The 72,089-nt window shown below is 37.2% G+C and overlaps 5 protein-coding genes across 5 annotated transcripts; all 5 read right to left on the bottom strand.

Moving 5' to 3' along the window:
* Window positions 1-6,416: 6,416 nt before the first annotated feature.
* Window positions 6,417-7,364, bottom strand: LOC101544203 (olfactory receptor 51Q1-like). The gene has a single exon (XM_012934926.1). The coding sequence runs from the start codon at window positions 7,362-7,364 to the stop codon at window positions 6,417-6,419; it is 948 nt and encodes a 315-aa protein (XP_012790380.1).
* Window positions 7,365-16,441: 9,077 nt separating this feature from the next.
* On the bottom strand, window positions 16,442-17,395 carry LOC101543942 (olfactory receptor 51Q1-like). The gene has a single exon (XM_004618353.3). It carries the CDS (start codon window positions 17,387-17,389, stop codon window positions 16,442-16,444), a length of 948 nt encoding a protein of 315 aa, XP_004618410.3. The 5' UTR covers window positions 17,390-17,395.
* An 11,224-nt stretch (window positions 17,396-28,619) lies between these two features.
* On the bottom strand, window positions 28,620-29,579 carry LOC101543693 (olfactory receptor 51I2-like). The gene has a single exon (XM_004618352.2). The coding sequence runs from the start codon at window positions 29,577-29,579 to the stop codon at window positions 28,620-28,622; it is 960 nt and encodes a 319-aa protein (XP_004618409.2).
* Window positions 29,580-38,548: 8,969 nt separating this feature from the next.
* Window positions 38,549-39,484, bottom strand: LOC101558188 (olfactory receptor 51I1-like). Its single transcript, XM_004618249.2, has one exon. It carries the CDS (start codon window positions 39,482-39,484, stop codon window positions 38,549-38,551), a length of 936 nt encoding a protein of 311 aa, XP_004618306.2.
* A 9,305-nt stretch (window positions 39,485-48,789) lies between these two features.
* LOC101557912 (olfactory receptor 51L1-like) lies at window positions 48,790-49,743 on the bottom strand. The gene has a single exon (XM_004618248.2). It carries the CDS (start codon window positions 49,741-49,743, stop codon window positions 48,790-48,792), a length of 954 nt encoding a protein of 317 aa, XP_004618305.2.
* Window positions 49,744-72,089: the final 22,346 nt, after the last annotated feature.

The raw sequence follows: 72,089 nt of genomic DNA, 5'->3' as shown, positions 1-72,089 counted from the left end.
GAATGACAGTGACAGTAATAGTGACAGTTTTTAATAGCGTAACAATTGACTGGAGCAATAGTATAGTGGGCAGGGTGTTTCCCTTGTATGTGGCTGACCCAGTTTCAATTCCTGGCACCATATGTGGGTCCCCTAGCCCACCAGGAGTAATCCCTGAGTATAGAGCCAGGGATAGGCTCTGAGAACAGCTAAGTATGGCCCAAAAGCTAAATATATAAAAGTGCCTAACAATATTCATGTCTACATATGTGTATGTTCAACTATTCATCAACAGCATTCAAGTTGTTTCCTCTTTTGGGTTATTCTGAATGATTCTTCAATAAATAGAGTGGTGCATATATGTTCAAATAATATTTTTGTTTTCTAAGTTTATTTTTGAGCACATAAAATACTAATAATAAGATCATTGATCATAGGAATTTCCCCTTCCTTCCTTCCTTCTTTCCTTCCTTCCTTCCTTCCTTCCTTCCTTCCTTCCTTCCTTCCTTCCTTCCTTCCTTCCTTCCTTCCTTCCTTCCTTTCTTCCTTCCTTCCTTCCTTCCTTCCTTCCTTCCTTCCTTCCTTCCTTCCTTCCTTCCTTCCTTCCTTCCTTCCTTCCTTCCTTCCTTTTCTTTTTATTTTTGGGCCATATCTGGAAATTTCAAGGCTTTACTCCTGATTCTGCACTCAGTGATCACTCCAGGTAGAGCAGAGAGGACCAAATGGGCTTCTGGAAAGCAAACTCAGGTTGACCACGTGCCAGGCAAGTGCTTTACCATCAGTATTATCTCCCTAGCAGATGATTAGAATTCCTACTTCTAGTTCTTTTGGGATCTCCATACTGTTTTCCACAATAGTTCCACAATCACTGTATCACTGTATCACTGTCATCCCATTGTTCATCTACTTACTCAAGCGAGCACTAGTAACATCTCTATTACACTCAGCCCTGAGATTTTAGCAGCCTCTCCTTACTCATCTTTCTCAATGATTGGAGGCTCTTTCAGGGTCAGGGGAATGAGAACATATCGTTACTGTTTTTGGCATATCGAATATGCCACGGGTAGCTTACCAGGCTCTGCCATGAGGGCAGGATACTTTCAGTAGCTTGCTGGGCTCTCCGAGAGGTATGTATAAATCTTTTACTGTATTTGGGATATGAATACACCATGGGGAGCTTGACTGTTGGTGGGATTACAGGGCGCCGGGGGCAGTTTGTGGGTGTGGCTGCCAAGCTACTGGAAAACGGGGGTCTGGGTGGAGAAGGTGGAGAAGGCTCAGTCCCAATCCGAGCAGGCATGGAGTTCTCAGTACCGGGTCCCACACACCTGGATTCCTCTGCCGGTCCCTTCATGTGTGAGGCTTGTCCAAACAGATGATTAGAATTTAGAATTTCTACTTTTAGTTCTTTTGGGATCTCCATACTGTTTTCTACAATAGTTCCACAATAGTTCCATTAATTTATGTTTCTACCAAGAGTGTGTGAGGATTCTCTTTTCTCCACATTCATCAGACTGCAGCATTTTCTTGCCTTAAAAAATAATCTATCATTACAGTTGTGAAGTGATCTCATTGTGTTTTGATTTTCATTCTCTATTAATGACATTGATAAACATGTTCATGTTCGCAACCTAGATATATTTTTTGAAAATGCTCTGTACAACTCCTATAAATGTTTCTTTAAAAGTCATCTGTTGTTTTGGTTATTGTTCTTTAGTTGAATGATTTTTTAAATATATTTTATATTAATACCTTAGATTGATTCACAAACATTTGTCTCCTATTTTATTTGCTTCCTTTTTATTTTGATGATACTTCTTTCACTGTATCTGTACTTTTTAGCTTGATACACTGCCATTTATTGCCATCTTATCTTTGGAGTCAAATCTTCAAAGACTCCACCAAATTCATATGAATACTAATGAACCTAAGGGGTATTATTCCAAGTGAAATAATCTCAGACACGGAAAGAAAAACACCATTGATTTCACTCATATTTAGTGAATATGAGTGAAATCAAAAACATAGATTTAACTACAGAAACAAAACAATGATTACCAGAAAAGAAGAGGGAGAATACTGGATAAATTGGTTAATTGGTTTATAAATCATCAGAACTGCAATATTGGTGGCAAGAAATGTTTAAAAGAGATGCAAATTAAGAATGATATATTTCTATGACACAATGATATCACTATAACATATAAAATAACTATAGCTTAGTTTAAAATATGAGGAAGGAATAATTGATTTGTTGCATAAGAGTTTTTATTCTATAAGAAAATGGGGGAAGGGACATTGTGCCACGCCCAGTAGTACTCAGGGTTTATGCTTGACTCTGTTCCTGGGAATCACATCTGGTGATACCCAAGAAACCATCTGCAGTGCTAGGGATGGAACTATGGTTAGCCACATTCAAAGTGAGTGTCTTCAGCCTTTTACCTTTTATTTCTTTATCTCTCCATACTCCATATAAAAGTTTTTATTTATTTATTTATTTACTTTTTGCTTTTTGGTTACACCCGGCATTGTACAGGGGTTACTCCTGGCTCATGCACTCAGGAATTACTCCTGGTGGTGCTTGGGGGACCATATGGGATGCTGGGAATCGAACCCTGGTCAACTGAGTATAAGGCCCGCTGTGTTATCACTCCAGCCCCACCCTATATAAAAGTTTTTAAAGAATACTTTTATGGATCTTCACTTGAAAAAAAAGCCAAGATTATGAAAAGCATATAATTATATACAATTTTCTATATTTTATTGTATTTGTTTCAATTGAGGTAACATTGATTTTCTTTTTAAAAAAATTTTTTTAAATTTTATTGAAGCACCGTGAGATTGTTTCAAGCTTTCATGTTTGGGTTACAATCCCACAATGATCAAACACCCATCCCTCCACCAGTGCACATTCCCCACCTCCAATATCCCGGGTATACCCCCATCTTTCCCACCCTCCCCCTGCCTCTATGGCAGACAATATTCCCTATACTCTCTCTCTACTTTGGGGCATTTTATCTTGCAACACAGACACTGAGAAGTCATCAGTAACATTGATTTTCAAGAGTGTAGATGTTCATATGTTTTAAGGTTACAAAATTACAATACCCCATTATTATTAATATGGATTTTTAGCAGATTCTACCAAGCAACAGATTACTATTGCATTTTAGTGTATCTGTATTATTCCTTGAGCCAAATTATATAGGAAAACAAATTATTTAGTAAAAATACAATATTTATTCATTATATCCCTCTTAAAATAAACACATACCAGTATGTCATTGAACTGATCTGGGTTAGAGTGATAACATCTTAACAGGGGTTAAGATGCTTGCTTTGCATTTAGTGAACCTGGTTTGATCCCTGCATTGTGCATAATCCCCAGAACACTGCTATTAATAATTCTCAAGTTCAGAAACAGAAGTAAGTCCTCAGCCCCTCTGGACATGACAGACAAGAAAAAAGAAAGAGAGAGAGAAAGAAAGAGAGAGAGAAAGAAAGAAAGAAAGAAAGAAAGAAAGAAAGAAAGAAAGAAAGAAAGAAAGAAAGGAAGGAAGGAAGGAAGGAAGGAAGGAAGGAAGGAAGGAAGGAAGGAAGGAAGGAAGAAAGAAAGAAAGAAAGAAAGAAAGAAAGAAAGAAAGAAAGAAAGAAAGAAAGAAAGAAAGAATAGAGAAAAGAGACAAGGATGAAGAAGAAAGAAAGAACAAAGAAAAAGAAAAAGAGGAATAGAGAAAGAGGAAAAAGAGGAAGGACAGGAAGAGATAAAGAGGAAGAAATAGAGAGGTAGAGAAAGAAAAAGGAGAGAAAGGGAGAAAGGAAGGAAAGAAAAAAATTAAAAAGAAAGAAAGAAAAGAAAGAAAGAAAGAAGAAAAGAAAGAAGAAAGAGAGAAACCAAACAAGCAGGGAGGGAGGGAATGAAAGAAGGAAGGAAAAAAGGAAGGAAGGTAGGAAGGTGGAAGGAAGAAAGGAAGAAAAAGATTCAGAGAAAAAAGAAAGAAAGAAAGAAAGAAAGAAAGAAAGAAAGAAAGAAAGAAAGAAAGAAAGAAAGAACGAAAGAGAGAAAAAGAAAGGAAAGAAAGAGAGAAAAAGAAACAAAGAAAGAAAGAAAGAAGCAAAGAAAGAAAGAAAGAAAGAAGCAAAGAAAGAAAGAAGGAAAGAAACAAAGAAAGAAAGAGAAAACATTTATAACACAATATGGGCGATTAACCAGTAGCCCTTGACCACTGGTGTGGATCACATTTTAAATGAGTTAAACTGTCGCATCAGATATATTCCCTGGACCTTTGTTTGCATGTTGTAGTAGAATTGGGGGTCCAACACTGTTGCATGAAGTCATTAATATTGTATTTTATATTCATGTAATATGAGATGAACTGGTTAAGAACTTATAATACACTATAAAATTAAGGTTTTTCTGAAGATTATTAATCAACACACAATTCTAAGATTTAATTCTCTTATTTCTTAATTGTTTTTGCTATTGAAAATCAGACAGGCAAGAAATAGAACTACAACATGTTATCCTAGTTGGGCTAGTGGGCATTCCAGGCAAATTTACATATATACATACATGTAGACAATTGAAAATATCAAAAAACATTATTAATGAAGGTAATGAAATGGCCTTTATTAATCTGCAATACAAAGAGTGATGTTCTTTATTTACATTATAAACCTCATAACAGACTTAATTTTTTAACTCCCATTGATTTATTAACAGTTGTATTAAAATTATTCCCTCCTCCCAACTAATCTATCCTTTATAAAAAGAATTTCTACAACCCTATGGGAGATTATGTGTACTTTCTACTTAACATTTAATTATGCCAACATGGTTACTTAATTATAACATTTTGAAGATGAAGAAAATACCTCTAAAATGTTCAATAACTTTATCACATTAATGTTTAGGTTAAGATGGCAATCAGGTATATTTTAAAAAGCACAGCTTGGGGCTGGAGCAATAGCACAGCGGCTAGGGCATTTGCCTTGCACGCGGCTGACCAGAGAGGTCAGCATCCCATATGGGCCCCTGAGCACCGCCAGGGGTGATTCCTGAGTACAGAGCCAGGAGTAACCCCTGTGCATCACCGGGTGTGACCCAAAAAGCAAAAGAAAGAAAGAAAGAAAGAAAGAAAGAAAGAAAGAAAGAAAGAAAGAAAGAAAGAAAGAAAGAAAGAAAGAAAGAAAGAAAGAAAGAAAGAAAGAAAGAAAGAAAGAAAGAAGCACAGCTTGAGCTAGATTAGAAAATATATCATTTTAAATAGTTATTAGGTATTTTTATAAATTTATATTTTTAACATTCAATGATTTGATTTTTCATATCGTTTTTCAGAGATATCAGTGTTACAGCTGCTGTCTAAATTTACATTTTCTTTCAGCAGTTTTTTTGTTATTGTTATTCGTTTATGGACCACACCCTGCATTGCTCAGAAATTACTTCTGGCTGTGTTCAAGGATCACCCCTGGCATTGCTTGAGGATCACATGGGTTGTCACAGATCAAATCCAGGTCAGCCACCAGTAAGGCCAATATCTACCAGTAGTACTATTTCTCCAACCCTCAACAGTTGTTTTTACCTCCTGGGTACTTGTTTCTAGTGAGTTTGAGTGAAATCTGCATTGAAAGTTGGCTGACAGTCTCTCAACCTCAGAGTACTAACTGAGACTTTGGAATTTCTTATTCAATTTTTATTTTTAATTTTCCATGTATTAACTACATCTACAAATTTTTTTCTTCAGCTTGACTTATTTAAGAAAACTCACTGTTAAACCAGAGATTTCACAAGCACTTATGTTTAATTAGAAAGTGTTATTTTCTTCAGTGTTTAACTATAAAGGCAGGAACACATTGCAAGAATTTTTATAACATTAGCATTCGTTTGAATTTACAAAGCAGAACTCATTCTTTACTACATAATAGTAACAAGACTGAAAAAAATGATTTAGGGAATGTAATCAAATGTTAAGATATTTTTCTCAAGTCATATGGCTAGTAAAAATTTAAATAGGTCTTTAAACATATCAATTTCTAGTTAAGAAATAATTATTTTGCTTCCTTTAGATAAAATCAAACCTGGATTGGCTGCGTGCAAGGCAAACGCCCTACCCACTGTGCTTGGAGAGCCTGGATAACGACCGAGAGTATCTCGCCCACATGGCTGAGCCTGGCAAGCTACCCGTGGTGTATTCGATATGCCAAAAACAGTGACAACAAGTCTCATGATAGAGACGTTACTGGTGTCCACTCGAGCAAATTGATGAGCAACAAGATGACAGTGATACAGTGATTTGGACAGAAACTTGTTACACAGAATCTATTCCTTTTTCTATCTATACTATTTTTAGTACTTACATACAGTTTTGATGGTTGTGGTCCTGATCTCGACTCTATGTTGTTATATAGAATTCTCCATTAATATTAAACTCCAGGATTTAGTGTGCTTTCCTCCCAAAAATAAGATGGAAGATTCCTTGGCGGATCTGTTTAGTCTTTACACTATAAATGATGGGGTTCATCACGGGAGGTGACAAGATATAGACATTGGCCATAATAACATGGAGCAAGGGAGAGGCATGCTTGGCAAATCGATGAGTCATAGACACTCCAACCATAGGAATGTAAAGAACAAGAACAGCTAGAATGTGGGAAAGACAGTTATTGAGGGCTCGAAGTTGTTCAGCCCTGGTGGATGTGCCCAAGATACTTTTCAGAATCATTGCATAGGAGAGCACAATAAGTAGAGGGTCCATCACAATAATAAGTAAAACTAGAGCAAACCCATACCAGCTGTTAACCCTAATGTCAGCACAGACCAGGCGAATCATATCCTGGTGAAGGCAGTAGGAATGAGAGAGAAGGTGAGAACGGCAAAAGGGCAAACGCTTGAGTAAGAAAAAAGAGGGAAGAACAGCCAGAGCACAGCGGAGAACAATGGCTATTCCAATCCTGCCAATAACAGTGTTGGTGAGGATGGTGGCATAATGCAGGGGGCGGCAGATGGCCACATAGCGGTCAAAAGACATGGCCAGCAAGACAGAAGATTCCATGAAGGAGAATGTATGAATGAAAAATAACTGAGTAAAGCAAGCTTCAAAGCTGATGTGCCGGATGTTGAACCAGAGAAGCTGCATGACTGTGGGCAGGGTGGTGAGGGTGAGACCTAGGTCAGTTAGGGCCAGCATGAAGAGAAATAGGTACATGGGCTGATGGAGAGATGGTTCTCTGTGGATGACAGATAGAATGGTAGTGTTGCCCATGATGGAGATGGTGTAGAGACAGCAGAAGGGGATGGAGATCCAGATGTGGTAAGCTTCAAATCCTGGGATGCCAGTGAGGATGAATTGAAAGGGTCTTTGTGTGAAATTGGTTATCATGGACATGCTTGACCAGTGTCACTCCTGTTTCAAAATATTTATTCAAGAATAAAAATGAATATTAAAATTAATTATTCTATTACATCTGTATTTATGAACTCTATTTAAATACTTTTTTGAAAGTAAATAAAGAAGTTTCTAGAATACTATGCTCTTTATCCTTAAGATTATCTCTGCAATATTTAACCCATAGAAGTTTTACTCCTGATAACTCAATGCACACATTCTTTTTTTCTTCCTTTTTGCTTGCATTCAGTTTCTGGAATCTTGGAATTTCCTTATGTCTTCTATAAATATTGCACAAAATCTTAAAATGAATTCCTAAGTGTAAATTTAATGGCTAAAGTCTCAACATTCTTTGAATTCTTTACATGCAACATCAACTTTTGAATCTTTTTGTTTGACATTTACAATATTCTTATTTCCTTCTCTTGCTTTAAGTCTTCAGCATCTCATTCTCTATTCCCTTACTTTAACATCACACACTAGTCATTATTCTTCTAAGGTATTCCTTATTTTAATCTTCTTTTCTGTTCTTATTAATTTATGTAATCTGACACCTTTACTTCATTTATTCGATGTACTATAATTGGAAGCAAAATGTTGAGTGGATAGGCTAATATGAAATTGAAAACCAGGTGTTTCTTGTTCTCTAAAATAGTCCCTGCTGTGATCTCATTGCCTGTGTTGTTACTTTTACTTCTCTAACAACAGCTAACTATTCTTCTTTTCCTTCATACCCAAGGAACTCTTACCTGTGGTTTCTCCTATCTGTTGGTGCTATCATTATATGTCATCACTATCATCTGTTTAGATCAGAAGTATACATGCTATTTAAATCCTTGCAAATCTCTGGGCTAGAGGGTTGGACATTTGAATTATCCCTCAGGATTATATGACAAGACCTGAGACCTGGGGTCCCACAGGGAATCCAGGAAATTAGCTTTTTGAAAGCATTTGCAATCTCTTATATAGTTATTTCCTCAGGGAGGAAGGAAGTCACATGGAAGTCCCATTTCTCCAGATGGTTAAATGTGATTTGAAGTGCATACTCATACTTAATGTGCACACCTAAAAAGTGTTTAGAAAGTTCCTGCTATGAGCATTTGCAAAATTAGAGGACAGAAGATGCAGGTAAAAGAAATATCATCCACTCTCTAAGAAAAGTTCTTTGCAGTGATTGTCCAGATATATTACATTTTTTTAGTGTATTTATAAAATAAGGAAATGATAAAGCCATATTAAATTCAAATTCAAATGAGAAAACATTAAATTCAAATTTGAACAACAAATTAGCTTTTATTTGCTTACCCACTTCACAAATTCACCAATAACTGAATTCCAAATAAAAAATTAATTACATGAAAATTATTAACAGAACTAGAGAAAACCCATTAATTGTCTAAATATCTCATTACAGAGGGATCTCTAAATTTAACCACAATAAACAAAAAATTAGAAAGGAAAATAAGAGTGAATGTAAGCATAAATAAGTGAAACATTTATCTTAATTGTTGATGATTTGAGAAATTACATCAAAAATACTTTTGAGAGATTATATAAAGGTGCCAGCATTTTACATACAGAAAAAGCTAGCCATTTGGGTATTCGTCAATAAGAAAAAAAATTATCAGCAAAAAAATAACACCACAAATAAGCATGACAATATTTTAATAATACAACATGTCTTACAATAGCTATTTAAATATCTAATAATGCAAAATTAAGTCATAGATAACTGATGTTTTAACCTTTCAAAATAATAAAGAACTTTTTATTAGAATACTAAATTCAAATACAGAATAACAATTCAGAAACATTTGTACTTTTTTGATTGAAGTGTAATATATACAATAACTTCTGAGAAACAATTTTACCATAATTGCCTCTTAAAATATTTTAATGTTCTTTCAAGGAACCTACCCCAGGGAGGGTTGGCAACTTGTCTTTACACATGTGCCTAAAAGCTCAGGATAAAAATACTAACTAATTCTTATTGACACCTTTACTTTGAGTAAAGTAGAATAGAAGCATTCCCTACCCATTATGAGAAAACCAGAAAAGTGTCTAAGTTGTTACTTGAGGTAATAATTTCTAGAGTTGGCTTACACAGGTCACAACAAAGTGCCAATGGCACTTCCTTAACTTCTTAAGTCACCTCAAATTTAGCCTCTACTTTATTTTATTTATTCAATTTATTTTTGAGCCACACCCAGCTGTGCCGAGGATTTATTTATGGCTCTCAACTTAGAGATCACTCCTGGTGCATTTAGGGAATTCTTTGGGATGCTAAGGAATTGAACCTCTCTAAGCCACGTGCACCACAAGTGCCCTATCCACTGTACTATAGTGCTTACCTTAGCATCTGCTTAAAAATTGTTAGCTGCACACAGATTGGCACCCCTAATCATCCAGAAAAATAGAAAAAATTAACCACACTGCAAAAAGCATTCATTCAAAAGAACACATTCACAACACTATTCATTATAGATCTCTACCACAGCTAAGATTTGGAATCAACCTAGATGTCCAATGACAGATAAGTAGATCATGGAAATGTGGTATATATATGTATATATATACATATATATATATATACATACACAATGAAATAATACACAGCTGACCTGTAAAGAATGGTGAAACCACTCAAGTTGCAGCAGTGTGGATGAAACTGGAAGACATCATGTTGAATGAAGTAAGCCAGAAGAAGGATAAACACAGGATGATATTACTCATATGTTATTTAGAATTACTGGATGAGATAATACAATGTTTTAATGTGGGGATGCCCAAATCAACCTTGGTGCCAAAGTATAGAGAGGAGGAGAGAAGGAGTGAAGGGGAGGGGGGAAGAGACAAATGAACAGAAACAGGGACCTGGTCAGGGGATTCAGGTATGAAGTGGGTGTTAAAGAATGAAAGAAGCAAATATCCAAACTGCAGAATCAATGACACTGAATCAAGTGAAGCAAACATTAACAACTGATATTAGAATTGTGCCTGCAAGAGGGCAGACTGGAGATATCGCGGGGAGATATGGGAGGAAACCTGGGAATATTAGTGGAAGGAAGTTGACACTCATGGGATTGGTGCTGCAATACAATATTGTATGCCTAAAACTCAATTATGAATAACTTTGTAAGTCATCCTGATTTAATAAAAAACATGTTGATTGTGTTGAATTATAATTCAAAGCATTTTCAGTTTAATTTTGGATTGCCCTTGCTCCTCCTGCAGGGAGCTTAGGTTTATTGAATTATTCCCACCATAGTGCTCTGTAGGCACACCCAATTCCATGAGGCACTCCAAATCCTGTGTTTATCTTTAATTACTCCTTTACGCTCTTTCCCCCCTGTTAATCACAAATATCCCCAAATCAAACTTTGTAACTTATAAAGTCAAATTCTACCGAGAGCTCTGGATTTTGTACATGTAAGTGAAATATTGCTTTCATTTTTCCTTTATGTCCTTTGCATAGTTTATTTTAGAGCAGTGTCCTTTTGTATAGATACAGGAAGACTGTTAATCCTATGCTTTTGTAGCTTGATACTTAACTGACTCCAAATAATATTTACTCCTGGACATCTATCATATTTTCTTGACTTAAGCCTCAGTTGCCCTTAGTTCCTAACACCCAAAAAGAGGGGTTCTGGGAAAGGACTTGGTTGAACCCAAGCAAGCCTTAAGCTACCCTGGAATTGAAAAGGGGCAGGCTAAGCACCATAAGAAGTATAATAAGTTAAGAGCACAGTCATGGACAAAACTCTATCATGACCCAAAAGGAAGTAACTGAATAAGGACCCTGCTTGCACTAGTGAAGACTAACTTGGCATGAAGACTGTAGGCTGGAATATATAGCAAGATATTCCCAGGAAGAGTCATCCTTTAAGCTTAATATATCTCTTACTGTGTCAATACAAAATGACCGGAAATATTATTAAAAAATGAATTTTAGATGACTGTTTAAATGGGTTACTAGTTAAGGGTAAGAGAAAGCAATATGCCCTTAGATGGAATTCTGCCCTGGGGCAGATATCCCAGTAGGGATCTGGAGTCCTGAGCCCTTAGATGTGATTTGGTTCTTGAATAAATCTCCTAGAAGAACTTTCCCTAAAGGAAGGGTTTTAAATCAGTTCATTATTTATGATGTTTGACCACATCTAAGTGTAATTGCTACCCCCAATCCTTCACATTTTTTTTATAACTAGTGCTTCGAGACTTGAATAAATGACCACTGACTACTAACCAGCCTGGTGGTCCTCATTCCTTCATTCATCCATCATTGGGCAGCTGGTGGGACAGTGATTTGATCCCAAATGCAGCAAGGAGACTTTTTGGTCACGGGGGGACAGTGACCACCCCAGAACATCGATAATGGATATTTTTGTGCTAATTCATTTCAAAGTTTACATGAAATAAGAAAATGAGACAGACTTCTTTCCTCCCTTGGAACTGCCTTGTAGCTACTTCTTTATTCCTTTATTTTTTTTTGGATTTTATTTTATTTTTTTTTTTTTACAGTTACAGATTTCTACATTTTTGTGCTCATGTTTCTCCCTTACAAAGTTTGATAACCCATCCCTTCACCAGTGCCCATTCTCCACCACCAGTAAACCCAACATCCCTCCCCACCTCCCCAGTCCCGTCTCCCCCCACCCCACACTGCCACTATGGCAGGGTATTCCCTTTTGTTCTCTCTCTCTGATTAGGTGTTGTGGTTTGCAATAAAGGTGTTGAGTGGCCATTGTGTTCAGTCTCTAGTCCATATTCGGCCCGCATCACCCTTCCCCCGCATGACCTCCGACCACATTTTACTTGCTGTTCCCTTCTCTGAGTTGCCCAGAATGAGAGACCAGCCTCCAAGCCATGGGGACAACCTCCTGGTACTTATTTCTACTAATCCTGGGTGTTATAGTCTATTATTCTATGCTCCACAGATGAGTGCAATCTTTCTATGTCTGCCTCTCTCTTTCTGACTCATTTCACTTAGCATGATACTTTCCATGCTGATCCACTTATATGCAAACGTCATGACCTCATTTTTTCTAACAGCTGCATAGTATTCCATTGTATAGATGTACCAGAGTTTCTTCAACCAGTCATCTGTTCTAGGGCACTTGGGTTTTTTCCAGATTCTGGCTATTGTAAACAGTTCTGCGATGAACATATAAGTGCAGATGTCATTTCGACTATACTTTTTGGCTTTTCTGGGATATATTCCCAGCAGTGGTATTTCTGGGTCAAATGGGAGCTCAACCTCTAGTTTTTTGAGAATCGTCCATATTGTTTTCCAAAAGGGCTGAACTAGCCGGCATTCCTACCAGCAGTGTAGAAGGGTCCCTTTCTCCCCACATCCTCTCCAACAGCGGTTGCTTTTGTTCTTTTGGATGTGTGCTAGCCTCTGTGGTGTGAGGTGGTATCTCATGGTTGTTTTGATCTGCATCTCTCTGATGATTAGTGATGTAGAGCACTTTTTCATGTGCCTTTTGGCCATTCGTATCTCTTCCTTGGTAAAGTTTCTGTTCATTTCTTCGCCCCATTTTTTGATGGGGTTGGATGTTTTCTTCTTGTAGAGTTCAACCAGTGCTTTATATACCATTGATATAAAGTGCCTGTGTGACTGCAATGGCAAATGGATTATATCCTCAAAATAGGTTGTTCTACGTGATTTGAGTCAAACACAAAGAGCGCAAGAAGAGAGAAATCACCATAAAATATTCATGATGTTTTAGATTACCATGAGCAGAAAAAAAACTTGTTGTCTTTTTTTTTTTTTTAAAAATTATTCCTGCCTTTTGGACTGCAACCAATATAATGAAGTCTTCAGGATTATCTAATAATGCCTACAGTACCAGATGCCAAATGATATACTAGAGCCCGAGTTCGCATTCTCCTTTTGGCTCTATCACCAGCCAGCTGTGCGACCTTTAAGTAACCCTCCAGTCTCGTCTTCATTTTCCCGAGCTGTAAAATAATAGTAGCAACAACACCTGGCCTGGCTCCTTCACTTCCTAGAGTAGTTGATGGATGGAAAACTATTTACAAACATGAAAGATTACAATGATGCTAAGTACTGAGTACTAGGGCCATTTGGAAAGTTCTGTTGTCTTCCTCCTAGGAACCTTTATAGTTTTTAGTTCAAAACCTATTTTTAAAATAGGCACTTTTTCATTTTACTGTGCGGTTTTGGGGTTATGGACTTCAGAGTTTTATCCAGGGGCTGGAGAGATAGGAGCAGAGAGGATGCTTGCTTTGCACATGGTCGACCTGGATTCAAGTCCCCAGCACACGCTCTGGAATCCTGAGCTTCAGCAGTAGTGATCTCTGCGTGCAGAGCCAAGTTACTCCTGAGCACCACCAGGTGTGCAACCCCCCCCCCCCCCAAAAAAAAGAAGGCTATCAAAAAATGATTTTTGAGGAAGAAACATCATCCTTAAGTATGCTAAAGAATTAAAATAAAGGAAATGTTACCAAATAAATAAAATATGGATAAGCATTTTCTGAAGTAGAACAAATATCAAATGGCAAAGTAACTCAAGATTAAGTGTGTGGGAAGTGAACTTGGCACATGCGTCCTATCTGAAAGAACACAGACATGACTTGTTGATATATTCCTGGAATAACTTAGACTCACTACTTCTCTATGATGCCACAACATTTTACTAAACAGAATTTCCTTTGCAGTGGAAAAACCAAGAAAGAAAATGTGTTTGAAGCCCAATTATGGAAGGCTGAGTGAAAGCCAGTTTCAAAAGGTGACATTCAGTATGGTGCTACTTCTGTGACAGCTAAAAAAAAAAAAAAGACATTCTCAAAATAAAATAAAACTATGGTGGCCAACAATTTATTAGTGGTTGGTGGGGGGGTCAGTATGTGGACAAGACAGGCCTAGAGAAACTAGCATAAAAGTTTGGGATAATTGACAAAAAAAAAAGTTTACATGAAATAGCTAAATCCTATGTCTAAGAGAAGAGAACTAAGGAAACTTCACTGGGAAAGTTTGAATAAGTCTAGAAAAGTATAAAAGTTTGTTACATCCTAAGAAAGGGAATTTGGCTTTTCATTAGAAAATATCGTATTATAGATCCAGCTTAAGTGCTTGCGTTAATAATAATTTTACTGTAATCAGAGAGTCTAAAATTAACTAAATGTGTAATTAATTTAGGAGTGGTGTAGCAGGCAATTCAAGAATGTGAAAATAATGTTTAACCTTCCCAGAACAGAGAATTAACCTTAACCAAAAATTCAGTCTGGAATTTGAGTCTTCCTTAAAGCCTGGAAAACTGAATCTCCTCCCAATAAACATCTGCCTAAATGAAAGGGACTTTATTGAGTTATTTTAAGCACACTTAGTACTGTTAAACTTAATGAAATTTCTAACTAGCTTCATTTGTCCAAGATAAAATCAACTCCATAGACACAGTCCTATGATCAGATGGAGGAAGGAAAGAAGAAAGGAAGGAAAGAAGAAAGGAAGGAAGGAAGGAAGGAAGGAAGGAAGGAAGGAAGGAAGGAAGGAAGGAAGGAAGGAAGGAAGGAAGGAAGGAAGGAAGGAAGGAAGGAAGGAAGGAAAGCTTTATTGGAAGCAATGTCTTAAGTTGGAAGCTGGCAGACATAAGTCTTTGAAGTAACCATCAAAGAGATTTCTATGACGAGAGACAAGGAAATCACAATTTTAGAAAGGGTTAGTTGCAGATCAGTCTGTGCCAACAGGAAGGTTAAATTCTTTCAAGGGTAGTTTGTCCTGGGAGGCACACTCTTTTATCTGCAAATCTAAACAATGAATAGGTGGGATTTTATGGGAAAAGCAAAATGAGGCTGGCTATTCTTATCTTTAGATTTTGGGGAAAAGGACAGACATCATCTGACCTTTTCTTTAGACAACTATTCTTGTCAGAAAGTGCTTATTGTTTCTAATCTGAGTGGGTTTTAATTCCACCTCCCTAAAATCCCCCTTGAATATGGCACTAAATTTGGGACCCTAATGTTGCTGCTGAATGCTCATTAATATAAATGTTTTTTAGTCATGCCTTAATCTGAAATGAGTCTGTACTACTTTGTTATAGAGGCAGAGAGATGGGGCAACCAGCTAGGCAATGCTTTGCATGTAGGAGTCCTGGGTTTGCATGTAGGAGTCCTGGGTACCATATAGTTCCATGAGCAAAAACAGGAGCTACCTCTAACTATCAGAACTCAGTAAACAATCTCTGAGCATTGATGAGTATGGCACCATCAACAATAAAACTTTATTATAGATTCTGCAAAATATAAAATATTTCTACCACCAGGGTGCCTACTTCCCTCTACCATGTTCATTCCCAAAGGCCCCTCCTGCTCTATTCCTAATCTCAAACTAAGTGTGTGTAATCTTGTTTATAGTGTTTAAGAGGAGCAAAATCTGAAGTAGAGCCTAGAAGATATAGATATTATCATAGGTGGGTTAGTGGACATCATCAAGTAGTTTTATATAGATATACACAGCTTAATGGCATTAGAAAACATCACAAAATGATGACTTACAACAAGGTAGTAGTTTTTATTAAGAACAATCTGAGTAACAGGTTTTACAAATTTATTTACTTTGAAAGCCTTTTATTTAAGTCCTCATTACATATTGCTTTTAATTACTACTTACATAGCACATATATGCTCTTTACTCAATTCAATCTTCTACCTGCTTATTTTTAATAAAAGGTGGCATTTTATTCAGAATTGCTTATAAAGGTACTTCATATTTTCACATTATTAACAGTATTTTGAGCTTCTAAAACAAAATTGTATAACTTTACTGCAAGCTTAAGAACAGTGACACTGAAGAATCAGTGCAAGTCATGATGGTATTCTTTATTATATTATAAAATATATTTTTGTAAAGTCATATGGCTTGGAAAGAGTAAAGAAAATAAAAAAATAGTTATGATAACAAATAATAGTGACTTTTAAAATTTTAATGTATTGGAAGTTAGTATATACCATCTATGTCTTTTCTCCACCTATACAACTTTGATTTTTTTAATAGTAGACTCTTGCTTTGAACTATGTTATTGTTGAAAATTTTCTGTAAATATGAATCCAAATAGTTAATGTACTTTCCTCTGGAATAGGAGATGGATAATTCCTTGACGGATCTGTTTAGTCTTTACACTATAAATGATTGGGTTCATCACGGGAGGCGCCAACATATAGACATTGGCCATGAAAACATGGAGCAAAGGAGAGGCATGCTTGGCAAATCGATGAGTCATAGACACTCCAACCATGGGAATATAAAGAACCAGAACAGCCAGAATGTGAGACAGACAGTTATTAAAGGCTCTGAGTCTCTCATTCCAGGTGGCTGTGCTCAAGATGCTTTTTAGAATCATTGCATACGACAGCACAATAAGTAGAGGGTCCATTACAATAATAAGTAAAACTAGAGCAAACCCATACCAGCTGTTGACACGAATGTCAGCACAGGCCAGGCGAATCATATCCTGATGAAGGCAGTAGGAGTGAGAGAGAAGGTGGGAGCGGCAAAAAGGGAGACGTTTGAGTAGAAAAAGAGAGGGAAGAACAGCCAGAACACAGCGGAGAACAATGGCTATTCCAATCCTGCCAATAACAGTGTTGGTGAGGATAGTGGCATAATGCAGGGGGCGGCAGATGGCCACATAGCGGTCAAAAGACATGGCCAGCAAGACAGAAGATTCCATGAAGGAGAATCCATGTAGGAAAAAGAACTGGGCAAAGCAAGCTTCAAAGCTGATATGCCGGATGTTGAACCAGAGAAGCTGCATGACTGTGGGCAGGGTGCTGAGGGTGAGACCCAGGTCAGTCAGGGCCAGCATGGAGAGAAATAGGTACATGGGCTGGTGGAGAGATGGCTCTGTGCGTATTACAGATAGAATGGTGGTATTGCCCACGATGGAGATAGTGTAGAGACAGCAAAAGGGGATGGAGATCCAGATGTGGTAAGCCTCAAATCCCGGGATGCCAGTGAGAATGAAGTAGAAGGGAATGTGGGTGCTATTAGTTACCTCAGACATGTTTAATGGATGTTGTCTCACACTGCCAGAGAGAAACAGACACATTAGTAATATATTTTAAAGTAGTTTCCTTAATGTCTACCTAAATCAAAGTTCAAAGTTGTATGCAATTAAACAGACATCCAAGAATATTGCTTTTAAGCCCACATCCCACTGCTGCCATGTAAACCCATCTACTGACCTTGTTCCAGAGACTCATAAATAAATCTCAAGAGAGATCAACTAGCTCCCTAAATTTCTTGGACTCCTCTTCCAGACTGAGGTCTCCAGAAGTATCTCAGAGCCAGGTGAACCACTTCATACCCAAACAAAGCAAAACCATGGAAGCTGTTCCCACACCTGAAAGCTGCCTCCATGTCTCTGGTCGGACTTATGAATTTACTGGTGCAACATCTCCAAACTCTACAACACTGACTTCCCAGTAGTGGCACACCAGATTGGATGGTATGTAGTGCAGAAGCCAACACATTAACACAGAAGGCTTAACTTGCAACAACACTTCTGTAAACCCTCAGACAGGACTTAATGTCCCCATGGTGATGTACACTAATTTTAACAAATTATCTTCCACAGAATTTTTTTTATTATTCTATTAGCAATTTAGTAGTATCAAGCAATGGAAAATAAATTATGTGGGTCTGCTAAGGGCAAGATTGAGGGGTTAGCAGGGAAATGGAAACAATGGTGGAGGGAAGGAGACAGTGGTGGTGGGATTGGTGTTGGAATATTAAGTACCTGTAACATACCATCATGACCAACATTGTAAACCATAGTGTTTAAATAAAGTGGGTACAAACACATCTTTATTGATATTAGAACACAATTATTTATGGCAAATTCTGTTAATGTCTTTTCTGCTTATATTTTCTCATTCCCATCAGTACACTGGGTCCTAAACTATGTCTTTTTCTGATTTTTAACCCAAAAGATAATCTCACAGACTTAAACTTTATTTATTAAAAACATTGGCGAATATATATAATTCATATTCTTTTGAATTCTTAATGTGTAAAACCTAATAAAATCTTTTGATTTTTATAACTACTCTCACCTATTTTTCTTGATCCAAATTAATCACAATCTTTTAATCACCTTGATCTAAATTAATTACAATCTTATTAATTTAATATTACACTGTGACCATTACTTTTTATATTATATTTTATACGTCTTTCTTTATAGGCTGTCATTTGACACTATGGGATGCACTTCTGGAATATTAAAATAAGTGGAAACTAGTTGCAAGGTATAGATTAGAACAGTGAGTATAAAGCTTGGGAAAATACAATTATGCTTCTTATTCCTTTCTGGGATAGGAACTGCTTAGTGTTACCTGTGTAATTTTTTAAAATTCTTTTAACATTAGTTATTGATCTTGCTTAACCCTGAAAATTTAGATGGGTCTTACCTGTGTCTTGTCTGATGGTGCTCTCCTCTCTAACGGAGACCTATTTTCTCTATTTGGTTTCCAGGGTAGATATATTATCAACTCTTGCAAATCTTTAAGGCTGCAGAGTGGGGAGTATGACAGATCCCTCCGGGTTACCTAAAGAGATATTATGAGACCTGGGTCACACTGGGAATCCAGGAAGTCAGCTGTGTGAGAACCCTTGTTTAAATCCCTAACACCCTCCAGCAATACTAGTTAGAAAACTATATTAAACTCTCACTCTTACAGTTTGTTGATGTGATTTAAATTATATAATTATGGTGGGAATATACATCTCTCAGATAATTATTCTGAAGAATATTTAATCTAAGCAGTTTGAAACGAAACAGAGGGAATTGCTCATAAAAAGAAATAATCTCTCTACTCAAGGATCATTTACCTAGCAATGAAGTTATGAAATTATTGTCATAAGTTTTCCTTTCACATTTATAGCATATATACATGACGAAAGTTACATAAAAACTGAATTAGAAAAAAGATTTGAATGATAAGTTTTAACTCCAATTCAAACTAAATATAACTGGAAAATGTAATGAAATATTAATCACCAAAACTGAAAACAGTGCATTAAAATCTCTCATTGATGAATCTCTAAACTTAACAGCAGTAGAATTATTATTTCACAAATCAGAAAAGAAATTATAATTTTTTCCCATCTTAGAAATTATCTAAAATAGATGAATTAAAGGATTTATCAATAAATGAAAAATAACATAAATTAAAACAAGTTCCCAAATGTGTATTATAGAGCATGTTACACAATGAATGGCATGTAAAATATGACAGTCAATGTATAAAGTTTATCGATTTCAATATTAAAATAGATTAATGGGAAAAGTTAAGTAAAAGTTTATGATAGAAGTGCTACTATAAATAAGCACATCATAATATACCGTATGTTCATGTACGCCTCATTCAAGAAGCCAATGATGAAAATTTAAATTATATGAACAGTGCTTTAACCTTTCAAATAAGAGATTTTTTGACATTCTGAATAGTAATGTTTATTAATAATTATTAGTGACAAAGGCATAACAACACAGAAAACTTCATACTTATCTCATGAAAATGAGACAAATAAAAAATTATCATTTACCAAAAGTATGATATAGATTCAACACAATTCCTTTGATCTCTGAGTGCATAGCCAGGAATAGGCCCTGGGCATTGTGGAATGTGGCTCAAAAACAAGCAAACAAAAAAAGTTAAAAGTTTCAAAAGCAGTTGAGGATGCAGAAATAAAACAAGAACAGCTCTGACTTTTTTTTTTTTTTTGGGTCACACCCAGTGATGCTCAGGGATTACTCCTGGCTTTACACTCAGGAATTACTCCTGGTGGTGCTTGGGGGACCACATAGGATTCCAGGGATAGAACCCGGGTCGGCCACGTGCAAGGCAAACACCGTACCCTCTGTATTATCGCTTCGGCCCCACAGCTTGACTCTTTATGAAATAATGTGGTAATTAAGACTGCCAGAGTCAAGTGTTTACAGAATCAACACATACTTATTTGTCTCTTGCCTTATATGTATAAGATCTTGAGTTCAATTCCTGGGACACAAAGTCTTTTTTGCAGCCCCCCACTCCCACCCCACAACAAACAAAAGACAACTGACGTTAAACACATATTATATGAGTTATACTCTAAGACTAGCTCCTGCTCCCTGAAGCTTCCCTTTGGATATAGTACTAGACTTGGGTTTGCAATAGATTTTAAGAAAGCCAACTTCATATTTTATGAGGCATACATATGAGTTGGGTCACTAAGATTTTATCAGAGATTCTTTAAAAATAGTTCTTTTTTTCTAGGAAGATTCATAATCAACTTGCAATTCTGAGACATAATTCTCTGTATGCGTATGTTGAAGATGACCTATGCGAAGTGAAGGGAGGTGACAGTCTCAAGAGGGGCATCTACCACTCTGTCTACCTATCTTGCTAATCGAGAAGTACCCCAAAGACTAGGACTGATAAAATTCTGCTATGAGCACTGCCCAGCACAAATCTTAAATCTCACCAGCCCCATAAGGCAGTTGTCAAATTGCACTGGAGCCCCACTTGTTCTACATAGGATATGATCTCAACCACCTGACTTCTGTGGGAGCTATGGGACTCAGACTGGAATGAGAACTGCTCTTTGAAGGAAAGTAAAGTCAGGTCTAAATTCTAGCCAGGTTTTTCAAGAATGTGGCTTTCCCTCACAAAAAAAATAATGACGAGAAAACATGAATAGTGAAGTAAGACAGTTTTATTTTGATATTACAAGGGAGGAAAATGAGAATAACACATTTAAGATGGAACATGGGCTTCTCCAGAGGGGAAAGTTAAGAGTATCATCTCAGGTTAGGACACAGGTCAACCCCACCTCAGAATGGGGAACCTCTCCGCTTGCCATTGCATAGTTGGGTTTGCAGGTTTTTTCCCACACTGCACCCAGATAAAGCTTTTGGTAAAGATGAGTCTGTTGCTAAAATGTTGTTCAGGAAAACTTGGAGAGTGTACAGCTTGGAATTATTGGTGGTCCACTGTTTGTTTTCATCATAACCTTTTCATTTCTATTGAAGTTTTTTTTCATCAGGATTCAACATTCTCTAGGCAGCTGCTGATGCCAGGTAGAGTATTATCAACCTCAGTTCCTGTGTCCTCACGTGGGTCTGGCCTTAATGCATTTGATTACTCTAGGACCAGTGACAGAGTATCTTTTTAAAATCCCATTATTGTTTTATAACTGCCCTAAAACTCACTGTGAGTGCTCCCCTGTCTATCTGTCTACTTCACTTGGACTTCTTTTATGTTATTAAGAATAATTTTAAAAGAGTACAATTTTATCTACAATGTCTAAAAATTGATTAAAGATGACAAGTGTAGCACAAGAGATAGCCCAACTATGCCAGGTAGGGTAATAGGAATCCACAGACCCACGTTTATAAATTTACATAGACATATGATTGTAATTGAAAATATCACAAAGAACAATTAGTGATGAGAAGAAAAATGTCAGTTGTCAAGAACAATCTGAACTCTAAACTGCAGCTTTTCAAATTTACATTAGAAATTTATGTCAATACTCATCCTTTGCCCTCTTGATAATATTTGCACTCATATTTTTTGCACTCCCATCAAATTCATGTTGTTTAGTCAAAGGTAAATTTAAAAGCTAAACTTCTTGCAAACCTAGTACTTACAGATATTTTTTAGTTAATGTTGAGAAAAACCAGTTATGGATATATAAAGGATAGATATTTAAGAATGGAAACTGTATGTGCCTTTAAAATAATTGAGCAATTTTCTCAGGTCATATATTATATAGTTAGGATGATAAGTGAACAACACATAACAAATTAAGAGCAGAGTTTGAGTCAGTTTAGAAAATAATCATGATTTTAATAATTCCTTGATGTTTTTAAAAATAGCTTTTGGAGTCACACCCAGCAATACTCGAGAGTTACTCCTGGCTCTGCACTCAGGCATCACTCCTGGTGGTGTTTGGGGGACCATATGGAATGCTGGGGATGGAACCCGGGTCAGTTGCGTGCAAGGCAAATGCCCTTCCCACTGTAATTTTTCTGTAAAAGAAAATTTGAGAATATTGTTCTCTCTTACCAGGGGGTCATTAAAGTCATTAGTCTGAGAGCATATTGAGCTAATGTTACTAGTTAAGCTTCCTGTGTTTTTGTTTTTGTTTATTGAGCTTAGTTGGCTCCTATGCTACTTTCCCATCTAATTTGGTGTGCTCCTACTGGGTTGTCTGTATTGTAGAATTTGGAGCCATCGCACGTGATCGTCACATTCTCCAGGAGTTCCAGTGTCTGTAGAACTGGGAAATTTCTGGGCCTTCCCCCCTCCCAAGGGGACCCTAGAAGTTTCAGCTTTCAGAATTATGTGGTGAGTTTTAACAGCTTGGCTTTCATCTCTTCTGAGATTAGCTGTGAAACGATAAAGTTGGGCCAGTGTTTACATGGCGGAGGTTATCAGATGTGAATGTGGCTGCCGTGGCTTCAGGTGCTACAAGGGTGAGGGTAACCCACTCCCACACAGAGAACCCAGATTTTTTAGCCCAAAACCTGGAGAACCTGGAAGTTTCCTCACCGTGGCATCTCTGTAGAGATTAGTCATGAACACTAAAGCTGGGCAATTTCATGGTGGTGGCTGTGAGGTATAAGTCTCCTAGATATTTTTTCTTGTGATAATTCCTTTTTGTTTACTACAACATGACACATGTTTGTTTGTTTGGGGAGGCTGCACCTGGTCTTGTTTAGGGATTACTCCAGTTTTCGTGCTTGGGGGTGGGGCTGTGTTGCTGGGATTAAATCCACGCTTCCCTAAAGCAAATCCTGTGCACACGTGGAGCCATTTTTTCTCCATTTTATGGTTTGTAGGATGGACTATTATGTTAGAACAGAATTGAACTCTGTTGTTGACATTGTAAACTGACCACATTTAGAATTAATATAGTTTGAGTACTTTGGTGAAGATATCAACTATCTCTTGAACTAAATTGGAAAGACAAATTGAAGTTTCCTCTTACAAGTGAATAGAAATACTTTTGTATCCTACCAGTATTTTTTTTTTTTAAGCTTTTGGGTCACACCCGGTGACGCTCAGAGATTACTACTGGCTCAGGAAACTATCCCTATTAGTGCTCGGAAGACCATATAGGGTGTTGAGGACTGAATCCTGGTCAGCTTTGTATAAGGCCCTGCCCACTGTACTATTTTTCTAACTCCAATGTCCTACAAGTCCTCAACATACACTGAATTTCATGTCTTGCCAGGAAGGCTGAATCTCTACACGGATAATAAGGGTCTGTGATTTATATTCTCTGGATTCAATTAGTCTAGGATTATAGAATGAAAATAATAGCGGAAATTGGCATCTGGTTATGTAATCACTAGAAAGTCTTTTATTTTCTCCCACTACGGGGACAGTGTTTTGTTAAAAATGGCTTGTATTAGTGATTTCTCTTATATCCAATTTCCTTATAGTTTCAGAACTTTTCCTGGCTCCAAAAAAAATCCAGTTCTTATATAATTATTACTCATCACAATGTAAAAAACAGAGTAGAATATGAAATTATAAACACTAAAGTATAGAAATGAAATACAAAAATATAGTTTAACTTGGAAGAAAATATTGAATGACACTTGGGGTACAGTATTTACATGTGATCAACCATATTTAGCAATAAAGTATTTAAAAATAATTTAAAAATCAGACAGGAATATATTAAACTGAACATTAAATTTACTATTATATGGAAAAAGTCAAAATAAGAATTATGTAATTCTTCAAGTTGAAGTTGAGTGGAGAACACATGGGAGTTATATGTAGTATTTTTTCTCATTATATTTGTATACTTAAATAATGAAACACTTTTAAAATGATAAATAGCTGGCGGTGAATAGGGAACTTCATTAATTTCACTATTAATAATAATAAAAATAATAAAGTTTTGTATAAATAAAATATTAACTTTATTTTATGATTCAAGAAATAAACATTTTACATTATTTCATAGATACAATAATGTTTTACAATGTTATACAAATTTCAGATAATCATAAATACAAATCAACATGTATCCACTTCGTCCTGATTTCTCCTCTGCTTTGGTAACTAATATCTGACTTTCTAGTCCAAAAAGTTTATTTTTGCCTTATTCAGTCATCTGCTTCAGATACCCCATATAAATAACTTCATGTGGTGCTTTTCTTTCTCTGACTGGTTTCAGTAACAATATTTTCTTGGTCTATCTATGTTGATGCAAATGAATAGATTTTTTATCTATTTACAGCTGTATATAACTTCATAGCATCTTTACCTAACAGTCAAAGAATAACAAGGTCATTTCCAATTTTTTGTAAATTAGATATTCATCGATTTGAAATTACAAATAAATTCAAGTAATACACAATATACCAGAAACAATGCAATGTTAATATTAAGTCAATATAATTAAGTAAATGAAATAGCAAGTCAATGTAAATGCTTCTCTTTATGTAATGGTTGTGAATTACTTCAAAGAATAGAATATATTAAAACTCAAATCGAGGGGCTGGAACAATAGCACAGTGGGTAGAGGATTTGCCTTGCACGTGGCCAACCCAGGTTCGATTTCCAGCATGACATATGGTCCCCTGAGCACCTCCAGGAGTAATTCCTGAGTGCAGAGCCAGGAGTAACCCCTGTGCATCGTCGAGTGTGACCCCAAAAAAGCAAAAAACAAATAAATAAATAAAATAGAAGAATTTACACAATTTTCACTGATATCTAACATTGTCAATAATAGTATAGAGAATAAACATACAAAATTAATCATTATTGTTTAAAATTGCAGAGAGGGAATTAAACAGATAAGGAATTTAGTGACAATTTAAAGTATGTTAAACTTTATTTATTTGAAAGTGAAAGGCATTTTGAACAACTTTTAAGTTCATCCAAATAATAAAAGTGCAATTTATAATATAAAAAAGAAAAATTATTTTAAAATATCTTAAATTTGACATCATGAAAAAATTTGGAAATCAAGATATATATATCAAATAGGTTGACTATGTCTAGAATTTACTTCTGATGCAAATGATAAGTATGAATGTACAATTCAATTGCACATATAATAGATTTGGATTCAATGACAAGTAACAAAGATTAAAAAATAAGATGTAGAAAGCATATAGATAAATGGCAATTCATTTGCAGAAAATAATAATATAGCATCATTAACTCAAAAAAACAAATGATGAAAATGTAAAGAGACTTACTGACTCAGAAAACTTTATCAATTAAAGACTTGGAACACAGAAAGATAGACTTTATAGGACTCAAAGCTGGAGATTTTTGTAAAAATCAATACGACTGTAAGTTAGATGTAAAGGCAATCTTTCCCCCTCCGTACAGGTGGGTGATTATTACATTTGGAAACATTGCATTATATTTTATTCACATTTTAATTTGATAACATTCATATATAATAGTATTCATATGTTAAATGTACCTCATTGTATTTATAACAAGTAAGTGTCCTTAATGTACCTTTAACACCGATCATGATGTCACAATGAACAGTTTTCATAGGTATTCTATAGGTATGCAGTAGATGGTAGTCATTTTCTTTTATTCAGTTTTAATCAGATCGGTATTTTACATTAAATTTTCAAAACTTTTAAATCTATTTTCCTTTTAATTTTGTGCATATTTATCTCATTTATTGTCAAAACTGGAATAAAAAATCTACCGTTATGATTATCAATTTACCCAGTCATGTTGTGGTTCTGGAAAATTCTGCTTTAAATATTTGGTTTTGTACTTAAAATTCCGAGATTTTTAAAATCAATATTACATAATAATTTTTAAATTATGGAATATTTCTCTTCATTCCTAGTAATGCTTTTGGTTCAACATTTACTTTATCTGCTGTTACTATAAGTTATCCCAGATTTCTTATAGTAGGTTATTTGTGAAGTATTTTAAGAAATATCTTTGCATAAAATGTTTCTTTGTCTTTGAAATTTAGAAAACCTTTCCCTTTTTTTTCGGGGGGGGTGGGAGAGGGGGAACCACATCGTTAAGCTCATTTTTTAATTTTTTCTAGTCTTTGAGTCTTGACCTTTACATTCATATTTTATTGGATACTCTCTGAGAATATTAATATATATATTATAACTTCTAAAATTTCTCTTGGCAGGTATATTGGTCTCAAATAAAGTCATATATGCATGATAAACATTAACATCTCTGTGGTAATTCATGAATCTTTCTGTTATAAAATAACTTCATGTCTACCTGAATATGACTTACTTAACCCTACCGAAGAATAAATTATCGAGATCATATAAAATATCTACATTCTAAGTTTAGATAGCACATATAAGAACTGAATAAATGGGTCTAAATTTAATATTTCTTATAGAATAATATTGGATTCTGAATGTTATTCAGCTCCACAGATACCTAGAGACTTCTGGACACTTCACTCTGTGATTTTGTAGTTTTGTATAATCGTGAAGTTGTCTTTGAAACAACTTCAAGCAGATAGAATGAAAAAGTTGGTAAAGAGTAAAGTGAGAGAGGACATCATAGATTAAGTCCTTTCTAGGATAGAGCTAGAAGATACCAATTAAATTAGACATGATTAGAGTTAAGAAAAAAACCTTTTAAACTAAGAATTTTAATATCTTTGATAATCTTTAGTATAAGGATATTACACCTAAAAATCAAAAAATTCTCTGCAATTTCAGAGAGAAAGTGGAAGTGAATGCCTAAGATTCTCACTGGATCCTAAGCTACCCGGTATCTTAAACTGTGCTTCGCCAGGCACTCTAATGACATCCTCGTGGTTCTTATTCCAAAGAATCACTACTCTTTACCCTGATCATCTAGAATGTGTCCCTGCTTGGTATCTTACAAGTTCGATTATTTCTAAGTCATAGTTCTCTGTAAAGTTCTGCCACATCTAGAGGAGTATGAATCTAACAAATAAATACAGTCAACAGAATATTGGTCAGAATTTATGTAAACAAAGTGTTTGAAAATCTGGAGGTAGAGTATAGAATTAATTTTGATGAAGAAATCCTTGACTGTTTTGGCATCTCCACAAAGTGCAATGCAAGCAAAATGTTTTAAAACGTTAAAACTAACATTCAAAAATGTTATTCATATGTGGTAGCATTGTTTGATTTATTTAAAATTAGTTTTAACTATTATTTTAGGAAATACAAAGTAGATCTCTGTGAAGGTAGAATAAAACTATTTCTGAACTTCATGAGGGATAATTATTTCTGCCACCACTTAACCTCTAGGATGTAGAAATATGTCTAACCCATTGGGTAGGTTATCAATTTTAATGACTACTTAGAGTATGTAAAAAATTGAATTTCTTATTTTGTTGACAATTTAGCTCATATTTAATAACTTAGACTCTGGAATTTGACACAACTAAATTCTATTAAATATATGGTGTTGAGCAAGATACTTGTTATAGCTAAGCACCTATTTCTAGTTTGAGTAACAATATTGTATTAACCTTACCTCATAAAATTATTATAGAGATTGTCTGAAATAATGAACATAAAGTACCTAACGTAATTTCACAGTTAAAAGTCCTAGTTCATCTTCTAAAAAAATAAGAATTTAAAATGTTTACTTGTTTTCTTTTGTTTTTCAAATATCTGCAAATGCATAACCAACAGACTATTTTGATTTTAATGTTTATAAGTACTTCTCTTTTGGAAAGATTCTGCATTCTGAGTGGCAAGATCTTCAGAAATTTACATAATAAAAGATTTGTTTTTGATTTCCAATTTGGAGTCTTGTGAGTTTGAGTCAAGGCCTCATCAGAACCGGTACTAAAAGATCTTTTAAGCTGTCCAGTGTGTCTTCTTATTAGTGAGCTCAGGTTAAAACAAATCAAGAGAAAACAATCTACTTGATTTCCTCTTTCCCTAGAATGTATACTCAATAAGGAAATTGTCCAACTTCTGAATAGTTTTTCCTTATGGGAAATGCCATGTTTTCGTAAATACTCTTCTGCATTTCTAATACCCGTAAGTAAGGTAATGGAAGAACTTAAGTTATTTAATACGTTTAAAAATAATCTTTGTTTAGGATACTGCTCTGAAATATATAATCTACTTCTACTTTTTCCCTTTTTTTCCAGTTCTCTGCCAGGTTATTAGGAACCTTCAGCTATAAACCACATTTTATGGTACCATCATTTGCTGAATATGTGAACTAAAACCATGTTTGATTGTAGGAAAAAAGTTCTTTCTACTTTGTTCTTGTCTAAACTTCGGCTCTCTTTTTTGATAGCAATCGGACAATGCTTCGACGAATTTCCTTGGTCTTAATGCTATATACAATGGGATTTACAACAGGTGGGAAGAAGAGGTAAGCATTGGCCATCATTACATGAACCAAAGGGGATACAGGTACATGATGTCCAATACGGTGCACCATAGATAAGCCAATCATAGGCACATAATAAGCCAGCACAGCACTGATGTGCGAGCCACATGTGTTGAGTGCCTTCCTCCGTCCCTCTCCAGTGGCTATTTTCAATACAGTGTGGAGTATGAGCACATAGGAAACCACAATGAGTGTTGAATCTAGTCCAAATGTAGAGGTAACAACAAAAAGTCCGTAGATATTATTGATGGAAATGTCTGCACAAGGCAAATGAACAAGGTTTGGGTGGAGACAATAGGAATGAGAAAGGACATTATGACCACAGAAAGGCAGGCGTCTTAAGAGTATGGGTAATGGAGCCATGAGCATAACACTTTTCAGCGCAATTATGATCCCTGTGCAAAGGATACGGGGCAGAGTTAAGATAGCTATGTAACGCAGTGGACTGTAGATGGCCACAAATCTGTCCACAGACATAGCCAATAACACACCTGACTCCATAATGGAGAAAGAATGGATGGAGAACATCTGGAAAAGGCATGCATCAAAACCAATCTCAGTGGTACCAAAAAGGAAGATGCCTAGCACTGTAGGCAGAGTAGATGCAGAAACGCCAACCTCAGCTAATGCCAACATGGCAAGAAAGAGGTACATTGGCTGGTGTAGGGAAGCTTCTGTTCTGATGACATGAAGAATGGTGCCATTCCCAAGGAAGATGATAATGTACATCAGGCAAAAGGGTATTGATATCCATATATGCTTTGCTTCCAATCCAGGGATGCCAGCAAGAATAAATGTTGTAGGTAAGAATCCAAAAGAACCATTGGAGGTCTTCATGTTGAAATCTTATCCTATAGGATTGATGCTACCATCAAAATTAAAAACAAATTTGTCAGTTGCCATTAATAATGTGAGAAAGGCATTAAAACTCCAAGGATAATAAAGAAGAATGCAAATTCAGATAGCTAAAGATCTTTTTAATAAAAATGGACTGATGACTACTATAAAAACATTTCCACTCTTAACTAGGTTACAGTCTTCCAAAAAGAAAATTTAAGTGCAAGGAGAAACTTATTCTTCAGACTATGGTGTGGTCTTGTATCTGATTAGAGAAAAATGGCTGGCTTCTCCTGGTGTGAAGATAATGGCCCTATAAAGTTGCTGGGGAGACAGACTTATGTAGACATTCTCAGTGAAAGATGTGAAAAACATCAGGAAAAGGTGGGAAAGGCTTTTCTAGAAAAATTTGTGGAACAAAATTTATCACAGAGCCAGGTAGATAGATTATTGAGCTAAATACATGCTTGTATGTGAGAGTCCCAGGGATCAATCCCTGACACCGTATGTGTTTCCCTAACCCCCATCAGAAACAACCCATGACCACAAAGTCTGGAACAGACCCTGAGCATTGCTGAATATGGCCTCTAAAAAGCAAAATAAATAAATATATAGGGAAATTCAAAAATAAAATTGTTCACAAGATAAGTGAATATGAAGAGGCATGTGAATCAGTCTTAAGTTGAAAACCTTCCCTGTAAAATGTCTTGTGGCCCTCAAATATATGATCATTTGATCTTTGATAAGGGAACAAGAAATATGAAGTGGAGCAAGGAAAATCTCTTCAACAAGTGGTGCCAGCAAAATTGGACAACAACGTGTAAAAAAACAGGCTCAGACTACTATCTAACATCACGCACAAAAGTCAGATCAAACTGAATTAAGACCTCAATCTCAGACCAGAATCCATAAGGTACATTGAAGAAAAAGTCTGCAAAACCCTTCACAATAGTGAAGCTGAAGGTAGCTTCAAAGATAAAATACCACTGGAAGAAAAGATAAACAAATGAAACTATTTTACACTAAGAAGCTTCTGAACCTCAAAAGAAAGTGACCAAGATACAAAGATACCTATGGAATGGGAAAGGATATTCACCCAATACCATTCTGATAAGGGGTTAATATCAAAGATTTATAAGGCACTGGTTGGACTCTACAAGAAAAAATATTTCCAGTCCCATAAGAAAATGGGTTGATGAAATGAACAGGTAATTTCTCCAAAAAGAAATTTGAATCGTCAAAGGCATATGAAAAAATGCTCTTCATCACTAATCTTCAGATGCAGATAAAAACAACAATGAGACATCATCTCACACCACAAAGACTGGCACACATCTAAAAGACTGGCACACATCTAAAAGAACAAAAGCAACCAGTGCTGGCATGGATGTGGGGAGAAAGGGACTCCATAATTTTGGAAGGAATGACGACTGATCCAGCCTTTTTGGAAAACAATATGGATGTTTCTCAAAAATCTAGATACTGAACACCCATTTGACTCAGCAATACCAATTCTGGGAATATACCCTGGAGCTCTAAAACCACACGGCAGAAGCACCATCTGCTCTTGTATGTTCATTGCAGCACTATTCACCATAGCCAGAATCTGGAAATAACCTGAGTGCCCAACAACAGATGAATGGATAAAGAAACTATGACACATCTATACAATAGAACACTATGCAGCTGTTAGGAAAAATGAAGTCATGAAATGTGTCTATAAATGAATGGACATGGAGAGTATCATGCTGAGTGAAATGAGTCAGAAGAAAAGGGAGAGATATAGAATTACTGCATTCATTTGTAGTATATTAAAAAATACATAGTAGAAGATTAATATTCGTGGCTAGAGAAAATAGGAATTAGGAGGACTGGTTAATAGTTGGAGCTAACCACAAGTGTGTGTGGGGCTGAGGGGTAGGTACGATAGAGAAGAGACCAGTATGACAATAATAGCTGGAAATGATCACTCTGGACAAGATCTGAGGGTTAAAAGTAGGTAAGGCAAATTCTTGATAACCTTTTAGTATCAATATTGCAAACCAAAATGCCCAAAAGGAAGAAGGAGAGAGAGAGAGAGAGAGAGAGAGAGAGAGAGAGAGAGAGAGAGAGAGAGAGAGAGAGAGAGAAGAAAAGCACCTGCCTTAGAGTTAGGTAGGGGGTGGGGAGAGGAGGCTGATGGGAAGGAACCTGGGGACACTGGTCCTGGGAAATATGCACTGGTGAAAGGCTGGTGGTGTTGGAACACTGTATGACTAACACCCAATCAGGGACAGCTTTGTAAGGGTCTACTTCACAGTGATTCAATAAAAAAGTTAGCACTGTATCACTGTCATCCTGTGTCACTATAAAATAAAATGTCCTGTGGCCCAGTATACGGGCAAGCTGTATACTGACTTTTGTTGCTATTACCTGAAGAGATAGGCTGAGGCATTTAGTCGTAAAGTCCAGGGCCAAATATCGCTATGAAAGCCCAAATATTCATCTAAGCAAGACCTCTTGTGAGCTACTATTATCTCTTAATACCTAGACAACTTCCTGCCTCAAAATATGGGTCTTATGTCTAAGACATGCATTTTCTTGTTCACCTAGAAACTTTCTCATTCTCTACTGAGAATAACCCAACTGCCCCTGATGCATGAAAGTTGGAACCAACCTGGAGGAAGGGAGGGGAAACAACTAATTTCCATTTGTTAAATTCTTCCTCCAGGCAACCATTAATTTAAGCTCTGAAAAAAATTTTTTTCTTTTCCTCCTTGGAGTGCTGATCTTTCATTTTAGTGAATAATATATGGATATGGCCTGGAGAGATAGCACACGGGTAGGGCGCTTGCCTTGCACGAGGCCGACCCGGGTTCAATTCCTCCATCCCTCTCGGAGAGCCCAGCAAGCTACTGAGAGTATCTAGACAGCATGGCAGAGCCTGGCAAGCTACCCGTGACGTATTCAATACGCCAAAAACAGTAACAAGTCTCACAATAAAGACGTTACTGGTGCCCGCTCAAACAAATCGGTGAGGAACGGGGCTATAAATGGATATAAAAAAGACTTTAAAACTTTTGAAAATATTTTTTTCATGATGATATGCATACTCTTTCAACTCAGTCCATGAAGTCATCTTTTGCTGATCCATTAAAACTTCTTTCTGCCTCAGATGCACATCTGAATACTCTGCAGCACACCAGAAAACCTAAAGAGATTATCAATCAAGTTTTTCTGGACAAGAGGAGAGGGAAAAGATTGTAAGGGTGGGACATGGGACATTTCCAAATTGGTGCTTAAAGCAAATTAGTTTGGGTTAGCACAGTAATTAGAGTAAGACCACACACAGGATATATTAGAATATATATGTATATATAATTATATTTGTTTATTTTGTTTTAATTTTTTTACTGAGAACATACATTCTCTATCCATCTCTAGACGCCAAAAATATATTTCTCAAATATTTTATTGAACCACATATTATTCTGTCTCTGAGTGAAATTGCTCTTTGTTCCAGAATATTTCACAGATTCTGCATAACCCCATGTCTTGTCTATACTACTCCAGATGAGTTGATAGTGAAAAGGACAAATTTTGTGTATACCTAGGTCATCCTCTCTGCTGTTATCAGCAACCTTCTCTGCCTTTCTATACTCTCAAGTTTGATCTCTCTCTCTCTTTTTTTTTCTTTCCATCATCCCTGGTTTTGATTTCCAAAAGCTACCTTGCCAGTTAGGAGTCAATAATCTTTCATAAAGTTCTTTAAAGTGATCCATTACTCTGACTTTAAGAGTTTTATGATAAAAGCATTTCAGCTTGGTAGAAGGAAAAATATTATTTAGTGGAAAGTCTTCTGTAATAATATACAAATAAACAAAAAAGAGAGAAGAATATGGCTTACTGAATGCTACATCATGAATCCTGGAAGTGGTTGGAATAGAAGGTAAGTGTTCTTTGCAGCATAACTTTGCCTCTTTAATTTAGTTTTGCAAAGCTCTGCTTCTTTCTTTTTAAAGGTTTGGGGATCAATCTGTACTTCAGAATATGGTTCTGAGTATTTAATGTGAACCTTCAAAAACAAATGTATATTAACTTCTCCACTTCCTCCTCTCTCAGCAATCTCATAAAGGATCATTCAAAGTCAAATTGTCCCCAAATTTTTTAAAATAACGATAACTCTTTCATTGCCTTACTGATGCTGAGGTTACATCTGGAAGGAATAAAAAAACACAAAGGCTTTGCACATAACAAGTGGAACTATAAACAGGATATATGCATTACCTGACAAACACAAAGTATTACGCTGGCAAAACTCTCTCTAGAATTTATGACATTGCCTGATATTTTTGCTCCATTTACTTGCCATCAAATTATTCTCATTCTCTTACACAGATATAGAAAGTTTAGGTGAACTACAGACTGAGTAAAATTACAGAGGGCTAACTATGGAATAAAGCAGGACTCCTACTGCAAACTGTTTCTGAAAGCTGTTTTTAGAGGTAGGGTGTGAAGATTATGAGCTTGAGCACTCACCAAAAGCAGAACCTACCTTTAGCATCCAGCGAGGCTGGGAAAGCTCACTTCAGCATGACCCTGCCATTTTATTTTGAGATCTCTCTAGTCCCAAGGTGGGAATATTGCTCCTACTTTGTAAGCTGATTGGTTCTAGGGAGAGGAGGTATGAAGTAGGGCTTGAATTCTCTGAGGAATAATTTTCCAAGAAATTATAAGTATTACAATTTTCCTCTCCTCAAGGTCCAGGGAAATAAGAATGGGTCCAGGGTAATTATCTCAGTGAAAGGAGTATAATAATATGCCTCCACAATGAAAATAAGATAAATGTATACATTTCTCTAGGAGTTAGCTAATGTTACAACTATTTTAGGACAACTATATCCCAGACCAGTATGTCAATCTACAATAAGCATCAACTCCTGTTTTATAGGGAGTATAAACATAGAATTATTTTATCCAGGAAATCTAACGGTATTAACATTGAGAGATGGCAAAATGCGAGAGATCCAACTATTGTTAGAAATTGTTCCATACTAGGTAAGGAGCAAGTAAGGGAGACAGTGATCACAAAAGTATGAATAGTGATTTTGATTGTAAGGTGACTGGAGAGACTGAGCTAAAAGTGAACATTTCTAGGCCCTCTGCCGACTTGTAGCCCCAGTGGCTGCACCTGTGGGGCCTCTCCACTGCTGCACGACCATGGCCCCGGAGGCCAGCTAAACTACTTTGGGCACCAGCAGCTTCTTGCAGAAATGTCTCTAAATTGTTAACTGAGCCCCGGCCGCCATCTTACGATGACCACAAAAGTGAGGTACGAGCTTGCAGTGATGCAATTTCTGGCAGAAATTTCCCTGGACTTAGTTACTAAAATACAGAAATCCAAAAACCTTCATATCTTTTCATTGTCAGCAATGGAAAACAAATTATCAAATGCTTCCTTTTCAACAGGTCTGACTTGGGGGGGGGGGGAAATTCCAAACAATAATAGTGAGTTCTTTGTTGAAATATTGAATGTAATCAAAGTAAAGAGAAAAGTAAAGTGAAATTTATCAGCTGCACAGGTGGGGGGCAGGGGTGGGGGGGGAGGTATACTGGGGTTCCTGGTGGTGGAATATGTGCACTGGTGAAGGGATGAGCATTGTATAACTGAGACTTAATCCCGAATGCTTTGTAACTTTCCACATGGTGATTCAATAAAAAAAATTTTTAAAAAGTGAACTTTTCTAGTTTTCAATATTAAAGAACATTTAAAGCTGTTGAAGCAATTTCTATGATTATTTGTAGATGACTGGTACAATGATTAATTTTATGATTAACAGGAGAAAAAAATGAAAATCTATATTGACCATTCAAGAACTTTTTATGCATTTATTTATTTTAGGTTATATATTTTAATTTTTTTAAATTAAAAATTATATTTTTAATTTTAGGTTATATTTTATATTTTATTTATATTTTTATTTTAGGTTATATTTAAATTTTAGGTTATATTTTTAGGTTATATTTTTAATTATTATAATTAAGGACACATGCTTACAATACAGTTAATGCTTATGGTTTTGATGCACTTCACCACTATAACAAATACCCCAAATCCTCCGGCACTTCCCTTCGGTTTCTTGTTCATTTGGTCATCTTCTCACCCTACCAGCAACCTCCTTTCTCAGAAAACTAAATTTTGTAATCCAAGGACTAGGGTTTTTTATCATTTGATACTATCTATTGCCTCACTTTTTCTCTCTATAAATCAAAATTGAATAAGGCCATTCAATAATCTGACTCTGACTTATTTTGTTATACATAATTTTGCTTACCATAAGTTTAAGCCTCAAGTTTTATCTAAATTAAAGCAAACTGCAAGAGCTCATTTTTTCTTATACCTACATAGTATTCCGGACCGAAGCACGGTGGGTAGGGCATTTACTTTGCACGTGGCCAACCTGGGTTCTATTCCTCTGTCCCACTCAGAGGGCCTGGCAAGCTACTGAAAGTATCCCACCCGCACAGCAGAGCCTGGCAAGCTACCCATGGCGTATTTGATACGCCTAAAGCAGTAACAAGAAGTCTCATAATGGAGATGTTGCTGGTGCCTGCTCTAGCAAACTGATGAACAACTGGAACACAGTGCTACATAGTATTTCATTTTGTATATATGCCACTGTAGCCATCCAATAGCTACTGAAACCCCCATCCAAGGTCTCCAATTTTCTTGTCCCACTTTAGTGCTTTAAATACATTATCTCCTGCTCTATTTCATACCTAATTTTCTAGAGTTCCTTCATTGGGGAATGGCTGATTATTAATAAAGGGCCTAACTCTGCACTGTTTTTGTCCCATTTTTTTACTCTACTGACCATGTTTATATAGGACCTCCATGTTAGTTCTTTGTCTTTTGGGGTTCCTGTTCACATGCCACTTTGTAGACATACAGTAGCTGCAGAGATCCCTGGAACATGGAGACAATCTCTAGCACCTGCGCACTCGCACACACACACACGTGTGTGTGTGTGTGTGTGTGTGTGTGTGTGTGTTCTGTTCTGTCTTGTTCTCTAGATGTGAGATGAAAACCCATTGTTTTGATTTGTGTTTCCCTAATGAGTAACAAAATTAACATTTTCTTATGCCTACTGGCTGTCTAAATGCTAGTTTCAGGGAAATGTATGTTAATTTACTAATTTTATAATGGGATTATTCTGTTTTACTGCTGTTATTATTGCTGTTGTTGTTGAGCTTTGTGAGAGCTTTACATGTCTTATGTGCACACATGTGTAATGCATAATGACTTTTCTCCTATTCTTGGGTTATCTTTTTATTTTAGACTGAGTTTCTTCCACTATCCAAAATTATTTGAATATTCAACTGATGGCCAATTTATTTACTATCTTATTTTAAACGTTTCTAAAGTGAACATTTAAAAAGTTTTTATTTAAGAAAATGTGATTAACAAAGTTATTGATGATGGAGTTTTAGATACACAATGTACTAAAACCAATCCCTCCACCAGTGTGAACTTTCCTCCACCAGTGTAAACTCCCCTCCATCAGTGTTCTGATTTTTCTCTTGTCCCACCTCCAAGCCTGCAATCCTGATAGGCACATTTTAAAGTTTGGTTGTTGTAGTTTGGATCTCTGTCTTACAGTGTTGTTGACTCTGGTTTGGATATGTAGCTATGCCACTTCTCCATGTTACTGATGTACCTCATATCTTTGACCCTGTTTTCACATTACTTCTCTTCCTTTTTTATTTTACTCATTCTGCCCTTGATTTCTTTCCTTCTCTATCCCTTTCTCACCTATAATCTGGGATCAAGGGTGATTTAGGTATCCCTCCTTTACTACATTACATTACCTCTTCCAGTTTTTTGTTTTTTTGTGGGGGGGATCACACCTGGCAATACACATGGGTTACTCCTGGCTTTGTACTCAGGAATTACTCCTGGTGGTGCTCAGGGGACCATATGGGATACTGGGAATTGAACCCAGGTCAGCTGCATGCACGGCAAATGCCTTACCCGCTGTGCTATCACTCCAGCCTATCTTTTAGTTTGTTTGTTTTTTAATGTATTAAACCTGTAAATCTCACAGGTATGTGAGATCATCCCGTGTTTGGTCTTCTTCTTCTGGCTTAACTCACTCCTTCTAATTCCATCCAGGATGGGGAAAATTGCATAATTTCATTGTTTCTTGCAATGGCGTAGTGTCCCATTGTGTGTATATACCAACTCTTCACAATGCATTCATCTGTCATTTGACACCATTGGACACTTAGATTGATTCCATATCTTAGCTATTGTACTAAGTACCACAATGAATAATGTTTTGCACATGTCCTTTTGAATGGATGTTTTTGTGTCCTGGGAATAGATATGCAAAAGTAGAATTGCTGGATCACAAGGCAGCTCAATTCTCAGTTTAGAGGCTCTCCGTACTGTTTTCAACAGGGGTTGAACTAGACAAAGTACCTACCAGCAGTAAATGATAGTCAATTTTTTATGACATCCCCACCAACAGAGATTCTTCTCACTATTATTGATGTGTCATTCTCACTTGTGTAGGATGATACCTCATTGCCATTTTTATTTTGATTCCCTTAAAAATAAGTGATGATGAGCATTTTTTCATGGGTAAACTGAACATTTTTATTCAAGCGTTTGTAACCAGGAGCAATCATAAGAGTATAAATTTTTTATAATTAAAATGTTTTAAATGGAATTTTTGTGTTAAAGAACTTGTCCATTTTAAAATTTACATATATAAAAAATAGCTGACAAAATGCCATACCATGCAAGTTTATATAACAACATAGGGTGTATGAAAATATGCATCATCTACACATTTATTGTCATGTTATTTTGCCAAGTTTTCTAACTTTAGCAGTGTCAAAAGCAAGACCACCTTCCCTGGACAGTCTTGTGTAAGGAAACTGAGTGGTTTAAGGCAAACCATCTCATTTTCCCCACTCCCTTGTTACTATTTTCTTTGAATAAAAAGTTGGATTAGCCCCTGTCGAATGGGTTTGGTTTTAACACTGTAGATGATGGGATTGAGCACGGGAGGTACGAGGAGATAGACGTTGGCCAAGAGTAAGCGGATGGCAGGGGCAGCATGCTTCATAAAGCGGTGCACCAGAGCTACACTGATCATAGGCACATAGTACACAAGGACTGCACAGATATGGGACACACATGTATTGAGGGCCTTCCGCCGCCCCTCCCCAGAGGTAATGCCCAAGACTGTGTAGAGGATCAGCACATAAGAGATGACAATGAGTAGTGAGTCTAGTCCAAAAGTGGAAGTAACAATGCAGAGCCCCAGAATGCTATTGGGACGCGTGTTCCCACAAGGCAGCTGGATTAGATCAGAGTGAAGACAGTAAGAATGGGAAAGTTTATTGTGTCCACAGAAGGGCAAACGTTTCAGCAGAAAGGGCAATGGAAACATAAGCATCACACTCTTCAGTCCAAGTGCAGCACCAGTGCTAGCGATACGAGGCAGGGTGAGAATGGCAGTGTACCTCAGGGGGTTGTAGATAGCCACAAAGCGGTCCACGGACATGGCGAGCAGAACACCTGACTCCATGATGGAAAATGAATGTATGGAGAACATCTGTAACAGACATGCTTCAAAGCAGATCTTGTTGACACCAAAAAGAAAGATGCCTAGGACAGTAGGCAGTGTGGAGGCAGAGACACCAAGCTCTGCAAAGGCCAACATAGCTAAGAACAAATACATTGGCTGGTGCAGAGAGGCATTTTTCTTGATCACCGCTAAGATTAGGCTGTTACCCACAAGGGCCACAAGGTATGTGAAACAGAATGGGAAGATAAACCAAGGGTATAGAGATTCAAGACCAGGGAAACCAGTTAGAAGGAAATATTTGGGGGTGAATTGGCTGCTGTTAAACATTTTGATATGTCTGGAGTATGGAGACGTTGAAAGAGGTGCCAGAGATGCAACTTGGGGTAAGAAACACAAAGGTTGTTAAGAGATTGAGAGTATCCTCAGATTCTTTGGTTGGCCAACTGGTGTCTCCCTTCAAGTCTCTACTAACTGGTGAGCATCCTTCCAACTAAGACCTGAGAACAACAACAAAAGAATAAAATTAAGAGTGAATTTGTGTCTTGAATATTATTATTTCCTCAGAATAAGGGGTCTGATACATGATCTGTGAAGATAAATGATTATATACTCAGAATTAGGGGTATGTTGTCACTCATAATTCCAACTAATTCTTGTACTTGCTTCACAGTATAAATTTGGTGGAAATCATATTTTCTCATATCTATCAAGAAACAATATTGTGTAGTTTAAAGAAAGCATAACTAAAGAAACTGACATAAAGGAAGCTTTAAAATATAAAGCTTTAATATTTAAAATATAATGTATATGAAGCATTCTAAAGAGTATTGGAGTATGTTGTATTTTTAAGGACTGATGGAGACAGTATTTAGGAAATATTGCTTCAATAGTGGTATAGACTTTCTCAACAAATAAAAATTTGAAGTTCCCATTATTGCCACTCCAAGTAACATGCAGATTGTGCTTTTGATTGGAGACATATAATTATCTAGCTTTAAAAGTTGATAAAATTTCTAAATGAGCTCAATATTCCATACTCTACATGTGTTGTAGATTATCACTTTAGTATTTCCACACAATGGCAGTACCCATCCAAATTGCAATATTATAATGTCTAATGGAAAGAAAGTACTTTGCTTGCTGAAACTTTTGCTTATGGACATAGAACAGAGAATCCCTGTATTGTCAATGTACATGCTGTAGTGTGATTAATCAATTCCTACATGTGTGTGTTGACACAAAGGATAAGAATTCTAGAGTATGGTGAGTTCAACCTACTTTTCTGAAACTGCAGAAATAAAGATAATTTTTATCTGATGCATTCCTTAATCTTATTGATATCCTTTATCCTTTGCAGCCAGGTCTAAGGCAATCAATTCTTAAGATATATATATATATATATATATATATATATATAGAGAGAGAGAGAGAGAGAGAGAGAGAGAGAAACTCTGCATATCAAGATTTATCTCTGGGAAGATTTTACACCTAAGAACAGAAGGTCAATCACAACATGCATTTGATTCATATTTTCCCTTAAAATCTCCTTAATTTTCCTCTTACTACTCTCACTAAATTGATATTTATAGTGTTAATCTACTTTATGTAAGCATTAAAGTATATCTGCATAGACTCATCCATATTATTAGTTAATTTTAATTAAAATTTTATATACCTATAAAAGGAAGAAATATATTAAGTTTCTGAAAAGATGTCATCAAAGTTTCATTCATCTACAATTTTGTGGAATTTCAGAGGAATTTTAGCTTTAATTATCTATATGTGAGTAGCTGTTTACCACCTCAACAATAAATAAACATAAAATATCTTTCTCATCTCTAAGATATAAAAAACAGTAGGAGAAGAAAAATTGGTCAAAGTCATCAGAACTGGATATTTGGCATCAAAAATAGATCATTTAAAAGGGGAGTGGCACAGAGAGGTGGAGGAAAGAGGGCAATCTGCTTATGGGTGTGGAGTTGGAATGATACATCTGTTAGAAATATAATTAACAGCATTTTAAATCTCAGTACCTCAGTAAAATTTTTTAATGCGTGAAAAAAGAAAACAAATTGAAAGAGCAAATAATTATGTCTCATTACATATAGAAAACATGCCAGAACCCATTCCATTGGTAACAAACAAAAATGAAACATAAAAAGGTTCTGTGAAGATGCAGGTCAGTGGTAGAGCAATGATATTAAAAGTTTAGGCATTGGGTTTGATCTCTCCAGCTGTGTAAAAAGATATAGATGATAGAATTAGAGATAGAGATATGTAGGTAATTACATAAAGGAAATATATTGGAGATGAGAATTTGAAGAGATTTAAGATATAGGATGTAGCTGACTGTGTAGACTTGTTTTTAAACCCTTAGTATTTACTATCTATGAATTATTCTATGCACTTCACATTTAAGTCTATAAAATGGAGATAAAATGTGATCTAACAATCACCCATTATAAGAAAGTGTTATTGACCATTAATGGCAGATGTTAGGTCTTTAGTGTAGACCCATAAATTTTTACTGAAGGGTAAACTTTGTTGATGACACAGGACCCTAGTCTAAGAACTACCTGTATTTACTTATTTTGCTCATTCTCTGAGCCTGATAGTTTCTCTAATTAATATTGTGATACACAGACCATTTCAAAGAACTCTTTTATGTCTTAATTCAGCATATTAATAATACGTCATTTATTTTCTACGTTTTTAGTGCTCAAGTCCCTGACATATTTTCAGCCTTTTCTTCGGACTATGTAGAGTGTACTTTTTTTTGTAGTTGTATATATTGTGTATTGATCCTGGATATCATGTTTTATATTTTGGAATTTCAGAGAATTATACATTAGAAATAGGACAGCTGATGTTGGGATCACATTGACTCAGCTGGAATCCTGAATCAGTTACATTTCTTCTGCTTATCCAGTTTACTATCTGTAAATAACTAATAATTATCATGTATATTACTTTAGAGTTGTTTTGAGGTTTAAATTCTTACTGTATACTGAACAGTTGGCGTATATTTTATGTTCAATAAACATTATAATTGTTGATGAAATAATAATACCAATGCTACAAGTTAGACATTTTATTTTTATATAACCAAATTCCTTTTATATATTTATATCTTCAGGCATAAAATAATATTTAAATTATTAAAGTTTAGAAATTTCTGATCTCTGACTCCTATTACCACATATGGTCCCCTGAGCCCAGCCAGGATAACCCATGAGCTCAGAGGTAAGAGTAAACCCCGACCACCACCAAGTATGGTCCTTAAACAAACAAAGAGTGAAGAAGAATGGTTTTAAAACCTAATTAAAAATATGATTGAAGAAAAAAACTAATTTGGGTTGCAAAATGGTGTGCTCACTGCCCCAGCTTCCTGAATTAACAAAGAGAGATATATAAAACAGATTCCAGGTGTCCACCCTGAGTTTTCCTGGATCAAAATCTTCTCCAGGCAAGGTATTTTTGACACGAGAAAAGGCGGAATAAAATGTGCGCTGGAAATGAACTTCAGCCTAGGTTTAGCTTACCTGAACAGCTTCCCCATCTTCCCCATCTTCCTGATCCCACAGTCTACATAGACTACTGGTGCAAGCTCCTCTCTGCACTTTGCAGGCACTCTGTCTTCCACTGCCCTTGCTTCGGGCCTGGCTTCCAGCTTGTGAGATGGAGGTTGGTGCACAATGCCTTCATTTATCACAGTTCAAAAACTTGCCCTCTCCTTTGCCCAGTTTTGTAGTGAATCACCTGGGAAATACCAATAATCCAGCCTCAGAAGTATTGCCTCTGATCCTGCAGAAGTAATTAGGCCTAGAGTATTGCGTCCCAGGAGATGCTCTCAGGACATCTGTAAGTCAAATTCTGAAAAATTATAGGATAAAAATTATACATATGCATATATATACACATCCATCGATACATATAAAATTATACAAGTATATATGTACATATATGTTCATATCTGTGTAAGTATTCCTCAGATACATATGAAACTGTGTATTTATTTAAATATATTAATATCTATACTTGCATATGTGTGAAAATTTGCAAAAACATGGTCCTTCATATAGAATTCTATTTGCAAGGTTTTGTGAATTTATGAGCTTCCTGTATATATGCTGAACATTTTATGTATATAATAATATGTTTATGAATATGTTGATTTTTTATGTAAAATGAATTTAACAGCATATTTTTGAAAATACTTTAAAATGCACTGATAATTGTCTATATCTTAAATGTTGTTGGTCAGGGATATTCCTGTGTCCTATGAACACAGTAGAAATTACCTTGTGCTGAAATTGGTCAAGTAGCACTTTGTGGGTATTTTTTGTTTTTTGTTGTTGTATTATGGGTTTTTTTTTGGCCACACATGGCTGTGCTCAGGACTTACTACTGGCTCTGTACTTATGGATCACTCCTCGTTGGCTTAAGGGACAAAATGTGGTGTTTAGAACAATGACTTATTCCCTTTTGACTTAAACTTGGGCAGTCTGTTCTCAGGTAAGTGACTCTGCCATCTACAGATTTGGAACAGGTTTGATCTCGACTTGTCTTACTCTGATTATATACTAGTTTAATATATTCCTTCTGATTGTGTTGCCTGTTTTTCAGGCTTTGGGAATGCAGGAAACTTATTCTTTCAAGGCACCACTCTGATGCAGGATCCAGGCTATGTTGCATGACCAGTGATGTATCTTGACTCAGAGAAATTGAAATGAAAACTGAAATTTCATTTTGCTGTTTTTTTCTTTAGTTTTATGTTTTCAGTATTGTTTAAAGATGGCCTCTCAATTTGATTTTTCTCCTTAAAGATGGAAATAATTGTACATGCTTCAAAGGAAAAACAAAATTTAATGATCAAGCTTAGCTGAGTAAATCTGAAAAATGTTACGTACTCTGAAATTTAGTTAGTTGTACTTTGTCACAATCAGAATTTCATTGCTAAATAAATCCCAGTTTCCTTTAGAATTATTCCTTCTTGAACTCCTTTCTTACTGTTATTGTCTTGTGTGCACTCATTAATATTTTGTTTTAGCTTTGAAGGTGACTTTCTAGTTAACTCCCTCATTCACCAGTCTGAGAGCTAGTCATACAATGTTCCATTGCCTCTCCCTTCACCAGTGTATATTTTTTACCACCAATGTCCCCAGTTTCCCTCCCTTCTCCTCCCCACATCCTACCTCTATTGCAGGCACTTTTCTTCTCTCTCTCTCTCTCTCTCTCTCTCTCTCTCTCTGTCTCTCTCATTCTCTCTCCTTTTCCTTTTGGTCATTATGGTTTGCAGTACTGAAAGATTATCATGTTTTTCCCTTTACCTACTACCTCAGTCATAGTGGTTCCTTATCTATTCTAACTGTCCAACCCCCACCACCACTTGTGGCAAGTTTCCAACCATGAACCATTCTTCCTGGCCCCTTGGCAAGTACTAATTAGATGTTAATGTACCACTTGTACATCTTCTTCTTTAGTTTCATTGCAACTTAAAAAAATTTTTTTATTAGTGAATCACAGTTACAAACTTGTGTACTTTCATGTTTGCATTTTGTTTAAATCCCTCCACCAGTACCTATTCTCCTCCACCAATGTTCCCAGTATCCCTCCCACCCTCTCACCCCATCCCCTCCACCCCACTCCACCTCTGTGGCAGGGCATTCCCCCTTGTTCTCTCTCTCTTTTTGGGTGTTGTGGTTTGCAACAGAGGCACTACATGGCCATCGTGTTTGGTCTATATTCCATTTTCAGAGTGCATCTCCCATCCCGTGCGGGTCCTCAAACCACACTTTACCTGGTGGTCCTTTCTCTATGCGAGCTGCCCCTTCCTCCAGCATGTGGGGCCAGCTTCCAAGCCTTGGAGCCAACCTCCTGGCACTTATCTCTACTATTGTTGGGTGTTAGTCTCCTATCCTGTTATTTTATTTTATATTCCACAGATGAGTGCAATCTTTCTATGTCTGTCTCTCTCTTTCTGACTCATTTCACTTAGCATGATACTTTCCATGTTGATCCACTTATATGCAAATTTCATGACTTCATCTTTTCTAACAGCAGCATAATATTCAATTGTGTAGATATACCAAAATTTCTTTAACCAGTCATTCGTTCTTGGGCACTCGGGTTTTATCCAGATTCTGGGTATTGTAAACAGTGCTGCAATGAACATTTGAGTGCAGATGTCATTTCGACTGTACCTTTTTGCCTCTCCGGGATATATTCCCAGAAGTGATATTACTGTGTCAAATGGGTGCTCAATTTCTAATTTTTTGAGAAGCGACCATATTGTTTTCCAAAAGGGCTGAACCAGTTGGCATTCCCACCAGCAGTGTAGGAAAAAGGGACCCTCATTGCAACTTTTTAATTGTTCAATTAATTTTTCATTGGTGTACAATATTATAGAATGAGAGGAATATAGATTAACATTTTTATATGTATATAAGATTCACTCAGCACGAGACTCTAAAATTTCAGTGAACACATTGATTTTTACACCACAAGGGAAACAAAATCCAGCAAATTAACTTCAGGAAAGTGATCATGACTATTTAAATATTTTTAATTTTAATATTTCATTGATATATCTTGGATTTACAGTGTTTTGGAATTTCACAGATTTAGCTAAAGCTAAATGCATAAATGTCACTATTGCCACCACCAAAATCCAGTGCCATTCTATCCTCAGAAAGAACTCTTTCTCATTCCTAGCACAAATATTCTAAAAATTTAAACATTTTAAAAGTACATTTATATTAAAATTAAGAAACTTAAAAGGCAACAAAAAGAAAAGTAGATTGAGCATAATTAGACTAGGAAAGATGTCAAAAGAGAAGTGTTTTCCAAAAAGGAAAAATTCTGTATCACTGTCATCCTGTTGCTCGTTGATTTGCTCAAGAGAGCACCAGTAACGTCTTTATTGTGAGACTTGTTACTGTTTTTGACATATCGAATACACCACAGGTAGCTTGCCAGGCTCTGCCATGCAGGCAAGATACTCTCAGCAGCTTACTGGGCTCTCCAAGAGGGGCGGAGAAATTGAACCTGGGTTGGCTGCATGGAAGACAAACGCCCTACCCGCTAAAGAAGAAATTATTTAGGCAAAATATAAAAAGTTAACCATATAGTACATCTGTGTGTAAAAATCTGAAAATTTGCTATGTGGCAAGGACAGATAAACTTGAAAATATTATCACTGGGAAAAAATTGTCGGGTTCAGAGTAAAATAATAGTTCCTTACTGTGAATTCACTAATCATGGGGGTGCTGCGCATTGCGTGCCTTCAGTGGGGAGAGCTGCCTCCCATCCTCCCCAGGCCTCCCCAACAAAGAGACAGACACAGGGGACCAGAGACTGATGGTGAAAATGGCCCATTTAATGGAGAGTTGCTAGCATATTTATAGAACATCTGAAGGAGTCAAGGACTGCATATCTGTGTGATTGATCCTTCACAGGGGTCAAACATATCAGCAGAGGCAATTATCTGGGGAAGATTAATTCACGGAGATGCACATTTGTACTGCTTTTCTCTTTCCTTCTAGGCATATATATATTTAACAATTAAGTCAAACAATTAATCAAACAATCAATAATTTAAGTCTACTTCTTATCAATATTTGAGTTGTTTGGATAAAGACAATAAGAGACAAAGATCCCAAACTAAGTGCTCTGGGGTCTTAGTTCTGAGAACAAGCAAGGCTTTTACTGTAAGTCCCAGACTAAGTCCTCAAGAGAATTAACCTTGTCTTCCTCCTGGGAGTCCTGTCTCTTAAGTCGTAACATTCTGTGCCAAAACCATGCATTTATGTTTTCTAGACTGTACCATTTTGATGCCAGGGTAGCTTTGCTACTCGCCCAGTCCCATGACGGGACCTCCCTTTGGGGATATTAGGAACTACAGCAACTGAAGCCTGAGTCAAGTAACTATGATGGATGCCCAGGAGTAGATATATTTCAGAGTCAACCAACTCCCAAGTCCTAGAAGCACAGCATTAATGGTCTCTCTGTGTTTAAGCAAAGAACATTTCTTCATAGTAAAATATGAAAAGACTATAGGGGAAATAGAAAAGCAAGTAATTCACTACAAATATTCAGAATTACCAAAAAGTTTTGGCTCGTAAGCAACCAGGACTGGCTTGAAGAACTATGACAATGAGGAGTAAAACACAAAGAAAAGGATAAAGATAAACTCAGGGGATTAAGAGTGCTCATAAGAGCACTGTAAGCTTCTCTGGGAGGAGGAAAAGGGGCAATTCACTGATGAAGGCTAAAACACTTAGGGCTAATATCCAACACCTTACAATTTGCTGTTAAGGCCTTTCCACTGCTGTACGAGCATGATCCCAGAGGCCAACTGAACTACTTTGGGCACCAGTAGCTCGCAGAAATGTCTCTAGACTGTGAACTGAGCCACTGCCCCATGCGGCGCCAGGGGGGAAGGGTTTTTCTCTCTCGGCCCTTCCTTTCCGAGCACAGCATGGTGATCATTGCTTTTTGAGCACAAAATGGAGCTCGCAGAAATGTCTCTAGACTGTACAATTTGCTGTTAAAATATACCTTATAACCAAGAAAATTAAGGCAGTTGATTGTGAACTTCCTTAAATTTCTCCTCAGCTACATTGACTGTATATTTTTCTGACTACTTTCATTTCCCAGGGAGAAATAACATCAATAATTTCTACCATCTATTTTTTTATGGGCCAACAGTGGCATCTGTAAATCATGACTTGCCAATCACACACATTCTTTATCTTATTTTTTATCTGTCTGTATTTCATTTTGCCACAAACCTCATATTTTTAAATAGAAATAGATAATCCTTAGATATTTCACTTTAAACTACTTTTCTTTGCACCACATCACCAAACTTATTTTATTCTGTAAATTTTTTTCTTTTTTAGTTTATTGGATTGTTATTTTATATTTGCAATTATTATTATTATTATTATTATCATTATTAAAGCTTAGTGCTACAATATATCAAGTGTAGGACACCACATTATTAAAGCTTAATAAAATGCAATGAATATGGAAACTTATAAAAGGTGTAGGGAAGAAATTGAATCTATTTTCACAATTGGAAAATTCATAAAAAAATTATACAGAGAATTATCTCTTAGTTCTGTTTATGACTCTAATATGGACAAGTGGAGTATAGAAGAGCAATGAGAAAAGTACCCCACAGCTCTACAATAAAATTATCTTGATAGATGAATATAATAAAAGTATTATGTTGTGGATAATAGTAATAATTTCATGAGTTAACCCAAACAAAAAGTGGCGATTTAACTTTCCCACTGTCAGCATGATCTTTCATTAACTTCATTATTAAGCAATTAAATTGCTAACAAATCAGTAGAGGATAAGATACAAAAATGTCACTTTAAATATTCCAACATTTGTGCCAAAGATAATCATTTTAAATAGAAAAATACCAATTATTTAGTTATAAGGATAAGCACAAATAGTAATAAGTATCAACTTTATTCAGTTTTAAAACTAGTGCCACTTTTGACATACACAAACCCATCAAGCTAAATAAGTAAATAAAAATTTATTTGTGGTAAGAGGGCCGTCGAAAGAACTTTAGTTCATTTCTCACTTGAATTACTCCATCCTCTTCCAGGATCTCATTGTATCTTTCCCAGAGAAACCATTTTGAGAATAGCCCTGCGGATCTGCTGGGTCTTGATGCTGTAAATAATGGGGTTCATCAGGGGTGGAAAGATGACAGAGATGGTGCCCATTAGGATGTGCACCAGGGGTGAGAGGTGGTGCCCAAATCTGTGCACGATGGACAGGCCCAGCACGGGCACATAGAAACAGAGCATCGCCAGGATGTGAGAGACACAGGTGTTGAGGGCTTTGAGTCGCTCTGCTGCAGAGGCGATGGCCAGCACTGTGCAGAGGATGATTGTATAGGAAATCAGGATGAAAAGAATATCAGAGCCCATGGTCAGCATGATAACGCACAGCCCGTAGAGACTGTTGAAACGGGTGTCAGAGCAGGCCAGGCGAATCATGTCCTGGTGAATGCAGTAAGCATGAGACAGTACCTTAGAGCGACAATAGTCAAATTTCATTAGTTTCAGAGAAGGTACAGTAGTGAGGATGTGACTCCTTGCACCCAACACAGCCCCAATCACTGCTTCCCGGGAACCTGTGAGCACGGATGCATAGCGCAGTGGGAATCGGATGGCCACCAGACGGTCCAGAGCCATGGCAAAAAGCACAGCTGACTCCATGAAGGAGAAGGAGTGTAGGAAATGCTGCTGCAGAACACAGGACCCTAGCTTGACCCGGCGGGCATCAAACCACAACACGCCCAACACGGAAGGGAGTGTGGACATGCACAAGCCCAAGTCTGTCACAGCCAGAATGGCTAGGAAATAGTACATGGGCTGATGCAGAGAAGCGTCAGTGCGTATCAGATGCAAGATGGTAACATTGCCCAGTAGAGCCACAAGGTACCCCGCAAAAATGGGCAGCGATATCCAATGATGAGCCCACTCCAGGCCGGGAAATCCTGTCAGCAGAAAGGTAGAGAAGCTTACGTTGGCACCTGGCAGTGTGGACATCCTCATTCTGGAAAAGTCTGTTCACACTAGGAAAGGAGGCAGCACAAGGAAAATTACTAGGCCAGTGAGCAGAAGTGTTCTTGTTATCACTTGTTATCTTCTGCTTTCTGATCGGCCTCTGCGTTCTGAGACTCATTGACTTCTCAATTAATTATTGTCCTTACCAACAGCCTGTCCTTTCTATGCTTCATTCCCTCTTTCTTCTATCCCCATCAAATCTCTTAAACTCCTCAGTGACATTTATTCTCAGCAAAGGTGTTTCTTTTTTCCTATACTAGTGTTAGTTCAGCTAACGAGAGATTTTTTTTCCCTTCAAACATCTCTAGAACTGTTAAGTCAGCTCAACATAAGATTAAATTCAGTCTTAATAAAGTGCAGACTCTTAAAAGTTGTTATTCCAAAATCATCTAGTTTGTATCATCTTACCATCTAAATTTATTTTGCAGTGGTCTCTCAGAGAAAGTCAGTAAAACTCGGGTGGGACTCTGCTCTCAAAGGGTTTTCTTGTTTATCTTCGTTTTGCTTTTGTTTGTTTTTAAGCTCTTAAGCCCTGGCTTCCATGAAATAATTGTCCTCTGCATCTTTAGTACTTTTTTTCCTGTGTCAAAATATTTTCACAGCTCTCTTCCTCCTTTCCAGGGAAATGTTTGCACGGAATAGATCTGTGAGAAGAAGTAAAATATTGGAGTCTACATCAATTGGGCTGAAAAATTTGAGATCCTCTTTTCTTGCTTGTCACAATTCTGAGTCACTCCATTGCAAAGCTTTGCCAATTTTGGAGCAGAGCATCCAAAATATGTGTCCAGCAATGAACCCCTGGCTGGATCCCAGCCCTCAGAGGCTCCTCACTTCTGCCCCAGTCCTTGGACTGACCTCGCCCTCTGTGTCATCTTCGCACTGGAGGTTTCTCCAAGGGCAGCTCATCTGAGTGAACTGTTGAAACCTTCTAGTGGCGTAGCAAATGTGATAGATGCTTTTACAGAAGATTTTTATGGAAGATTTTCAGATTCCTGCAGGTGAGGGCAGAGATCCACTCATGCTAGATCTTGTGACTCCCTAAGACAAGCCTTCTATACAAGATACATCTCTAATTAAACTGTCACTTGCCAATCGGCAAGGCCTGCCTTTTTCTTGGGTTATTTTTGCCTTCCATAGATGGGAGTCAGATTCAGATTTCATTCAGGGAATGTCCCTAGGTGGTGAACCAACACCCATGAATAAATCTGATTTCTTCCCACATCAAACATAGAGTGATCGCTGAAGAGCAGCTCTAGCCACAGACTGGCTGCAATCCTGAAAATTGTCTACCCTGATGCTATCCCTAACATAGAGAAGAATTAACTGACAGCTTCTATTGACAAACCAAAGCATTTTCAACAACTTACTAGTCCTTTGCGCTCTGGGGCTTCTTTCCTGTCCTCGAAACGCTTCTCACTCCTCTCCCAGTCTCTTCTGATTGATTCAGGGCAGTAACTGCTCTTGCAGTTATAAAGTTCTCTATCTGTCTCCCTTGAGTCCTGGACCTTTAGAGAAAAATCCCTAGATGGATGCTGTTATGACAAACACCAAAGGAATTGCACTCTTAGAATTTAGTCTTTGTGTAATTGACAGAAATTTAGTAACCCTTTTTTACCTTAAGATGTAAAAGTAAATTGATAATCCTTTATTTTTTTTCTTCCACTAACTATTTTTGCGATCAAAATATTTACTGATTGAACTTAGGTCATTCTAAGATATTCCTCTATCTCCAGTCAAGCCTCTTTTTTATACTAATTCCTTTTTTATTCTTGGTGAATAGATATTCACACTCATTTGTTACAGAAATAAATGGAGACTGTAAGGTTTGAATCATATATTTGGTAACAAAGATTAACAAATAATAATATTTATCTTTGAGAGAATATTTCTTTGTAGAAGACAGATTTGAAAAGGGATAACTCTCCCTGACAGGATGAAGATAAAGAATTAAATTTCCACAGGTAATACAAAGATTACCCATTTATTCTTTACTAATTGCTCTAGAGAGGGAGAGATACAAAGGCTCAGAATTGTCACAAAGAAAAACATCTAAATTATATGCTGAAATCACCTGAAAAATGTATGTTTTATAATCACTATATCGGTACTGATGTGCTCTGACAGTGCTATTCTCACAGCAGAAGCTCACGTTCTCTTCTGAACATGTATCCCTCTCTCATGTTCACTTGCTTCTCTCTCTTTTCTTAAATTTCTCTAGAAGAAACTTTTATTTCAAATATATATATGGGTATATGCATTATGTATATGTATATATGTAGCATTGTAGCACTGTCGACCCGTTGTTCATTGATTTGCTCAAGCGGGCACCAGTAATGTCTCCATTGTGAGACTTGTTACTGTTTTTGGTATATCTAATACGCCACGGGTAGCTTACCAGGCTCTGTTGTGCGGGTGGGATACTCTCAGTAGCTTGCCAGGCTCTCCGAGAGGGATGTATATATGTATATACATATAAATATATGTATATGTGCATGCATATTAATATGTGTATATGTATATACACATTTGTGTGTGTTCTCTGCTAGCTTGTGACTCTTGCTTGGAGATGGATAGGGGTTATTGGCCAAGAGTTAAGATTAAAATGGTGTCTATCTAGGTTGATTTCAACATACACAGAATATTTGCAAAGACAGCAAGATATAGAAAATGTGAAATGTAAAGTATTGTTGATCTTATAATACTCTTCTCCAAAAGCAATGCTTAAGTAAGTCCTTAGAATTTAAACATAGGGGTAAAGAGTAGGTGGTTGTCCAATAGGATTTAAAATAAATATTACCATAGTAAGATATAAAAGACTGAAGTTGATGTAGGCATAAATTATTTTGATCATATTCCAGCCTCAGCAGAAAATATAAAAAAGGTATGAGATCTAAAATAGGAAACCCAGGTTTAGAGCAAAAGTTCAAAGGGGAATATTAAATATTCTGGTTATAACTGATAGAATCATAAGAATCCCATTTCCAACCCATCATAATATGTAGACTACAAATAATGTGTAATAGATGTAAATTCAGGCATGATTCTTATTCAGAAGATCAACAAACTGACTAAGGTGGTGGTTAGACTGCCTTCTAACTCTATGTCCAGTGATCACTTCTGTCAGTGCTCAGGGGATTGAACTGGGCTAAACAGCATCCAAGACAAAGGCGTTAACTATCTCTCTGATCTCCTCAATAATAATTTTTTCAAGTTCATCACAATGATTTTTATCATCATCATATATACAACCAACTATTGTAGGTAAAATATTCTTTGGAAATTTTGAGTGATGAAACTACAGTCATTAAACTGTAGATAATAAAACTTTATTATGATAGTAATAGTTGGGAATAATTTTACTGGATGAGACCTGGGAGTTAACAGTGGGTAAGGGATATTCTTGATAACCTTTCAGTATCAATATTGCAAACCATAGTGCCCAAAAGGAGAGAGGCAGAGACAGAGAGACACAGAGAGACACAGAGAAGAAGAAGAAGAAGAAGAGGAAGAAGAAGAAGAAGAAGAAGAAGAAGAAGAAGAAGAAGAAGAAGAAGAAGAAGAAGAAGAAGAAGAAGAAGAAGAAGAAGAAGAAGAAGAAGAAAAAGAAGAAGAAGAAGAAGAAGAAGAAGAAGAAGAAGAAGAAGAAGAAGAAGAAGAAGAAGAAGAAGAAGAAGAAGAAGGAGGAGGAGGAGGAGGAGGAGGAGGAGGAGGAGGAGGAGGAGGTGGAGGAGAAGGCGAAAGAGAAGGAGAAGGAGAAGGAGAAGGAAAAGGAGAAGGAGAAGGAGAAGCAGGGCAGGGAGAGGGTAGCGGGTGGGGCAGATGGCAAAGAACCTGGAGACACTGGTGCTAGGAAAAGTACACTGGTGGAAGGATGGATGTTGGAACACTGAATGACTGGAATCCAATCATGAACAGCTTTGAATTGGTCTATCTTACAGTGATTCAATAAAAAAAGTTTTTTAAAAAATCCTTTATATTAAAGATGCACATATATTTAAGACTTGCACAGAGCAATTCCTTTTTTGGCATATCAAATACGCCACAGGTAGCTTGCCAGGCTCTGCCATGTGGGCGAGATACTCTCGATAGCTTGCTGGGCTCTCCGACAGGGATGGAGAGGGACAGCACACTGTGCTATTGCTTCAGACTGGAGTTCTTTTTTTACTGCATTTTAATTCTTGTATTTAACTACCTACTCATCTACCCACTATCTGTGTAGATGAGTAAGTATCTACTCCATAATTTCTTTTAAATATTTTTAGTGCTTCATTTTGACATTTATGTATTTATTAGAATGTATTTTATGCATATTATACTATAAGACTAAATTTGTATTTCCTGAGTGGATAATGAATTTGGATAGCATTATTTATTGTATAATCCAATTTTTTCCACAAGTCTTTTAAGTATGATCTTGGTGAGTACCATGGTGTTTGGGAGTCCTTAGACCACAACTAAAATCTCTTCTCGTGTTGGCAGGCAAAGATAAAACAAGCCAAAATACTAATAACACATCTCTCCAACATATGTCAAGCATCTGTTCAATTCTACATTATGAAATTCTCTCAGATTACTTATTGACAATAGAAAAAAAAAGACGCTGAAACATAGGGGCTGTAAAAGTTACCAATGTGGAACCAGAGATGTGGATCTTTATGCCCCAGGAAACCCACAATTGATAAAATTGGAATTGGAATAAAAAATACAGGAGTTAAGGTATATGCTCTACAGGCCATAGACCTCAATTTCTCCCAAGCATGGCTAGTTAAAGCCCAAAAGACTCCAAACAATGCTGGATGTAGCCCTTACATTGAATTCTTGGTGCAATTGGCAGAAAAATCACTGGGAGGTCTTCTTGGACAACCTGAGCACTTTAGGGGAGAACTCCTTCAAAATATCAGGAAGAGAATATTAAATTTATTAAATAAACTCAGAAAAAAATGAGTATGGTTTACACAGATGGTATAGATTACACATAATATAAGGTTCTCTATGCCTTAGACTGGAAAATAATCTTCAGAAAGTACTAGGAGGTCACAGATGTTTTTAGTCTATGGCAGAAGGGCCTGAGGATCAAGATGATCTCAACAAAACAGCTAGAAAATTTACAATAAATACTCTTCTGGTGATTCACATAACTCCATCATAGAGGAGTCTTTTGGGCTTCCAAGAAACAAGGGGAAGCTTAAAATTGAAGACTCTGAGAAAATCTTTCCTAACTTTGAATTTGACTTTGTGCATTTATATATCAAGCAATTCATTGAATCTGAATGAATGTCATATATGCATAACAGACATATATGTTGTATATGTGTACTATATGAGCATATGTGTCAATCATTGCATTTATAAAGATTTAGTGGTGAGTAAAACATGAATAATTTCCCCAAGTCTGCAAGGAGCTTAAATTAATGATATAACTGTATCACTGTTATCCCATTGCTCATCGATTTGCTCAAATGGGCACCAGTAATGTCTCCATTGTGAGACTTGTTGTTACTGTTTTTGATATATCGAATACTCCACAGGTAGCTTGCCAGGCTCTGCTGTGCGAATGAAATACTCTAGGTAGCTTGCTGGGTTCTCAAAAATGCTCAGGAAAAAGTAACCTCAATGCTGAGACTCCTACAATATTGTCATGTAGCCAATGGTATAGGCAATATTTTCAGTCAATTCTAGGTTCAAATCTTCATGAGCAACAAGGTTATAATTTAGATGTGTTCACCTTTTTTTCATTGAAATATTGTCTAGTTTGATGTCATTGCTCAGGATTTTACAGCAAGTGCTTAGAAGCTAAACTGTCTTCAACTTATTCTTAGACTCAGGAGATGGAACTCAACTCTACAAAAAGAGAAAAGCAGAAATGAGAATAGAAATTATGTGCTCAAAAATTAAATAAATGAGGGAATGAATCCAATGCTTACCTCTTGCCTCTAGATTCTTAAATAAGGACTAAATATTAATACCAGGTAAATGGGTGGGGTTTGGTTGTCCCAAACAGAACTTTTGAGCCCTTTCCCTGTAGAATCAGGATACATCACACTCCTGGAACATCCGAATACTTTAGAGCTGAGATTCCCTAAAGCTTAGTGCTCATAGTCTTTATTGAAACTTTATTAGTTAATATCTGACTAAAGTATTGTCCAAGTGACTTTATTAATTGAGTTTTACACTTGACAAGTGAGATAATATTAATTTAAGAGACTGTATGTGTTGTAGAATTGCAGTTCCATGCTTCTGCAAAATTGCTACCAAACCACACAGTTCACCAAAGTAGCACTATTCTTCCACCAGACCCCACTGAATCCTAGCCTCCCTTCAGCCTCTTTCTGTTCCCCTGTAATGCTGGTACCATAACTCTGAGGTCTAAATTCACATGTTCCTTTCTGTGTGTCTTGTCTGTAACACAGAACACAGGTTGAGATGTGGGCAGCAGAGAACGTGTTTGCAGTTTTCCAATAGAACCACTAGGAGGAGCCTTTAGCCCAGTTATGGGCTTAAATTCAGGTCCTCTTTTCCCAGCCTTCCCATTTTCAGTTTCTGGACAGACTCAATTTGAAGGTCTATCATAAAACGTAACTGTAGACTCATCTCTCTCTTCTCCTCCTCCAAGGTCCAGGCCTGGTAAATGAGGCTTTTCCTATGGAATCTTATGGTCTTAAGCTGATGTGGATCTTTCAGGTTGGAGAAACTGAGAGTTTAGCATTGCCAAATGCGTTGTTTAGCTTGGTCTAGGGCCCTAAGGAAAACATCCTGTTGGAATTCATTTTCTCTACTTTCTTTGCTCCTTGATGCCCTTATCTGTGTAAGCACAAAATCTTGAATGTTTCCATAGTAAACAGCTTCACCTCTTACCACAATAACCCTTCAGAACACTCATCATCTTTATATCCTGATGTTCTAAAATGGAACCACACTTCATCTTTAATGTGGGAGTCTTTTAGAGAAGCCAAGAATTCTTTCCTTACTTCAACCCCCGTTATTCCTCTCCCTTGCTCTTCCCTGCTCCCTCTCTTTATTCTCATTCTCCACTCATGGCTCATTCTCACTCAAAGGCAGGTCTCATACAGAGATGGGTTTCACCAAAACATTTCCCACACTTACTCCTAGGCTACTTCAACAAATCTTAGTAAGAAAGAAGAAACCTACTCTAGGTATGATCTCTGTTAAAGTCAGTTGGCTAGGACTAAGTTGAGAAGCATTTTGCAGATAGCTACATTTCTGTTCAATGTGTTGTAGAGAGACAAAGAACTGGAGCTTGCCTGGTGAGTCTTGCACTTTTTTGAGAAATGATAGCAAGAGTTCAGAAACATTTTTAAATACTTTGAAGACATTAGTATTTTTTAAAGATATTAGGATAACATGCTATAGGACTGTAAATATTTGTGAATTTATGATCATTTCCATGAAAAATAAACAAGACATGGGATTAAGGCTTAGAAAATTGCGATAAAGTGAATGCTAAGAGGATGCTGTTGCATAAAACATAGGCTGTTAAGATGTGAATCAAGTCTAATAAACTGACACAATGACACCCATACTAATTGGACCCATTCTACTGAGATCAAGTAAATGCAACTCAGATTATTCTAAATGTGAGCTCATATCAAATTCAAACTTCTCTAACTCCTATGACTATCCTAATTTCATTATGATAATCCACCTTTTGAACTCATTAGAATCAATTCCTTTAGATATCTCTTGCTAGCTTGCTGATGTTAACAGCCTTCTTACCTCCCTTCTTTCTTCCTTTGTAATCAAAAGCATTTATCATCTGAGTCATGAGCAAGGAGGCAACATGAGAGAACAGTATCTCAATATCAATGCAAAATTAACTTTAGAGAAATAATTTTCTTCTTAGTAGAACTTTGGGTGGGAAGAAGTTATCTTTCCTTCTCTCCTCCCAAACAAATATTAAGTACTTGGGTCAGACCAATGGTATCTGTCTTTCCTTTCATTCATTCTCATAGTGGTACAAGAGCATAGCTTCTAATTATAGGCCCTTGTAAAAGTAAGTTCTTTCTTCAATTTGCACAAAATGTGTCAACTTGTTTAATTGCTGTGTCTATTAAGATCTATATTTTAAATGTGGAAGACACCCAGATTAGAAGTTATTTTAGCATTTATATCCTCATTAGATAGATATATAGTCAGTTGCAAAAGAGTGGAATAAAATTTCTAAAAGAAAAAAATTAATGACATGAATTAGATTAAAAGTTTAGAAAAAACTTTCCAGAAGTTTAAGAAGATATATCAATATGAGTAACAACAGCATATTATTTAGGGTAAGAAGAGGAGGAGAACATTATTTCCCAATCATACAAGTAGCCATTGAGAAATTTTTCCAAGATAGTGAAATTATCCTTTTGAAAATGACATGAAGAAATGGAAGTTCACAAGCTACAGAAATTCAGTCAAATCACTTTAGCTGAAGTCCAGCCATGTGATGATAAACATGTGATTTAACTGTCTTGGCATTACTCTTCAATAATAGTTCTTACAGTTTATATTAATATATGGTTCAAGTAGTAGCATCTTAGTAAAACTTTGAGTGGGAAGAATCTGTCTTTCCTTCTCTCATCCCAAAAATGTATGGAGCACTGGGGTCAGACCAAGGGTCAACAAGATAGAAAACAAAGAGAGATCTATTTTTACTTTCATTCATTCTAATGGTCGAGCAAGGACAAGGATAACAAGTATAAGCCCCTAAGAATCTGACAAGGATGTGTTGATTTTTGAAGATAACAGAGTAGTTATTTGTATGGTGCATTCACACAATGCCCTCCACATCTACTTTTAGGAGGCCTGAGCAAGAGACCAAACTGTGTTAGGGTTTTCTTGCTTTCTCGACAGTGAATTTACTTATCTATGTCTGCAGGTTTTATGCAAGTAGTCAGAGGAATGGTTTAGACAGTGAATCCACTTTGCCTATAGATATAAGAGAAGTGTTGGGCTTATCTACGGCAGAGCAGACTCTTTCTATGCCTCAGTACAAGTGCATAGTCCCACACTATTATGTCAATTTTGCATTATTACTCCTATTCCTGAAACATAGTTTCTTAACTCATATCACAATAATACTAGCTGCACAATAATTCTGAACCCCAAAACATGACTTATCAATTGGTTGCAATCACCATTGCTGAGCTGTAACCCCAAGTTCTCATTTTGGGGAATGTGCCTGTTTTATGTATGGCATAAGAAGAACACAACTTCTTAAAAATGGGCAATTTGGAATTATAACAGATCACCTCCATATACCAAGAGATGCAAAGGTTTATATAAACATTCAGAGAGGTCCACAGATATTCTCTTATCCAACTGATCTTTATTAAGCACCTACTATACGCTAGACACCACATAATGTTCTAGGTTCTAGGTTACTTAAATGAATAAAAGATATAAAAGATATCTGAAATAATGAGGTCCAAGCATTAATAACCGGACTTCAAACAGATGCCTGTCAAGATGGAATGCTGAACGTGGGGTAGGGGGGAAGGGTAGGCAAGGGAATCTGGGAACACCTGGGTATCTGGAGGGAAGTTGACATTGGTGATAAGGTTAGTAGTGAAACATGTATATCTAAAATCCAACTATGAATAACTTTGTAAATCATGATGCTTTACTAAAATTTAGCGTGAAATGTAAAGTATTGGGACTGGAGAGACAGTTAAACAAGTAGAGTACTTACCAAGCCCTGAACTCCAGCATACCATCTGGTCCTCAGAGCTAGCTAGGAGTGATTCCTGAGTGCAGAGTCAGGAGCAACTCTGAGAACCACTCAGTGTGACTCCAAGATCAGCAACAACAATAAAAGGTATGGTATTTCTTGAGCTTCAAAGCTTACAGAAATGTTATTTTTCTGAGTGGGTTTTTTTTTTGTTTTTTTTGTTGTTGTTGTTGGTGGGCACACCACTCATGGAAATTCTCAAGGATTACTCCTGGCTCTGCACTGAAAAATCACTCCTGGCTGCCGCAGGGGACTATATTGAATGAAGGGGATTTAACCCAGGTGAGCTGTGTGCAAGGCAGGTGCCATCTCTTCTGAAATATCCCTCAAGCCCTGGTTTATCTGTTTTTAATGAACATTTTTACAGCATTATTCATTGTTGCACTTAATGTAATAGATGAGAAATAGGATCAACCTAGTTGTCCAAAGACAGATGAATGGATTATAAAGATGTGTTATATATACACAATGGAATACTATGTAGCTACAAGGAGCAATGAAGTTGTGCAATCTGCTGCAACTTGGTTGAAACTGGAAGATATCATGTTGAGTGAGAGTGACGTTAACCGGAAGATGAATGACAAACACAGGTAATCTCACTTACCTGCGGTATAGAGAATAAGTAAATGAGAAAATGTCTTATAGTTAAGGGGGATGCATATTTCACCCTTGACCCCAGAGGATATAGAAGAGGAAAAAAAATCAAGGGGAAAAGGAAGAAGAAAAGAAAGGGAAGAAATAGGTGGGCAGGGATTGGGGTTCAGTTATACCGGTGATGTGGCAGAGTGATATAACTATATATCCACCTTACAGACTCAGTAACATGAAAACATGAGATCTAAGTTGAAGCCACTGGAACTTTGTATTGTGCCTGTCCAGGTTACTGGGGTGGGGGTGGTGGAGGTGGGGATGTGAGGAAGAGGGTAAAGCATACGGGAACAGTGTTGGAGGGAAGTTGACACTGGTGGTGAGATTAGTGTTGAAATATTATGCGCCTAAAACTCAACTATCAATCACTATAAGTAATGATTCTTTAATTAAATACATTTTTTAAAAAAATACTGTTTGCCACGTCAAACCTGCGTTAACAGGTTATGCACAAAGCCGAGAAGCAGAGCCGAGACAAGCAGCTCTATGGAGCATTTTAAACTTTTCATTAGCAGACCAGCAGCTCTCCTAGCAGCCTCCTACAATCAACCTGCTTAACAGATCATCTCTCTATATTTCTTTCCTGCCTGTCCACTTATTCTTCCTTGGAATTCCAGAACACACAGACTTTGTTTTCTTTTTTAGCAATCCAGAGCAAACACAGGAATTAGAACATTCTTTGTATCCTATTTATTTTGCAGTTTCCAAAAAGCAGTAGGGAAGGAGGTGCCATAAGTGGCCTTCCGTGAGCATCTTGGAGTGGGAGCCATCTGCTTCTTACAGGTTTTGATGAACTGTTTCAAATTGTACCCCGTATCTTTCTGCCAAATTGCTTCCATTCAGAAGAGATTCATTTTGGGTCTGAAGAATTTTCCATGCTAATTGTTTGACTGAGACATTTTTCTCTCAAAATGTTAGTTTGATTTCCAGATATGTCTTCATTTCAGTTTTGAAGAGAAAGGGAAATTGGATATAGATTATATGAGGAATTTCAGAAATTATTCTAGTAAATGCAAAATATAAGAGTAAAAACCTGATAGAAAAATTAAATATTGTGGGCCACTTGTCCCCCTTCAAAACAGATGATTTTTTCTCTCCGATTAATACTTCAGTTCATGGGTCCAGAGAGATAATACGGTGGGTGGGGAACTTTCCTTGTATGCTTGTGACCCTGGTTCTATCTATGAAAACACATATATTTCTGTGAGCATCTCCAGGAAAAATCTCTGAGAGTAGAGCAGAAGTAAGGCCTGAGTAAAGAGAGGTGTGGCACAAAAAAACCCAAAGAAACAAAGCAAAAATAGATTTTATTAGTGACAAGTCCATTAAGGGACTTTTAATGCTAAAACAAAAAATATATTTTAGAATTTGTATATAAGCAGAGGGATATATATCTCAGCAAATTATGAATTAAGATATAAATGAAAGTATATAGGCCTTTAAGACTTGATCACAGGTATTAATGTGTTGGGACAGAACTTGAATTATAAAACTGGGCAAGAAAGTGTATGAAAAATTACTGGTTTATTCCATTTTGGACATATTTAAAAGTTAATAATAATAATAATGTATTAAGTAACAATAAAAATGGATAAGAACTTAGAATAATAATGCCAGAGAGATAGTACAGTAGATAAGACAATTATATTGCACGAAGATGATTAGGGTTTGATTCCCAGCCTCTTATACGGTCCCCTGAGCACTGCTATGAGCAACACCTCAGCATAGAGCCAGGATTAATATCTGAGCACTTTCAAGTATGAAGTACAAAAAAAAAACAAATAAAAGGAATTTAGAATGAGGTCCTTTGAAGGAAGAAAAGACAACCTATGAAACAACCCACAATGTATAAAAATGCATATATAGTAGAAGACTAATATCAATAGTCAGGGAAAACAGAGGTTAGGAGGACAGGTAAATGGTTGGAACCAACCACAAGTGTGTGGGGGGCTGAGGGTAGGTAAGATAGAGAAGAGACCAGTCTGACAATAATAGCTGGAAATGACAATGCTAGAGAAGATCTGAGGATTAAAAGTAGATAAAGGGATATTCTTGATAACCTTTCAGTATCAATATTGCAAACCACAATGACCAAAAGGAGAGAGAGAGAGAGAGAGAAAGCGCCTGGTGCTGGGAAATGTACACATGTGGAGGGATAGGTATTTGAATACTGTATGACTGAAATCCAATCATGAACAGCTTTGTAAAGGTCTGTCTCAAAGTGATTCAATAAAAAAGTTAAATAACAAATAAATGGAAATTTAAAAAAACTAGCAATTCTAAATATTTCTTTATCCATGAATATTTAAGCAATTATGTATATGTATATGTTTCCCTCCCTGCCCTGAGCAGAGTCCCCGCGGCTGAAGACCTCCAGAGCCCAGCCACAGCCAGGCTCAAGGCTCTTCTCCACATGATCTGACAAGCCTCATGCATGAAGGAACCAGCAGAGGAACCCAGGTGTGTGGAACCCGGGGCTGAGATCTCCAAGCCTGCTTGGATGGGGACTGCGCCTCTTCGCCTAGTTTCCCCATTTTCCAATAGCTAGGCAGTCACAGTCAGGGGCTGCCCTGGTGCTGTGTAATCCCACCAATGGCCAACATCCAGAGACTATTAAACCAAGCTCCTGCAAGCTTATAGCCTGGACATCTTATAGCCTAGTTCTCCCTCTGGGAGAACCTGGGAAGCTACTGAGAATTTCCTGTCCACAAGGGAGAGCCTCACAAACTCCCCCTGGTGTATTCATATGCCCAAGCCAGGAACAATGATGGGTCTCATTCCCCTGACCCTAAAAGAGCCTCCAGTGCGGCACCATTGGAAAGGACGAGCAAAGAGAGGCTCCTAAAATCTCAGGGCTAGTATGAATGGATATGTTACTGAGACTGCTCTAGAAATTCAGTGATCAACGGAATGATGATGTATATGCAAAAATATAGCCACATGTGTGATTCAGCAACCACCTAATATGATTTTCAAGTCATTTATCATTTGACTCAGGCAAAGAACCTGGATTACTTATTTTAAAATATGGATTTTAGGGGCTGGAGTGATATCGCAGTGGGTAGGGCTTTTGCCTTGCATGTGGCCGACCCAGGTTCAATTTCCAGTATCCCATATGGTCCCCTGAGAACCGCCAGGAATGGTTCCTGAGTGCAGAGCCAGGAGAGTAACCCCTGTGCATTGCCAGGTGTGACCCAAAAAGCAAAAAAAAAAAAAAAAAGAAAAAAATATGGATTTCTGAGATTTTTTCATAATTTCTAGATTTGTTGCTTGGGTCAATCATTGTTGATTATATTTATTTGAGAAATGACAAATTTCTCAGAGGTACAAAGCAATCACTTGAAAATTGCAAGATTGGGCTAGAGCGATAGTATAATGGGTAGAGCATTTGACTTTCACATGACCTGACCTGAGTTCAATCCCTGGCATCCCATATGATTCCCCGAGCACCACCAGGCATAATTCCTGAATGGAGAACCAGGTGTAACTAACCCTGTGCATTGCCAGGTTTGATCCAAAAAGGAAAAAACAAAAGGAAAATTGTAAGACTGTCAGCAAATCCTAAATAAAGTTCTTTATTTTACCAAAATCAGAAAAGAAAAGAAAAACCCACAAAATTTTAGCATGCGTCTTGCTTTGATAAGTACCAGGAATCATTCTACCTACTTCCAAATCATTATTATCTCTAAATTAGACAAAAATGTTTAATTCACTATTCTAAAAGTTAACATAACTGTTGAGTATTAAAATAGATTGCTAATTCAAATTCTTCTGACTTTTAATACTAAGAGAAACAATATTTTTGGTTCCCTAAAAAGTGATTACTGGTCATAATTGCAAGTAGTTTATAGAAAATTATTGGAACCATTACATCTTTAAAAAAATGTATTTTTTTCTATTAGGAATAAATAATTACATGATCATTAGTCCCATCTATTACCATTGCCATCTATTACCATTAAACTTTCCTAACTCTAAATGTATATACCTTTGCCAACAGTGGTCAACAAATAAAATCACTTGTATCACTTGTCATCCTGTTGTTCATTGATTTGCTCAAGTGGGCACCAGTAATGTCTCCATTTGTCCCCTTTGAGTTCTAGTGTGGCCCAGTGACGTATGCTCGTTCCAGGAGCATGAAGAGCCTTAAACTGTTCATTCAGGGTCTTGACAAACGTCTTTATCAACAAATAAAATATCATTATGTTGGGAGCTGGAGCAATAGCACAGTGAGTAGGACGTTTGCCTTTCATGTGGCCAAGCCAGTTTCGATTCCCAGCATCCCATATGGTCCCCTGAGTACTGCCGGGGGTAATTCCTGAGTGCAGAGCCAGAAGTAACCCCTGTGCATCACCAGGTGTGACCCCCCCCAATAAAAAAGCAAAATATTGCATGTAATAGAGAACAGAATTGGTCAAATGAAAAGTTGGAGACTGTTTTCAGAAAACCATGTTTCAAGGTTTTATGTAAATAAGTACTTCATAAAGAGAACCACCTCCTTTGAATCCCAGGGACAAGGCCAAGATCGACAAAAAAATGCTTACCTCCTCCCATGATCACAGTAAACCCTTGCATAACTTTGAATTAATCTATAAAAGACCAGAATGACCTGAAACCCAAATAAACAAATTTTCCATAGCAAGGAGGGACAACATGAGAGCACCCAGGATTGAAGACAGGCAGACTCTCTCACTAGGAAAGAAACCTCAACATGTAGCAACGATTCTCAGTTCAGAGGAGTTTTCTAAAGTGTATGAGATTACTGTGAGGATCCAGGGTAGGAGTGAGCTGCAGTAAATACTGTCACAGCAAGTCAAGGATTCGCTAGTACAGCACTTAAACTGGAGGCTAGAAACATAGTCCATAACACAGATGTTAGGGGTGACTGTCAGGTTGCCGACCGCTATAATCTTGCTGATGGCAGTTCTGGTGGATCATGTATTGGATTTTATCCACCAGAGTAACAGACCTGAGGACCAGTCCCCAGGATCCTCTCACCCTTATCAAAAGACTGCACTAGCTCAAGGCTGAGAAACACTTATCAAGAATTCATATGCTGGGGAGGAGAGGTAGTATAGTGGGTGAGGCTCTGGCCTTGCCTGCAGTTGACTTGGATTCTATTTCTGGCATCCTGTATGATTCCCTTAACCTGCCAGGAGTGATCCCCGGGTGCAGAGTCAGGAGTAAAGTCTGAGCAGCACCGGGTGTGACCTTCCCTCACTTCCCATGCCCCCACCCCCCCCCCACAGCAAAAATATAATTGACATGCCTGGCAGAAAACAGATGTCTCCCTCCAAGTCCACATCTGACTGCTCGCTTCCTGAGACCCTCTTACAGCATAGCTACTTACAAAGGGCTCTTATTGCTTTCTTTTTACCATTCATAATCCTTGGCTGGGCAGATTCTGCACCCTGTCAGCTCTGGTATACTTGGTCTGTCAGTAGTGCGATTGAAGCCGCTGTTTTCTTTATTTTTTTTTTAACCCACTCAGGCATGGGTTTCTCAAGGAGCATCCAGGCTAGTATGACAAAACACATCTAGGTAAACTCAACTTTGGCATGCAGGCTAAACCCCTATAGGTTATCTTGGTAACTACTCAGACTTATTTAATCTTAATAGCCTGGACAGGACCAACTGAATATTTCTGGCTCCTTTCTAGTTCCTGGAGTATCAGAAGTAATGTGAATGGAAGGACCAGTTTGCACTGGCTGATCAAGACAATAGCCCGGAGAGAGGAGAGAAGAGGATGACTTGTGATTGTTCCGCATATTGCTGCATTTTCAAATGGAAAGAACATTTCTACAGATACACCTACAACTGGATATTTATTATATACGTTAAAGAAGTGATCCCTTCTCCAGCTAGAGAATAATGATGAGTATTTTTCACTTGGACTGGAACAATAGCACTGCAGGTAGGGCATTTGCCTTGACACAGCCGACACGGGTTCGATTCCTCTGTCCTCCTCGGAGAGCCCGGATAAGCTACCCAGAGTATCCCGCCTGCATGGCAGAGCCTGGCAAGCTACCCATGGCATATTTGATATGCCAAAATCAGTAATTACACGTCTCACAATGGAGATGTTACTGGTGCCCGCTTGAGCAAATCGATGAACAACGGGACGACAGTGCTACAGTGCTATTCTTTACTTATTTTCTAGGACTGACTGACCTGAATTCAAAGTGATTTTTATTGCTAGATTTTTTTCATAACAACTCCTTTGATTAATTTTGCCCTATGGTCCTGACCTAAAACAAAATATTAGACTTGTTAAAAATGTGTTGTTGATCCACGAGGATTAGCACAATATCATTTGAGAGTGAATATATTAGGAATTGAGAGATAGTGTTGTGGGGGCTGGGGACACTTTACATTCATTATAAAGGGCCATTCATATTCTGTTTTGTCAGGGACACTCACACTTGTAAATGTCAAATCATTCCTGCTCACAAATATTTGGAGAAGAGGTTTAGAATAATGCAGCTTCAATAAAGCTTGGAACAATATTGTTTGAATGTGTGGCAGGACTACCTAAAGCAGAAAAGTGGGATAAGTCACTTGTCTAGAAGGAAAATCAAGCATATCCTTTTTCTCTCTTGCAAAGGAACACTATAGCTCTTCCTCTTGCTCCTCACAGTTTGCTGATTGATTATTGATTATGTTCTCCTTGGTTAACCATTTACTGATTATTTTTTTCTCTAATTCTATGTATTGTCCTGTAAGTGCACCAGACTCCCCCAGGGAAACCACCTGGAGACCTTGCCCCTTTAGCTGTAAAGCCTGCCCAGTCCTTAGTTCATCGCCGTATACTCAAAATCTCTGTTTAGTCACATATGCAGGACTAGTAAAAGTACAAAGTACCCTAATTTTCATGTGATCCTTGCTAAGATACTTGGGAGGTTACTCCGTCTTAGCCCACCACAGTGAGATAAACTCCCTTTAAGACCTAAGGTTCTTTAACATATAATTAATTAGGAACAATCCAACTTATTAATTAAAATTAATAAGGAAATAAAGAAAACATTACATAGAAAAATAAAAACATGAAACATTTTGCCACTGGTGTTTCTAAGTCCTTGATTTTTTACTTAAAATACCTTCAACACTTTGTGCTGCTATTTCCTATATGATTCTAAAGAAAGGAGTCCCATTTCTGGAGTATAAAATAACATAATACAAGACTGACACCCAAGAACAGTAGATACAAGGGACAGGAAGACTGTTCCATAGCTGGAAGCCTGCCTCATGAGTGGGCAGGGAGAGGACAGCTGGAATAGAGAAGGAATCACTAAGAAAATGATGGTTGGAGCAATCGGTCGGGATGGGAGATATGTGCCAAAAGTAGATAATGAACCAAACATGATAACCTCTCAGTATCTGTATTGCAAATCATAATGCCCAAAACTAGAGAGAGAATAGGGGGAATATTGTCTGCCATGGAGGCAGTGGGAAGGTGGAAAAGGTGGGTGTACACCGGGGATATTGGTGGTGGGGAATGTGCACTGGTGGAGGGATGGGTGTTTGATCATTTATGATTGTAACTCAGACATGAAAACTTGTAACTATCTCATGGTGGGTTCAATAAAATTTAAAAAAATAAAGAAAGGAGTTCATAGAGGAAAGACAAAAAGCCAGAGATCATAACTGTCTCATATTGTTCAACAAATACTGTCTGGAAGTGAGGATTCCACTGGTGACTTATGTGAAGTGGGGAGGAGAAAGACGGTCACTTTTCTCCCCATCTGCCTCTGCCACCTGAGACCCAAAATTACTGGGTTTTCATCTCATCAGAAAATAATTTCAAGGGTAGACAAACAGTGAAGTAAACAAATTTTATTTAGAGTTTTTTGAAGGAGAGCAGGAAAAGAAAGTGGGAGAGAGTGGAGAGCAACATGCTCAAGAGAGAACCCAGGCTTCTCCAAGGACAGAGAGAGCCCCTACACACATCCTAGCATTAGACATGAAAGCATGGCAGTACACATCTCAAGAGGGGAGATGTGGGCATCAAAGGTGCTCAGCTCAGGCACATGTGCTCAGACACATGGGCGCAAGCAGCACTGCTGCTCAGGCAGCATATGCACGCCCTCCCTGTGTTCAAGGTGGCTTTTATAAGGTTTCTCCAACCTGCCCCTTACGTGGGGTTTAAACTTAGGTCAAAATCGTTGCTAAGGAGGTTTCCAAGGGGCTTGGGAGTGGTGATGGTCTTCTTTGAAATTCCTTTCCTGGCCTTTTGTTTCTGCTATAGCTTCTCTGGGTCTGTTGCCTAGATAGATGAGGGTCTTATCAGGCCTTAGTTCCTGTTTTCTGCAAAATTGGTCTTGGCGACTTCAGACCAATTCCTAGGAAATTTACTGCCATTGCTTTGGGAGGGAGGCCTTCCCTATCTGCCTGCCTCCCTACATCAGAAGTATGCCATATGACCCTATTTTTTGTTTGTTTGTTTTTGGGCCACACATGTCCAGGAGTTACTCCTGGCTCTACATTGAGGAATTGCTCCTGGTTGTGCTTAGGGACTATATGGTATGTCATGGATTGAACACAGGTCAACCAGGTGAAAGGCAAAATACCCTACCTACTGTACTATTGTTTTGTTCAGATGCCTATTATTATATTTTTTAATGTAGAATGCCCTCAAATCCAACAAATCCCTATTTTCCCTGGTCATGGATATTCTTCTTGTACTATATATATGCATATATATTTTTATATTAATATACCACAAATGAATGCAGTCATCCTATATCTGTCTCTTTCTTTCTGACTCATTTCACTCAGTATGATACTCTCTATGTCCTTTCATTTATAGGCAAAGGTTGGAACTAACCACAAGTGTGTGTGGGGCTTAGGGTAGGTAAGATAGAGAAGAGATTAGTATGACAATAATAGCTGTGAATGATCATGCTGGACAAGATCTGAGGGTTAAAAGTAGGTATCACTATATCACTGTCATCCCGTTGTTGAAAGATATACTTGAGAAAGCGCCAGTAATGTCTCCATTTGTTCCCAGCCCTGAGACTTTAGCAGCCTCTCCTTACTCATCTTTCTCAACGATTGGAAGCTCTTTTAAGGGTCAGAGAAACGAGACCTGTTATTGTTACTGTATTTGGCATATAGAATATGCCACGGGGAGCTTGCCAGCTCTACCATGTGGGCGGGATACTCTTGATAGCTTGCCCGGCTCTCGAGAGGCATATATATATATATATATATATATGCCTCGAGAGGCATTTATATATATATATATATGTATTTCTCTTTATGATGATGTTCACTCATGTTGAGGCTCGGCCCAAGCATGTGGAAAGTGGCCTGGAGCGTGGTGGCGGTTGGGTAGTGGCTGGATCCCTTGGGGTGGAAAGGGCTCTCATCCTACCCCTCTGGGGCACCCCTGGTGTGGAGTCTGGTGGCATGGTTATGGGGGCCTCATTTTATGCACCCTTCTAGGAGAAGCAGCCGTGAGTTCTGGAGGGTGGCTGATGAGGAGATTATCTGGTTTTCGTGGGAAAAGGTTCCACAGAAAAGTAGGTAAGGGATATTCTGGATAAACTTTTAGTATCAATATTGCAAACCACAATGCCCAGAGAGAGAAAGAGAGAGAGAGAGAGAGAGAGAGAGAGAGAGAGAGAGAGAGAGAGAGAGAGAGAGAGAGAGAGAGGGGGGGGGGGAAAGCTTCTGCCATAGAGTTAGGTGGGGGTGGGGTGGGGGTTGTTTAATGGGCGGGAACCTGGGGACAATGGTGCTGGGAAATGTACACTGGTGGAGTGACGGGTGTTGGAATACTGTGTGACTGAAATCCAATCATGAACAGCTTCGTAAAAGAAAAAAATAATTAATTAATTAAAAACTCCAACTTTCTTCCTTAGATAACTAATATCTAAAAAGGATTAAACATTCTTCCCTAGGCCAAAATGCAAAGAAATAACACCTGTGCCAAATAATAAGAATTCAAGAAGTTATGATGCTCAGTAGTATCTGTGATAAAAGTAAAAATTTGTGTATCACCTTCCTATGTTCACACTCATGATTGTGTTGTTTCAATAAAACATAATTAATATACTCTGGAGGTTGGTGGTTGTGTGTGGATGTCATTAGTGAAATAACATAATTTGGAACAGGTTGCTTTGTGACCTTAACAATTACATGCTTTTACTGAGAAGTCCTTGAGGTCTTATGTTGACAAAAACTATCTTATAAGCTTTAAAAACATAAACTTTAAAAAGACAATCTTGGGGCTGGAGCAATAGCACAGCGGGTAGGGCGTTTGCCTTGCACGCAGCCGACCCGGGTTCGAATCCCAGCATCCCATATGGTCCCCTGAGCACCGCCAGGGGTGATTCCTGAGTGCATGAGCCAGGAGTGACCCCTGTGCATCGCCGGATGTGACCCAAAAAAGCAAAATAAAATAAAATAAAATAAAATAAAAAGACAATCTTTCTGTCTTTTCTTTAAATGCCAGTTCCCAATGAGGAACAATTTTCAAAAATTTACATAATAAGCAATACAACATTTGCCTTTTTTTCAACTTCTTTTTTCCTTTTTTAAAAAAATTTGTCTACAAACTTCATATTGCCAGGCCTCATGTGGTGCATTATTTCTTTTTTTTTTTAATCTTTTGCATTCTTGAACTCATCTCTCCTATTTGGCTTGGCAATTTGTAGCAAAAAATACTCTATTCTGGCACGTAGTGTTTAGTGGATTTGATCACCAAATTCTCTTTACAAGGCTCAGAACATAATGTTTATACATTTCCAAAGCCACAAATTGATCATCTCATCTACGAACATACTGACTTTCTGATTCTTTCCACCAAAGAACACCTTTTTTTTTTAAATAACCCACTACTCAAAGAAACCAACAATGTTTTCATTGAGTAATATTTCATTCTGGAAATGTCCCTTACTCCTGACAGAGGAAACCTCAGTTTTCCCTTTCCAGCTGCTGCTAGCTGCTCTATTTAAGTTGTCTCCAATCCACATATTAAACACTTCTGCAAATTTCTGAGCTCTTTCTGAGAATGGAAAGTTATCAATTTCCCCAAATTTTAATTTCTCAAGATTCTGTCCCAAACCTTAGGTTCAGAGGACACTAAAAGATAACAGGCAATATTAAGATAAATGGTCAAATAGGCAACTTAAGTGGCCCTAAACAAGTTGACTGCATTGTAAACAAATTGGAATCTCAACTTCCCTGTAAAAATCTTGTCACTTAAAGTAACACAAAGTTTTTCTTTTAAAAAACCCACAAAATGAGCTATGCCTAACTTAGTCCCATAATTTTCTCCTAAGCTAGGAACTTTCTTCTTTTCTACTTGCATCACTCTTTCCCCCCAACACCAGATCTTCTATATGTAAGAGATGAGCTCATCAAGATCTGTAGTGAGTAAACCTCGACATGAAAAAGAGAATGAGCAAGAAGCGTCTTCCTTTGGTTTATAGGATTTGCCCACTTATTTTTTTTTTTTTATAGACACGGGGCTTACTTCTGAGACTGTGCAGCAATGGAAAGAAAGTGCCTAATGTTAAAGTTGTTGCAGGCAGGAAAATTTGGATCCCTGGTAATGAATGTAAAATGGGAAAAAATATGGTCAGGAACCTAAACTAGTCCAAAGGAATGAGAAGACCCATTTCAGAAGCCTAGAATTCTATTGAAGTGCACAATTTCTGGCCAGTTGCAAGAATGACTTCCTGGGGGTAGCAACAGGACCCTCTTGAAGGAATTGTTCCACCTCTGGAACAAGGGTCACGGGAAGAATATCAAAATACCATCCATAGCTCCAAGCTCTTCCTCAAGTCAACCACCCTAGCAACAGACTGAATGGTGGTAGGGACCATTGTGAAAAAACTGCCTAAAATAATTTGACAGAAGAAAGGCGACCTCATCTCTTTGGCCCACATCTGCCTGAGACATACGTGTCCTTTCCTACTGTTTTGCCTTTCCCCTGGGGAAGACTCTGTTG

Source organism: Sorex araneus, chromosome 6 (assembly GCF_027595985.1).
Source record: "Sorex araneus isolate mSorAra2 chromosome 6, mSorAra2.pri, whole genome shotgun sequence".
Classification (NCBI taxonomy): Eukaryota; Metazoa; Chordata; class Mammalia; order Eulipotyphla; family Soricidae; genus Sorex; species Sorex araneus.
Note: the sequence above shows the minus strand (reverse complement) of the source record. Positions and strands in the feature narration are given on the sequence as shown.

What these genes read in the sequence shown, in the direction of transcription:
- LOC101544203 (XM_012934926.1), bottom strand. Translation starts at nt 7,364, where the DNA reads ATGTCCATGATAACCAATTTCACACAAAGACCCTTTCAATTCATCCTC.
- LOC101543942 (XM_004618353.3), bottom strand. Translation starts at nt 17,389, where the DNA reads ATGTCTGAGGTAACTAATAGCACCCACATTCCCTTCTACTTCATTCTC.
- LOC101543693 (XM_004618352.2), bottom strand. Translation starts at nt 29,579, where the DNA reads ATGAAGACCTCCAATGGTTCTTTTGGATTCTTACCTACAACATTTATT.
- LOC101558188 (XM_004618249.2), bottom strand. Translation starts at nt 39,484, where the DNA reads ATGTTTAACAGCAGCCAATTCACCCCCAAATATTTCCTTCTAACTGGT.
- LOC101557912 (XM_004618248.2), bottom strand. Translation starts at nt 49,743, where the DNA reads ATGAGGATGTCCACACTGCCAGGTGCCAACGTAAGCTTCTCTACCTTT.